We start from the raw sequence: 68,975 nt of genomic DNA, 5'->3' as shown, positions 1-68,975 counted from the left end.
GACCTCTAATGGGTGAGTGGGTCATTGGCACCATGAAGATCCCCCTTCCCACTGCCCCCCCTTCCCCCTGTCCCCACCACGCCCCAGGGCGTGCACCTCACCACCCCCTCAGGAGGTGCTGGGTTGTGAATGTCAGCAGGCCCTCTCTCCATGGACCCGGTGAAGGCACATTATCTAGAGCTCTAAGGACCCCAGGTCACTTCCAGCCGGGTCTGCCAGGCCGTGTAGGAGAATCTCCAGCCTTGCGCATGGTGACCATTTTTACCTCATGTCTGAGGGGCCCGGCCTCCCAGACAGCCTGAGACGCTGACCCTGGGGAGGCAGGGGGTCTCTGAATACTTGCGGTCATCTGGGGTTTTAGAATTTTTGAAAATTAAAAGGAAACAACACAGATAATACAGAAATCCATAAACACACTCTCATCATAGGAAGGCATATATTCAGGGCGCCTGGGTGGCTTCGTCGGTTGAGCGCCCGGCTTCGGCTCAGGTCACGATCTCACGGCTTGTGGGTTCGAGCCCCGCGTCGGGCTCTGTGCTGACAGCTCGGAGCCTGGAGCCTGCCTCGGATTCTGTGTCTTCCTCTCTCTCTCTGCCCCTCCCCCGCTTGCACTGTCTCTCTGAAAACAAATAAACATTAAAAAAAAAAAAGGAAGACATATATTTGCCTTCCCACCCTGTCAGGGTTAAATAGAGTCCTCCCCCCCCCCCCAATTCATGTCCACCCAGAACCTCAGAAGGTGACCTTGTTTGGAATGAAGTTTTCTGCAGATGTAATTAGAAAAAGGATTTCAAATTAAGATCATAGAGGGACTCAGTGGGTCCTAAATCCACCAAGAGTGTCTTTACACGAGAAAGGAGAGGAATAGTTGAAAATAGAGACACAGGGGCAAAGGGGTCACTTGAGACAGAGGCAGAGACCGGGGGGGACCAGCCACAAATCACACCGCCCAGAGCCACCAGAAGCTGGAAGAGGCAGCAAGGATTATCCCTTGGAGCCTTTGGAGGGAGTGTGGCCTTGGTGACACCTTGATTTCAGACTTCTGGCCTCCAGGACAAAGAGAATAAATATTTGTCTGTTGTTTTAGGCCACCCAGTTTGTGATGATCTGTTTCGGCAGCCGTAGGATACATACCCGGGTCCCAGGGCCCTCCCCTGTCTGTCCGTCCCCCTGGAGCTTCTCTCCACTCTCCACACATGTCGGAATCTTATACAGGGATTATGCTTTAAAAATTATTTTTAAATGTGTATTTTTGAGAGAGAGAGAGGGAGGGAGGGAGACAGAGCAGGAGTGGGGGAGGGGCAGAGAGAGAAAATGAGGCACAGAATCAGAAGCAGGCTCCAGGCTCCAAGCTGTCAGCACAGAGCCCGACAAGGGGCTCGAACTCACAAACTGTGAGATCATGACCTGGGCCGAAGTCAGGCACTCAACTGACTGAGCCACCCAGGTGCCCCGAGATTGTGCTTTTAAATGACATGACCTGGGTGGCTCAGTCGGTTAAGCGTCTGACTTCAGCTCAGGTCATGATCTCACGGTTCGTGAGTTCGAGCCCCGCGTCGGGCTCACTGCTGTCAGTGCAGAGCCCGCTTTAGAGCCTCTGTTTCCCTTTCTCTCTGCTCCTCCCCACTCACACTTGCTCTCTCTCTCTTAAAAAAAATATGTAGACTCTTGAGAAGGAGAGAAGCATGGAAATAGGCTTTTGGATTTCATAGTGTTGGATATTCCCAAACCCGGAATCAGATGACTGGAAGGCATTGGGAGACGATCCTGGAAAGGACATCTGTGCTGGGGTCTCACTCAGGGGGAGCCTTGAGTAACCTGTCCCAGGCCCTCTGTGGGTTTCTGTCCCCTGGGGTAGGAGAAAGCAGAGGAGATGGGACCGGGGCCCCCTCTGTGCAGCTATAGCCCCCTACCACCCCCACCACAATGTGGGTCCCGCTGTGTAGTCACGGCCTGTTTATAGCTCCCGGGCTGGGAGCTCCTCGAGGGCATCAGTAGACGGGCCAGCAAGTGGTTGAAGTGTCCAAAGTATGTGTGCACACCTGTGGGGGGGCTTCTGCAGTTGAATACAGCCTGGGTGTGCACTTGGGTGGGTCCTGGGTACAGCCTTCAGTGTTTTGGCAGGCCCGTGCCATGTGCGTGTGTGTGTATCTGTGTGCACGTGAATGCTTGTGTGCGTGTCTGTAGGTAAACGTGGGCATGTCCCTGTGCGAGTGCGTGGCTGCATACCTGTGTACCCGCCTCTGTGGGTGCACATGGTCATTTGCACGCACTCATGTATTTGCACGAGTGCCGTGTGCATGGGTGTGTCCGTGCATGGGTGTGTCCGTGCATGCGTGCGTCCGTGCATGCGTGTGCATGCACGCCGTGTGCATGGGTGTGTCCGTGCATGCGTGCATCCGTGTATGCGTGCACGCGCACGCCGTGTGCATGGGTGTGTCCGTGCATGGGTGCGTCCGTGCATGCGTGCGTCCGTGCATGCGTGTGCGTGCACGCCGTGTGCATGGGTGTGTCCGTGCATGGGTGCGTCCGTGCATGCGTGTGTGTGCGTTGCTTCCGGGGGCATGTTGCTGCCGTGAAAAGCCTCCTTGTAGCAGCTGCTACATGTCACTATTCCTCATTTGAGAACTAAAAATAGCCCATGCCCAGCTCTGTCCCCGCGGGCAGGGGGCCGCCGGGCAGCCCCACAGGGCACCCTGGCCAGGCTCTTGCCCTCCTCCCTTCTTGGGCCACCGTCCTCCTTGCCTGTCCCGGCCGAGGGCTCCCATGAGCTCCTGCAGGCCCTGATCAGCCAGGGCAGGGAGGGGGTGGGGAGGTGCCGAGGCCCTGCCCATGTCCAGGCGGCTGGACTCGAGCAAGGCCTGATAAGGTCAAGCATGGAGTGGGGTCCGCCCCCTCGCTCCAGCCAGGGCCAGCCGGACGGACATGAGTCAGCACAGGGGGCATCGGGCAGCGCAGGCCTGACCACTGGCTGGTGGCAGGGAAGGCCTGGGGGTGGGCTCTCCCCCCTGGGCAGGGCAGGAACTAGCCAGGAGGAATCACCTGCTGGCGTCGGCCGAGCCCTGACCTCATTCTCCATCTTGAGGAACGCGGCCTTCTCTTCCACCCAGAAAGCCCCTCTCCCAGGCCCCCGGTGGGCTCCCTGGCCTGGCCTGGCCATATCCCTTAGCATTCAGAGTGCTGACGCCCACCCTGCAGAAGGGCGCTTCCTGGATTAGCTGCACTGCCCTAGGGCCTTGCATACACCCCCTCCTAGGGGAAGTCCTTGCTGACCCGCAGGCTGTGCTGGGGCATCTTCTGAGCGCCAGCTCCCTCCCTGGGAGCCCCTCACTCTCAGCAGGGAAGAGTATCTTCTCCGTCCCTGTGTTCACATCGGGTCCCTCAATGCTTCTCCATCACAGCCTGGGAGGTGTCATTCTGTCCTCTTCTACAGCGGACGAAGCCAAGGCCCCACTGGGATGTGACTGGCCCAAAGTCCTCATTTGCTGTGTGACTTTAGGCTAATGGCCTAACCTCTCTGGTTTCCTCATCAGAGGGATCAACGGGGCACTAATCTCCTCCTGGTGATGCTGTGTGCTGTGTAAGGGGACGGACGCCGTGAATTCTTGAGGCCTACTGCAAATGCCACCTTGGGCAGGACTTACCGGGGGATTCCCAGGCACAGGCTCTACTGGGGGCTGTGCAGCCCCCAGCTGGACCAGAGGTTCAGGGGTGGAAATGATTCTAGCTGGAACCCAGGTGGTCTTTGGCCCTGGGGTTGAGCTATTCCCGGAAGTAAGCCAGCAGCTGCTCTGAGTCCAGCTGGATGGATGGGAGTGGGAGGGTGTTGTGGATGGGGGGCCCCGGAACTGCCCCACTAGCTCTTGGGAAGAACATGGAGAAAGTGCCTTTGGCCTGGGGCCTGGGTCGGGTGGTGACAGACCCCGGGCTTGGATCCTCCGCTGAGAAAGGGGCAGATGTGGAGGAGGAGCAAGGACACCCTGAGACCTGGCCCCGGTGCTCTGAGCCAGCTTCCCTACTTCCTAGTTGTGTGACTCAGTTTCCTCATCTGCAAAACGCGGTTATAACTGCCTCACCTCGCAAAGTTGTTGTGAGGACTGAGTGGCTCGTGGGCCCAGGGGCCTGGCACACAGTAGGCCTCACCTGGGGCATCTCCCCTCCCGCACCCTCTCTAGCTCCCAGGCACCTGCAAATCCCCCCTCGTTCCCAGGCTCAGAGAATGACCCAAAGGGGGGGAAGAAGGGACAATTAAAACAAACAAAACCCCTATATACTTGCTAACAGGCTCACAATCAAGATACATCAAAGAGTGTGGAGTGAAACGTCCCCCCCCCCCCCCCACCTCTTCAGTCCGTTTCTGGAGGATTGTCCCAGAGATGGCCTAGGCAGAAACACTCAAATATATATTTCCTTTTTTCTCTACACCTTAAGCACACGTCCGCACCTTGGAGAGTGACCCACATCGACACACACAGGGCTTCCTCACCCTTTCCCACGGCTGAGGTGTGTGGCGTCCCATGGCTTCTTTAAGGAGACCGCGGGCGGAAGTGTAATTTATTTATTTGGAAAAGCAAGGGAAGGGCTTAACGAGAGCGTCCTTCCTCGCATCTGCGGCGGCTTTGCATCTGGACGCCACCACGTGCCACGTGGGGGGCCTGGCGACTTGCTGCTTCTCTCCCAGCCCCAGGTTTCTTGCCCGGAAGAGGGTCATTGTATCCGGGCCCCAAGACATTTTGCTAACTGGTAGCCTGCGGGCTGCCTGTACCCTGCTCCTGGATGCGTTTTGCTCCCCCCGAGTTTTCCAAAATCTGGAGAGTTCACGGTGAAACCCCGGCTTTGGAAAATTCAAGTCTGGCAAGAGGCGGCTCCCAGCCCTTTGGACGGCGCAAGGGTACTCCGCTTGGCCACAGGCCCCACCATGCCGCAGTGACCATTCGAATGTGCTCCTGCCTGATCTTATCGGCCTTGTCCTCGGGGGGCTCTCGGGCTGCTGGCGTTAAGACTTGGGCAAGCATAATGGGGGCTTTGTGAACTCCCCAGGGTCAGGGTCCCCAGCACCCTGCCCGGGGCCCAGCTTCACCCTCCAAAGTGTCTGGGATTCGGTGGCCGGAGCCCGGCTAGTGCAGACCTGGGGCCCCGAGCAGGAGGCTCCAGAGAGTCTCCCCTCCCAGAAGGGAAGAGGGAGTGCTGGCACCACGTCTGGGAAGGGCTCCGGGCTCTGAGCCAGGCAGCTGCGTCCCAAGAGGCAGTGGCTAAGTCTTCTTCCCTAGGCTGGAGCCGGAAGCTAGTCCGCAGGCACCTGGAGTTTCCATCTCCTGGTCCCCAGGATGCGAATTCCTGCTCACCACCCCCCACGCCTTCCTCTTCCTCACCTACATTTGGCAGCCGCATCCTGTAGGTTGGGCCAGGCCTAAAGGGGAGGCAGGACGTGGGTGGGTTCCCAGGGGAACCTCAGTGGCATCCTTTCTCCAGGGCGGTGGAAATCTCTTCTTGGCCCCCGGGGTGCCTTGAAACGCAGTTTGAAAACCACTGATGGAGCCCTTTTGACAGATGGCAAACAGAGGCCTGGAGTGAGGAAGGGTGGGAGGGTCAGACCTTGGGGACCCTTGCGGTCCTCCCCCCCAGCCCCCCCCCCCCCCCCGGTCTACAACAGAGCCTGGCATTCATTCATTCATTCATTTACAGTAGGCTCCTGGCCCAGTGTGGAGCCCAACACGAGGCTTGAACTCGTGGCCCTGGGATCAAGGTGGGAACTGAGATCAAGAGTCAGACCCTGAACCGACTGAGCCACCTTGGCGCCCCCTCCTTTTAGATTGTCTCCGAAAGAAACCCGATATTCCCCCAGCAGTCACGCCTCATTACCCTTTCCCCAGGCCCCAGAGCTACAGGCATACCCTGAGTGGATGTGTCTTCTCCTCTGGACGTTTCGCATAAATGAAACCATACGGAGCACGTGGCCTTGGCGACCCGCTTCGTTCGCGGAGCGTCATGTTGTCCGTGGCGCGCATGGCGACTCACGAATCACGGTGTTCGTCTTTCTTTCATGTACGTCTTTGGAGCAGTGTCTGTTCCAGGGCATGGGCGACGGTGGGGATGAGGAGGTATTAGGAGCCCCGCCCTGGGGCTGCAGGAGCACAGAACTGAGCCCTGAGTTCCACTTCTGCCTGCCTCTGTTTCATTCTGTGACCTTGGAAAAGACACGTCCTGCTCTGGGCCTCAGTTTCCCTATCTAACGTTTATTCTGCTATGAGAGCCAGAGCCGGTGCTACAGGTGACTTCACTGAAAGCCAAGATGAGGGGCTTGGAGCTTCCACACCCCCCTCCCCCCCTCCGGGGGTGGCTCACCTCCAGTCACTGGGCTGCAAGGGCTCTCCGTGCACAGGGGCCTCTCCGTGTCTTAAGAGCCCGCGCTCTTAGGCATCAAATGCCGGGAAGCGTGGGTCTGCGGGAAGGCCTTGCTCGGGCTGGTGGTGAGCGGAGAGCAGGTGGTCAGTCCCTGGGCTGCCAGCCCGTGGGAAGCAGCACATTTGTCTCTTGGCTGAGTGCTCCTCTCCTCTGTCCACCTGTTGCTTCCACCTGGGGGCGGGGGTGACGCAGAAGCTAAAACGGGGGAAGAGGAGGGTCAGGCTGGGGAGGAAGCCGGGCTGAGAGCCCCTCCTCTGGCAAGCAACGGGGCGGATCGGCTCCGGCGCTCACACATTCATCCATCAGTTGTTCCCCCAGCCCTGGGCCGGCCAGCTGTGCCTTCTGGATGGACGTGCCGACCGCAGGACGGTCACTGGCTCAGCAGACTTGCCGAGAGGGTGGACGCGGAAGCCGGGGACCGGGGCTGCCCTGCCCCCCACAGTGCTCTGTTTGAGCAGGAGAAGAAAACCGCAGAATCACGTCAATTCCTTAGAGTGTTTGCTAGGGTCCAGGCGCCGCCCCAAGGCGCTCGAGCAAGTGGAGTCTCTCAATTCCCTATGCAACACTCGTATGGCAAAATCATTATAATCTCTGTTTCTGCATGGGGAAACTGAGGCTTGGAGAGGCGCAGGGACTGGGTCAAGGGGTCCCAGTGAGTGAGCTGCAGAGCTGGGGGCAGAGACCCGGTGTCCTGCTCCCAGGTCTGGGTTCCCTCCCCACCGTGCAGCTCCTTCCTCTTTTCCCCACCCGACCTTCTAGAACTTAGACCTGGTGCTCGGCACCCCTCCCCCCGCCCCTTCCCCCCAGTATCTGACCGGTATTCGAGAAGGTGGTCCGGTGTGCTGAAGAGAAACTTGCAGCAGCCTGGGGATCTGGGCTGAAGTCCTCACTGTGACCTGGGCAAGACCTCCACCTTCTCTGGTTCCAGGTTCTTCGATGGGCCTTTGGAAGGAGCTCTGTCTAGGGCGGCTCTGGAGAGCGTGGGGTGGGTCAGGGTGGGCTCCCTGGCAGGGCCTGGGTCCAGGCAGCCTTGGGGAAGGGTGGCTGCAGCCTATGGGTCATTTCCCAGGGGACACTGGAGTCTTGTCCCCCTCCCCACCAGCTCTGGCCGGCTTATCATCGTCTGTCTCAGGCGGTTCTTCCGAGCGGCTCCTCAGATTTCAGCCTGGAGTTTGTGATAGTGGGATCGTGGGGGGACCCGGGGCAGGGGGTGGGGGGGGGAAGGTGGGTGGCCTCGCGGCTCGTAGGGCTCCGGCACCCCGTCTCCCCTGGGTTATCTCCGGTCTGGGACGGGCTGGGAAAGTGAGAAGCTGTATTATCTCCTCCACTTCCCTCCGGAGATAGGGCTGCCTCAAAGCGCTCTTGTTCTGGCCCCCTCACACCCACTGGCCCCCCGGGGAAAGCGGGGAGGCACCGATGCCGCACCGAGGCCACGGCGGGGGCTGCTGAGCGGACTGAGCCCCGGGAGGGGAGCCTCGGGGGTTTTCAAGCCCCTCCTTCACTCATTCACCCCATACTCACTGAGCACCTACTATGTGCCCGAGCAGGGGAGAGAGTTAAAGTGGTTCACATCCAGCGTGGCCCAGGCACTGGCCAATCAGTGGCCAGGGAGCGGGGGAGGAGGGGGGCGGTGCAGGACCGGGGACCCCCTTCTGGGACAGGGGGTGCCCACTAGGTGCTAGTTCCTGAGGAGGTCCGGGGGTTCTCAGGGGGGTTCGGGCAGGTGGGGGGCACGTGGAGGCCTAGAGCAGAGGGTAGATGTGTTGATTTGGGTGTATTTCAGGATTTTCGCCGCCTCCAAGTCCTGGTGACTCCCAGCCTGCAGCGTCAGGGGGAGGAGCCAGGGGCGGGGCGGAGACCCCTGGAGTTCTGGGCTGTAAAATGGGTCTGGGCGGGGCTGGCTCTGTAAGGACAGTTGCGGTGGACGCAAGGTCCTTCACGCTGGCTGCTGCAGGCCCCACGGCCCGTGCCCATCGGGCTGACCCGATGAAATCGCTGCTCTGGGCCCGTCTGTGACAAAAACGACAATTTCCCAGGCTCAGGCTGCAGTGAGTGCCGGTGAATGTAGGAATTCACGTTTCCTGAGCCTCCTTCTGGGTGCTGGGGACACAGCAGGGAGCAAGATTGGCTGGGGGCCCACGTCCAGTGGGAAGACGGGCCACCGCGGGCGTGTGGTGGCTGGTGGCTCCGAGGAAGCGTGACACACAGGACAACAGCTCCCTTCCCCCCCCTCCCCCCAAGGATGACCGCGTAGCCTGAGCCCTGGAACCTGTGACTGTGTCACCACACAGGGCGAGAGGGACTTTGCAGCTGAGGATCTTGTGATGGATTATCCAGGTGGGCCCAATGTCATCACAGGGTCTTTATAAAAGAGACACATTGAACTCTACACTTAAAAATGGTTAAAATGACAGGGTTTCCCCGGGGGGCTCAGTCGGTTGAGCGTCCGACTTTGGCTCAGGTCGTGATGTCACAGTTCGTGGTTTCGGGCCCCGCGTCAGGCTCTGTGCTGACCGCTGGGAACCTGGAGCCTGCTTCAGATTGTGGGTCTCCCTCTCTCCCTCTCTCTCTCTCTCTCCGTCCCTCCCCCGCTCATGCTCTGTCTCTCAAAAATGAGTAAACGTTAAAGAAAAAAAATTTTAAGTTTTAAAAATTTTTCTAAGTTTATTTGTTTTTGAGAGAAAGAGGGAGAGAGAGAGAACAAGCGGGGGAGAAGCAGAGAGAGAGGGAAAGAGAGAATCCTAAGCAGGCTCCCCAGTGTCAGCACAGAGCCCCATGTGGGGCTCGAACTCACAAACCGTGAGCTCGTGACCTGAGCCCAAACCCCGAGAGTCGGGCGCTTAACTGACCGAGGCACCCAGGCGGGTTTAAAATGACAAATGTTACGTTAGATGTATTTTATTACAATTTAGAAAGTTACTAACGCGATCAACCCCAAACCAGAGACTTGCACACTTTAAATGGCGGAATTGGATGGCATATGAATAGTGTCTCAAGAAAGCTGTTTGAAAAAACCAAGTGGAGAGACGTTCTACAAAACACCCAAGCTGCACCCCTCGAGTGTCAGGGTCAGGAAAGCCTAAAGAACGTCCCCTATGGGAGCAACAGAGGTGTCATGGAGGCCAAATGCCCTGTGGGATCCTAGACGCATTCTGGAACAGGGAAACGACATCGGCGACAAAGCTGGTGACATCTGAATAAAGTCTGTGCTTTACAGGGTTGTATCCCTGTTCACGTCTTCATTCTGATAAATGCAGCGCAGTTACGTGGGATGGAGTGTATGGGAGCTCTCCGAATGATATTTATGACTTCTTTAATTTTTTTTAATTTTATTTATTTTTGAGAGAGAGAGAGAGAGAGACAGAGTGTGAGCAGGGGAGGGGCAGAGAGAGAGGGAGACACAGAGCCAGAAGCAGGCTCCAGGCTCTGAGCTGTCAGCACAGAGCCCGACGTGGGATTTGCACCCACGAACCGTGAGATCATGACCCGAGCCGAAGTCGGATGCTCAACCAACTGAGCCACCCAGGCGTCCCCAAATTTGTGTTGTTCTAAGCGGCCACGCTTGTGGTAATTAGACACAGCGGCCACAGGAGACTCCTACAGAAGGTAAGGGGGCACCACTGATGGGCCTTAGAAAGGGCACGGCGTGTTCTTGAAGAGCTTTACGGACGTTAACTCAGTTCATCTTCAAACACCCCTCTGCAGAGGGATTATTACCACTCCCATTTTAGATGAGGAAACAAGGCACAGAGAGGTTAAGGAACTTGCCCAAGGCCACACAACTGGAAGTGGCAGGGTGGGATTCTCAGCCAGGCAGGTGCCGGCCCCTTGCCTGTGTAGCCGCTGCCCTCACTGCCCGGCTTCGCCTTGTGTGTGAATTCTGACCCCACCCGGTCGATGTTAGACCCTTTACAGAAAGGATTTGGTTCCCTTCATAACTACCCTAGGGGCTAAGATGTTTTTGTCATTCTCCATTTTACAGGTGGAGAAACTGAGGCCCAGTGAGATGGGGGCCCTTGCCTGAAGTCACAAGGGCCAGGCTGGAGAGGGGTCCCCCACGAACGAGGCTGCCGCCTCCAGCTGGGGCCTGGGCCGCTCTCCTGCCTCAACTCCACATTCCCTGTGCTTCCAGAATGGAAATGGCATCCTCTTGTCAAATGTCCCCACACCTCTGTGTGCCAGAGGCTGAGGGACATCCCGGACCCATTGTTCGGGCCAGGAAGCTACCCCCTTCCTCAATGGCCAAGGGAGGCGGTCTCTGGGGGGAAAGTTCCTTCCCAGAGAGGCGAAGGCCCGGGGAGCAGACCCTGGTTGGGCCCAGGACAGAAGACACACGCTGGTCCTTTAAGGGAGGAGCGGGGGTGGGGGCTTCAAGCCAGGGTCTTTTCTTATGAGAAACCCTTTCTGGGGGACAGGGGTGGACCCAGGACCAAGGAGGCTGGTGACAGCAACTGGGGTAGGGCTAAGGGGCTCTTGTTTAGGGTATGGCCTCCTCCCTCTCTGGGCTCGGTTTTCTCTGCTGTATAGTGAGACAGAGGGGCAGGGGCTCTCTAAGCCCCCCGCGTCCTGTGAGCCCGCGACCCCCTGGGTGCGTGTTCCCTTGTCCCTTCACGACACAGTGAATGCTTACTGGGGAGTCCGCGCCAGGCCTGCTTCTGCTAAGTCTCACAGTGATGGTGAGCCAAGCCCTCCACTCCCGTGTGCTTCAGAGGTGAGGAAACTGAGGCACAGAGAGGTTAAGGAATGCCCGAGCTCAGCCAGCCGGTGAGCGTGAAGCTGGGATGTGCCTGGGAGTCAGACTGCTCGGCAGCCCAAGACGCCAGCCACGCTCGCTGCCCTGGGTCGGGGTTCACTCTCCCTTTCTCTCCTACCCGGCCCCCAACACCCCCGCTCCAGTAGCAGAGGGTAGGAGGGTGCTGGATCAGCGGTTGGGGCTTGGGGAGCGAGGGTCTTCTTGTGGGAACTGAGAACGCGGACGTTGCCGACGCTCTCGTCTCTCCTTGTCCGGACGAGGGTGCCGGAGCCAGCTGCCAACCCTGCCCTGGGTCGGGGGGGCTTCTTGGAAGAGGTGGCGGCTCAGTGGACAAAGCGTAAGCATTAAACAGGTAAAGGAAGGGGGAGAGGGCATTCTGGGCGGTGGGGGGGGGAACCTCAAGTTCAAAGAAACGGAAAACCTCCAGCCTGACGTTTCACTTCCAGCTCCCAGGTGCCGCTGGGAAAAACTGCTTGCGGGGGGGCCCGTCGGACCTTCCCCGGCAGGGGTGTCTGTTGGCCTGGGGGGGGGCGTCTTGGGGCCAGTCTTCCCCACTGGACTGTCAGCCACATGCGGTCAAGGACTTGCACTCAGGCGCCCGACCGTCCCGCTCAAATCCTGCCTCTGTCACTCCCGGCTCCGTCACCTGGCCCCAGTGACTCTACCCTCTCGCAACTTGTCTCCGTGTTCCTACCGCCACTGGTCGTCGAGTTGACTCCTTCCAGCCCGGTGCGCGTCACAAAAGGCTCACGGACTGCATGTGTGCGGGAAACATAACCAGGGCGCTGAGCGCAATGTGGGGTGAGGTGGCCAGGTGGGGTCTGGGTAGCGGGGGGGTCCCCCGGCATGGCCACATTAAAATTCTCCCAAGTTTTAAGGGGAGGCCACATTTTATTTGATTATTTTATATTTTATTTTATTTTTTAAATGCTTATTGTTGAGCCAGAGCGAGCGGGAGAGGGGCAGAGAGCGGGGGAGACACAGAAGCCCAAGCAGGCTCCGCGCGCGGTCAGTGCGGAGCCAGGCGTGGGGCTCGAACTCACGACCTGTGAGATCATGACCCGAGCTGAAATAAAGAGTTGGACGCTTAGCTGACTGAGCCCCCCAGGTGCCCCGGGGAAGGCCAAATTTTAGAAAACGACTTGGGGTCGAGGAAAACTGGGCAGGAGGGGCTGCCGGATGTCCCCCCCTCTCTGCCTTCTCCCCAGCCCAAGATTCTGATATGTAAACAAGCACCTCGATTTGCGGACGGCCAAGTCCAGAGGCAGGGGAGAGTACAGCCTGCCCTCCCCCTGCTTGCTCCTTCCCTCCATGCCTTTGGGGTGGACTCGTCTTGAGGGAGGGGGTTTTGTCTGTTTTGCTCACTAGAGTATCTCCAGGGCCTACACCTGCCCCTGGCACACAGCGGGTGCACCTGACCTGTGGAATGAATAAGTGAATGGTTAGAGGGGCGCGTAAAGACGGAGGTAGACGAGGCACAGAGGAAGGACGGCCGGTGTCCCCGACCGGCTCAGCGACCGTGGACAGTCCAGGTCGCCTCTTGGGACCTCTCTTTGTTCATCCGGAGAGCGGGTGCGACTCAGGAGCTTTGGAAAGCAACTTGACCGAGTGTGCCACAAACGTGTATGACTCGCTGACCTGGTCATTCCATTCCAGTGCAGGAGATATCCCTAAATATGGAAGCGAGAACAGCTTTCGGTACCTAGATCTACCAAAATATATTATTGATGATGTTGGAAAACTGGAAATAGCCGAGATGTCCAACAATAAGGGACTGGCTACATAAACTATGGAACTGCCACTTGACCAGATATCAGGCAGCCAATGAAAATGGAGCTCAGAGAAGAGGAAAAAGAAACGAGGTGCCAGAGAGAGAACCAACCGGAGAAGGGCCCGTGCTCTAACGGCAGGTCAAAAAAGGCAGGATACCACCGTTTTGTTTTTCTTTTATTACACAGTATGATCTCAGCCATGTTTAAAAAAAGTCCCGAAACAAAAAACTATGGAAGGAAATACATCAAACCCTAACAATGATTGTCTCTGGATGGCGGGGCCGTGGGTGGTGATTTCTCTTCCTTATTTTGACTTTTCTGCATTTTTCAGATTTTCGTAAGTGAACGTGCATTGTTGCTCTTATAGTGAGGACGTTAAGCAGGAGAAAGAATTAGAATGTGGGAGTGAGCGTTGACGCTAAGATCTGCCCGGGGCTCTTAGGAGGTCAGACTTGCCTCCTGGGCAGCCGGGAAGTTTCTGGGCTTGGAATTGGCAGCCCGGGTGTCAGAGCCACGGCTGCCCGCGTGACCCCGGGCAGACCTCTCTGGCCCTTGGCACCCCAGTGGTGTTACCTGTCAAATGGGGCCTCGTCCCCTATTTCACGGGGCTGTGGCAAGAACAGGACAGGAACCAGGCCCTGGAAGGCCTTCGGGAATTCCGACCGAATGCACAGAATTTACCAGTTCATTCCCAGTTCCCGGGAAGGCCAGTGGCCTTTCAGGTACCTCAGAAAGATGTCAGCATTCTTGTCAGGAAGCCCCTGGGAGTATTTTTGCCCCCCCACCCCCACCCCCCGAGGTACAGATGTTCCTGACTCACTTTGCAAAGTAGAGCTGGGGTGATTTCCAGAAATGTATCACCAGGCAGAGGAGGAGCACAGCTGGGGGTTGGAGTCCTGGGATCTGGTCCCCGCTCTTCCCTTACAGCCGTGTGACGTTGGACGACTCTCTTAACCCTCCTGGCCTCGGCTTCCCTGACGCCACGGGCTCTGGACACAGAGATCCCTAAAACTACTAAACTCTCGCTGTTGAACCCAGGCCATAAGGGCAGGGACCCTGGAGTCTGAGAGGCAGCCCCTTACAGCCTGGGGTCCCCAGAGCCTCCCCTGGATGACTGGGGTCTCATTTCTTTCCCAGAGCCCCGACCTGCTTCAGACCCCTGGATTTGGGGAAAGAGCTCTTTGCACACGAATGCGAGGGGGCCTGTCTGTCATCCCCGGCTGCTGGGCGCTGCGCGGTGTTCCCTGCACAAGCCGGGGGATGATTGGCTGAGGGACCCAAATAACTCTTCACTCGTTCATCCATCTACTGAGATCCTTCTCGGTGCCAGGTCCTACGCCTGGCCCTGCGGGATAGGGGTGAGCAAGACCCATCTGCTGCTTATAACTCAGGGACTTCCAGGAGGAGGTGACAGCTGAGATTTGGTCAGAGGGAGGAGGGAAGAAAGGGTGTTCTGGGCCCGGGGGACGGCTGATGCGCGGGGGAAGCCCCGAGGTTTCTGGGAGATTGGCGAAGGGGAAGGAGAGGAGGCTACGAGGGTCCGACGCTGCCGGGGCCGGTGGGGGGGTGGGGGGAGGGCAGGCGGGGAGTCCACAGGGGGTCGGCCACTGACTGCCAGTCCACGCTGGGAGACTGAGGCCCACCCCCGGGGGAGGGGAGATCCAGTTGAGGAAAGGATGTGGTTCTTGACTTCCTGGGTCACAACGGGAAGGGGAAGTGGGGGTTGGGCTGGGTGGGGCTGAGGTCACAAGGCTGGAGGGGCCACCGTCCCAGCAGCGCCCCAGCCGTAGCACCCCAGCCGTGGTCCGGGGAGGCCGTTCTGCAAGTACTCATCTCCCAGAGGCGGGAAGGGGGAGAAGGAAGTGGACCCGGTCCCCCGGGCCTTCTCTGACCACAGCCCCCGGCTGTCTTCCTCACTCACGTCCTCACTGGCCTTGCTGTTTCTCCAAGTATCCAGCTCATTCCTGCCACAGGGCCTTTGCACCTGCTCTTCCCACCGCCTCATAATGGCCCTCTTGTTTTAATCAGGTACCTCTTCAAACATCACCTCCTCAGGGAAGTCTCCCGACACCTCTAACCGGCACTGCCCCCTCCCCACCCATCTTTCCTGCCCCAACACCACTCGATCGTTCGTTATTGCCCTTATCACCACGCGCCACTCCGGGCCCGTGTGCTCCCTTGTTCATCCTCTGTTTCCCGTCTTGGGAGATAAGCTCCGGGAGGACAGGGGCTTGGTCGATCCGTTCATCACTGACTCCCCAGCTCCAAGCACAGCGCCTGGCACGCATCAGGCCCTCAGCAGCACAGCACCAACACACGGCCCTACGGGGAGTAACGTATTTAATGCTGAAAACCCCGTGGGGAGGCAGGGGCTAGTCCTGGGCTGGTGGGGCCTGAAGCTGAATAATCTTGGGACCTGCCAGGAAAACACACACGGTTAGGAATATAAAATAGGAATTTTCCGCGTGCCTTGGAGGTGCTGTGCACAGGAGCGGTGCACGTTCGCTTTCAACAAATGAGTTACCCTCTCCGGGCCTTAGTCTCCTCATTTGGAGCACGAGGATGCGCCCTGAACGGGCAGGAGGGTGGCCCATTTCGAGGGGCTCGATGCCCCTCCGCTCGCCCGTCAGGGGTTTGGGTTGAGTGGAAGGATTCTGGACTCATTCGTTCATTCAGCCACTCATCCATTCGTTCCAGAGACGGCTGAAGCGCGACCACGTGCCCTGCCCCTGAGGACAGAGCGGTAAAGAACAAAGTCGCGGCTGGCAGATGACAGTGGAGGAGGGCAGCCAACGGAGCATCGAGATACAATGGACCAGGAGGCGGGAGAGCCAGTGGAGAAAAATAGAGCAGGGAGAGAATGGGGAGTTTCGGGCGCACGGTGCTGGCGGGGAGGCCTCACCGAATCGGTGACAGCTGAGCTGAACGCTGAGGGGTGTGAAAGCGCGCTGGGCGGACGCGTAGGGAAAAGGAACCCGAGGCAGAAGGAACAGCATCAGCAGTGGCCCTGAGGAAGTCATCGCTGGCTGAGTTTGGGGACCAGCTAGATGCAGCGAGCGAGGGGAGGGGGGAGAGCTGAGGTCAGGGGGCAGACGGTGTAGGGCCTGTGGGTCACTGTCGGGACTTGGGGGGAGATGGGAGCCACCGGAGGGCTTTGAGCGGCGGTGTCTCTGCTCCGCAGGCTCACTCTGGCTGCCGCGTGGAGAAGGGACTGCGAGCTTGAGGGCAGAAGGAGGGAGACCGGTCAGGAAGCTACTGCAAGCGTCCAAGCGAGAGATCATGGTGGCCTGCATGAGAGCGAGAAGGCTCACGGGGGCGTGAGAAGCAGTTGGATTCTGGCTTGTTTTGAGCATCAACCCAACGCGACTGGCAGCGGGTTGTGTTCCAGGGAGCTACTGGCGTGTAACAAACCCAAACTGGGCAGCTTAGGACAATCAGAATCATTTTATTATTTGTCATGGTTTCCGCAGCTCGGGGATTTGGGCTGCGTTTGGCTTGGTGGCCTGGCTTAGGATCTCCTGTGCATTGCTGTTGCTGGCTGGGGCTGGGACGGTGGAGGGCGGGGGGGGGGGGGGGGGGGAGCGGTATGAGCTGGGACAGCGGGGGGGTGGGGGGAGCGGTGTGAGCTGGGACGGCAGTGGGGGGGAGCCGTGTGAGCTGGCTGGGCGTCTTTCTCCCCCTCCGGTACTGCCGGGGCCTCTCCATTTGGTCTGTGCGGGCTCATTGCGCTTCCTCACAGCATGGCGGCCCAGCGCTCCGGAAGCGAGTGTCCCAAGAGAACCAAGCAGAAGCCACGCTGCATTTTCTGACCTAGCCCGGAAGCCACAGAGCGCTGCTTTGGCAAATTCAAATGTATCCAGATTCAAGAAGAGGAGCACGGGAGGGGCTCCGTGAGCGTGAACTTCCCCTGCCCACTCTCCTCGCCAGCCGTGTTTGCCCCACTCGGTGCAGCCCGGAGAGGCTGTCTTCCGTGGGGGACTTGGAAACAGGCACTGAGCGGCCCCGCCTCGTGGCGTCCGTCAACCACACGCCACCTGCCCGGGTCCGGGCTGCCGTCCTTGCGTGTGCCCGTGTGCGTGCGTGGGTTCACGTGCGCTCGTGTGCGCGCACCCGTGTGCTCAGTGCCTGTGGGCACATCCGTCCCCCGACCAAGCCGTGAGGGGCGTCCCAGCCTCCAGCCTGCTGCTCCAGCAGGAAACCTTGCCTTGCCTACCACAGCCGGAAGGTCATCTGGTCCCGAGAATTCCCCTCCAACCTAGTTATCGGGATGCCCCCCACCCCCTTGACTTTTCTCGGCCACGCCTGTCATGGTGTCCTCTGCCCTGCGGGGTCGCCGGGTCCCTCCACCCTCCTCGGGCCCCCTCTCCAGAGCCGCGTGGGCAAAGCAGACAAAACCACGTGGCAGGGGCAGACGAAGCACCTACGGGAAACCTCATAGGCGGCGATGCTCTGGGGAAAAGCAAAGCAGCCTAGGGGCCAGGGGAGACCAAGCCCGTTTCGAGGTCCTCAGTGACCAGTCCCCTCCCTACTGTCCCCTCCCAGAGGTCTCCCCTTGAGGCTGTTCCTCAGCAGCCCAGGTGGGGCCAGGCTCTGGGATGGGGTGGGGTGGGAGGCGGGGCTGATGGCCTGTGCTTCCACGTGACCAGGTGAGGACAGGGGAACACACTCGTGCTCTCATTTCAACAGCAGGATGAGGGGACATAAAGGGTTTCAGGTCCTTGGGAGCACGTCCTCGGCACACACGTGCCCCAGGCTTGGGCACACACACTGTCCTCGGACTTCGGTGCCCGTACCGGGCCACTGGACTCGGGCCGGCGTGTAAATCCACACGCCGACTCCGGTGCCTGTTTTCTTTTCGTGCACATTCTCCAGGACGCACTCTCTGTGAGAACACACACGTCCATTGCGGCCCCTCCGGGCACATGGTAAGAGCGAGTGCTTACTGAGTGCTTACTCTCAAGTATTCTGTCTCGAGCTTCCCAGCAGCCCTGTGAGGCAGGTACGATCAGGCTCACATTTTACTGGTGGGGAAACAGGGGTGCTAAGGGGTAGTTACCGTGCCCCAACTCTGCGACTGAGAGCGGAGAGCTGGGCTCTGAAGCCAGGCCGTCTCTGGCTCTGGGGTCTGGTGTGTGAGGCTCTCCGTGGAGACCGCCAGGTGTTGGGGACACCTGTTTGCAGTGTCTCCGGCTCGTCAGGGGCCCCTGTGCCCCACGTGTGCACAGCAGCTCAGAGGTTACCAAGCCCTCTCCCATCCTGAGCGGGGGAGTAGGGCGGGGTAATGCTCCCGGGTTCATGGAAGAGGAAATAGAGGGAGGAAGGGCAGTGATGGTCTTGCTCAAGGTCACACGGGGGGCCGATGGCAGATCCAGGACTAGACTCCACATCCCTGGTCTCTTGACCTTGTCCTGCCCTCCAGGAGTGTTCAGCTGCTGGTCACTGCCAGGTGCACCGGCCTCCCGCTGCACAGACTCAGGACTTTTCTGACGAGCTGTGAGCAAGGGGAGGTGTCAGCACATCCCTGGCACCGGGCAGGACGGGAGCCCTCTCGAGGAGGCAGAATGTCCGGCCTGGTTTTGGGGGGGGGGGGTTATGGGGGCAGAGGGGGAGTCTGAAGGGCCAGATGTTCTGGGTTCCGAAGCCACTCTTCGGACCAGCCCCCTGCAGGGGAGGAGGGGCCGAGCACCGCAAGTGTGTCTCATCCGTGTCTGATGGGGGCAGCTCATGCCAGCCAGAGGACAGGCACTCTAGAATCTGGACCATGCCCCGCCTCCCAGAGGGACAGCAGTGTCAAGGCCAGGGACGAGGGGAAGTAAGCAGGGTACCTGTCTGGGATGAGGAGTGTCGGCCCAGGAAGTGTGGCTCCCAGCCCATCCTCGCTCTCTCCGTCCTCCGTAGGAGGCTGTGCCGGGCCAGGCATTGTTCGCAGGTTTAAAAATAAAGGCGTCTTGGCCTGGGCCCTGCTGGCAGAGGGGCGGAGGGGGTGGCCCTGCCCCAGGCCTAAAGGGCATCTGGCTGGAAAAAGAGGCCTCACCCAGCTTCACCACCAGCATGGCTGGGAGCGTGGGGGGTCCCCAGAGAATCGCCAGCCCCTCGGCTTCTGCCACGAGAGAGGCAGGCCAAGGGGGCTGTGGGTGCCGGGCGCCCCGTCCTCGCTCCTGCCCCTCAAGGCTGCCCGGCCCCCTCACCAGAAGCTTCCAACAACCTCGGGCCACTGGGGAGACACGAGGCTCCCCCACAGCACCCTCTTTTCCCCACTGGCTGATAATACTAACAGTGACCGCGGTGTCCCAACAGCCCCGGGTGGGGAAGGGATTGCTACTATGGTACTGTTTTTAGTACCCTTAAGCAAATGGGAAAATGAAGGCTCAGAGAGGTTTAGTAACTTGCCCAGGGCCACAGAGCCGGCCAGTGGAAGAGCCAGGGCTCAGACCCAGGTGGTTCTGACTCCTGAGCCAGGATCCTCACTAGGTCCCAGGCCCTCCCCCTGGCCAGCAGAGGCGAGAAGCAGTCTACTTCTCCTAGGTGGTCAGGGAGGGAGGCAAGAAACGGATAAGGAGCTGGAGTGTGCCAAGGCCTGGGGCGGGGGTGGGGGCGGGCTGGTGCTGCTGTTACCATATTCAACTCTTTCTTTTTAAATGTTTATTCATTTACTTTTGAGAGAGAGAGAGAACACGCGTGCTTGTGCAAGCGGGGAAGGGGCAGAGAGAGGGAGAGAGAGAATCCCAAGCAGGCTCCGTGCTCAGTGCAGAGATCATCACGGTGGTGGTGCTTGAATTCACCATGAGATCATGACCTGAGCCGAAATCAAGAGTTGTACTGCGGGGCGCCTGGGTGGCTCTGTTGGTTCCGCGTCCGGCTTCGGCTCCGGTCACCATCTCGCGGTTCGTGGGTTCGAGCCCCGCGTCGGGCTCTGTGCTGACCGCTCAGAGCCTGGAGCCTGCTTCGTATTCTGTCTCCGTCTCTCTCTCTCTGCCCCTCCCCTGCTTGTGCTCTCTCTCTCTCAAACATAAATAAACATTTAAAAAATTAAAAAAAAAAGTCGTACTACGCTCAACCGACTGAGCCACCCAGGTGCCCCAACCATATTCAATTCTTACATAGGGGGGATTGTCTCCATTGTGTAGATGAGGAAACTGAGGCCCAGAGAGGCAGTCGCTGTCGAGATGGGATTTGAACCCAGATCAGCCTCAGCCCCAAACCCTTTTCTCCACACTCCGCGTCTGAAGGGTTAATAGGAATCTCCAACACAGAGCGCTGCCTCCCCCCACCCCAACAGGGTTCAAGTACAAACCAAGAAGCGCTGAGGGTGTAGGTAGCTGGAGGGGAAGGGCGTGATGGGGGGCACGGTCACTAGGGAAACAGCTCCCCCACTCCAGGAGAGATGAGCCAGCAGGCGAGTAGTTTGGGGAGCCCTGAGGCGGGGCTCTAGTGTAGTGTAGATGCCCCCACCTGAGATGTGACAGGCAGGGCCCTGCCCTTCCCCGGTGGTGGCTCATGGCTGCCAGCCTCCCCATTCCAGACGAGATCCGGTGTTCCCCCGTCCGCCCCCGAGGCCTCTGCTGAGGTTGGCACACCGGTGTTGGCACCGGAAAGCGACATTCCAGAGCCCCCCCCCCCAACTCCCTGCCAACCTTGGATTCTTGGCAGAGCAGGGGGGGAGGGCTGCGGTTGGGGAGGATTGTGGGAGGGGCCAGAGTCGGAACACCTGTCCACAGGATGTGGGAGGAAGCGGGCCAGAGAGGGGCCAGACCCGTCCCTGTCCCCCAGGAACTGTGCCTCTCTGGCCGGCTCACTGGCCCGGCAACAGGAGCCTGGGCTGAGGGCGGTGTCTCATCAGACGTGGGGTTGGCGAAAAGACACATCGTCTTCAGGTGGCAAAGTTCCTCTTCCACCTTCTATAAAAGGTTTTCCAGGCAGACTTCCCATTTGCTGTGTGACCTTGGGCAGGCACAGGCTCTCTGGGCCTCAGAGCCTCGGGAGAGGGCCAAAGCAGGTAAACCTTGAAGGTGCCCTCCAGCAACCGGTGTTTAGTACCCCAAGGTACTGTGACTTCAGCCTCCTCCCCGGGCTGTCTGCTGACCCCTGGCCACACAGCAGCCCACAAACCCTCTTAAATCTGAGTCAGGCACCGGCTCCCCTGCTCATCACCCTGGGGAAGGGCACCTCCTCTCACTCGGGGAATATTAGCGACCCCGACTTCTTCTCCACCTGGCCCCTGCTGCCTCCTGACTCCCTCCTGGGAGTGGACCCCTGGCCTCCAGACTGCCCCAAACCACCTAAGTGTCTTCTCTCCTTGGAGTCTGCCCTTACCCTCTTCTGGCCCGGAGGGCTCAGCCCCACCCAGCTCTTCGAATAGTTCTTTCTGGTCATCCAAGACTCGGCTCAAATGTCACCTCTCCGAGAGAGGCCTCCCTTGACCCTTTCTCTAAATCGGGGCCATCCACCCCACCGGGGTTTCGCCATCAGGTCCTTTCCAGTTTATTTCCTTCAGAGCATCTGGCAGGACGAAAATGATCTTGGTCATTCACAAGCTGATCGTCCTCCTTCCTCTATCCTGCCCACTCCGAGAGGGCAGGGTCCCCTTTTTCCCGGGCGCTGGGCCCAGCCTGCAGCCAGCGCTCGGCCCGTGGGACAACCAGGCCATGTCGTGTGTCTTCCAACATGCCCAGGCCCCTGGTGCCTGGCCATGTGCTTCTTGCCCGGAAGCTCTCCCGCCCCTCCCTCAGGGGGTCGCTGCTAAAAGTTCCTGCAGACTCAGCTCTGGGCCCAGCAGCCCGAGAGGCGAGGCGGCAGGACAGGCAGGGAGGGAGGGTAGACCCATGGCCCCTTCCCCCTGGCAGTCCGCTCCCCAGGAACAAGAGGGGAGCCCTGGACCTGGAAACCCCCGGGCCCGGCTGCTGGGGCAGGCAGTTCCGGGGTGACCTCATCGCCTTGAAAGGAGGGCAGCAGGGGCAGGAAGCAGAGGACGCATCAGATGGGCTAAATTTAGAGCGTTTGATTCAGCTCAGGCGGGACAATATTCCTGGAGTCCTCATTGTTTGCGAGGGGCCAGAGGGCAGGCTGTCCGTTGAATGGCTGGGTCTGAGCCATGCCAGGCTGTCTGGGCAGGCAGAGGTGGGGGGGTGGGGTGACCTGCCCCTTGCTGGGGGAGAAGCCAGGCCAAGGGTCCCAGGCCAGGCTCTGGAGCTGCTGCCCTTGGGATTAAGGCCCGAGGCGGGAAGGGAGACGCCTGATAGATGAGGGAGGGGGCTCTGTGTGATCACCGCTCAGCTGGGGGACCCTCACACCCGAGGGTCCCACTAACGGACAGCCATTAGCCCCCGTCCCTATTCTACCCTTATACAGTCCGGGAGCCTGAGGCTCAGACCCAGGAACCGAGCTGCCCAAGGCCACACAGACGCCGGGTGTCCTGACTCGCAGCCTGGGTCCGCGGCAGTCACCTGAGCCCGAGCCCGCTGCCCTGCCGCCGGGACACCACGACACCGGGACACCAGGACACCGGGACAGGTGCTGTGGGCCCTCATCCCGGCAAAGCCCTCGCTCCCCGCGAGGCCGGGCAGCTGCGGGGGGACACGAGAGGAGGGTGGCTCCGCGTGCGTGCGCAGGCTCCAGAACCCGTTGCCATGGCAACCCAGGGTCCAAGCCTGCCCGGCTCTGGAGGGGAGCCCGAAGCCCAGGATTTCCCTGGGGCGAGCGGGCAGGGGCTGGAGCTCGCTTCTGACCCTGCCTGCCGGCGCCCCGGGGACCGGCCCCGCACACGGGCTAGGCCAGTGGTCCCTAACGGTGTCCTGCTTCCGTATGCCCCACCTCATGCCCACGCTGTGGCCAGGCAGCCAAAGGAGGGTGGGGATCGTCCTCCACTGAGGGCCACCCCGGAGGGAGAAGGCACCTTTTCCCCCACCTCGCATGCTGCGACTCCTTCCCGCCAGTCCCACGGGAGCCCAGGGGACTCCTTGGGGCACCTGCCTTGGAAATGGGGGACGGGACTCGAAGTCCCAACGGACCCGACCTTCCCACTGATGTGTTAACAGGCACGGGGAGAAGGCCGGCGATGCTCACGGTGGGCCCTGTCCTCTTTCCTCTGCCCAGCTCCGGGAGGGCCTTGGGAACGAAGCCCAGGCCCCCCCCCCCCCCCCCCCAGTTCCAGGTGAGTAACTTGAGGGTCCCAGCCGGGATGAGGCTTGTCTGACACCGTTCGTGGGGCTGCAGTTTCTCCCGTCCTCCCCGGCCCTGCCCCCGGCCGGTCCCCACGCACCAGACCGCCCCCCTCTCCCTGGAGCCCCGCTGCCCTGCCCCGGGCGGTGGCCCAAGGCTGCTCATGGCTCCTCTTGATTTCACATCATGACTCATGTTATCATGTTCTCAAGAGCTGAGTAACCACCTGAGTTATTTATACCCTGGCTTAGCAGGCTTCCTTCCCTCCTCCCAGAGCTCAGGCAGGGAGGACTGGGAGGGGGGCGGGGAGGAATCTGGGAGGGGGGGGGATGCGGACTGGGAGAAGGCAGCTGAGCACCCCCCCCCCATATCACCTCCCCTGGGGTACCACCCCCGTAAAGCACCCAAAAATAACCGTGACTATCCCAGCACAACAGGATGGGCCTAGATCTATGGCATCGATGTACAGGTGTTACGATGGTTTGGGGAGGGGGGAGTTCCTTTCCCGAGCGAGTCACCGCGCTGGAAAAATAAAGAAGGAAAAAGCTGAAATTTTTTCCTTCCATCAAAACAGGAAGGAGCCAGGGGAGGCGGGGGGGGGGTGGTGGTGGTGGTGGATGGGGAGATGATGACGGGTGGGGGCTGAGATACATCCTTCACCCTGTGGTGGTCTTCAGGGAGGGGAAGGCCCGGGGCGTCTGCACACAGGGCCCACCGGCCCCGCGGCGGGCATCCCTGGACGCCCAGGGGCGTTTTCATCCGCTCCCTCCCGGGCCTGTGTAGGTTCATGGACACATTCACACACACCGCACACAGACCCGCTCGCTCACCCCCACACGCCCTCGCCAGATCCCACAGGAGAAAAGATCTCACTCTGGGAGGCTGGGACTTGGGAAGTCTGCCCTCCTGACTTGTTTGTGCTTCCCTCTCCTTGAGCACTGTTCTGGGAGTCCTAAAACTTAAGCTCACATCTGACTTTGCTCTAACAGCAGGGTGACCTTAGGGAAGCCGCTTCTCCTCTCTGGGCCTCAGTTTCCCATCTGTAATACGGGTATGGTCATTCCTATGCTGCTTCCCTCTGGGGCAAACGATGGAAACGGCCTCGTCCAAGGGAGGGGGATTGGAACCGGAGCTCCCATTTACTGAGAGCTCTCTGTTTGCGGAGCATCCACGATTAATTGCTAGATTAATGCCATCACCAAATGTGCCGGTTCCAGAATTACCCTCATGTCGAGCCCAGAGGGCAGGGACTCACCCAGGGTTACACAGCCGGGGTGTGGTGGAGGTTGGTTTTGAACTCTGGGCTCCTCTGTACTGTTCCATCCAAGAAAGAATGAAAGAGGTGCCCTCAGAGTCCCAAGAAAGAGAAGGAGGAGGGGGAAGAGAGAGAGAGAGAGAGAGATCTAGCTTCCCTGGCCTTGTGTTCCCACCTGGGACCACTGTCTTCGGTCCATGTCTTCAGCAGGGATGTGCCCCGGTGGCCGGGGAGCATTATGCCCACTGTTGCGCTGGTTAAGACGATTAGTCACTCCCACTGGGCTGCCCTGTTTGCTTATTGACTTATGTAAGCACCGCCCGAGGCTGTTTGTACAGTTGTCTCCGTCTTTCTGTCTGTCTTCCACCTGCCTGCCTCAGCCTGTATGCCCCTCAAGGGTCGGGGGCTCCAGAGAGGTGAGCTGGCAGCGTAACACCCGATTCTTTGTGAGGACAAGTCCGGGGTCCCATGCAGGGCATGTCTGCGCATACTCCCCACACGCAGGTTGGGCCGGGACCCCATTGTACAGATGAGGACACTGAGATCCCCCAAGCTCAACGCTGCACAGGCCCAGGACGGCCACTCCAGGGGCTGGAGCTCTGAAGCCCATGGCACTGGTTCAAATCCGGCTTGGCTAACCCCTGATCATGGGAGTTAGGGAAGTCATGTGATCTCCCCGGGACTCAGTTCTCCGGTCTTTAAAATGGGGATAATACACTTTGTTCTCCCTAGATTGTTGGGTGGTTCAAGGGAGTTGGTGTATTAGTTTGAGCCGCATGAAATCACACTGCTTGACCATTTTGACCTACTCCTTGTTTTTATTTTGTTTTTTAAGTTTATTTATTTTGAGAGACAGAGAGAGCAAGCAGGGGAGCAAATCAAGAGTCGGATGCTTAACCGCCTGAGCGAACGAGGCGTCCCTAGACCTACCTTTTAGATCAGTGCTTCTCAAACTACTGTGCACGTGGGTCACTGGGAGTCTTCTTAAAATGCAGAGTCTGACCCAGGCAGGACCGGTAAGAAAGTGGGTGACAGGGGCGCCTGGGTGGCTCAATTGGTTAAGCGTCTGACTCTTGATCTCACCTCAGGCCACGATCTCGAAGTTGGTGGGTCAAGCCCTGCATCGGGCTCTGTGCTGTCAGGGCAGAGTCTGCTTGGGATCCTGTCCCCACCCCCCTCTCTCTCTGCCCCTCCCCTACTTGTGCAAGTGCTCTCTCGCTCTCTCTCAAAATAAATAAGTAAACTAAAAAAAAGAGAGAGTGGGTGAGATGTGGTTGGAGAGGAGAAGGAAGGGCGCACACGGAGGGGGAACATCACAAGTAAAGGTGTGGCCTGGGGTAAAAATTAGCCATCTCTGTGAACCCCAGCCTCGCCCAGACCCTTCTCTCATACCCACCCGCTTCCCTTCCTTTCCCACCGAACACACTTCCGTGGTCACTGCCCTGGTGTCCTTCCTCCGGCCCCCAGCCCCCAAGCAGAAGAGGGCCAGGAGTCCCTGGAGTTGGCAGAACCGTCCCTCATTTCTGTCCCTGACTCACTGTGTGATCTCGGGCGGGTCACGTGATGTCTCTGAACCTCAGATGTCCCCTCTGAGCACCCTTGGCTTGTTCTGCAGCGGCATGGTCTTGAACACTGATGCTGTGTCAGACTTTCTCCCAAAAGAGGGCTGTCTAATGGCGGTGGGAGGAGACGGGGACTCGGGTGGCAAGCTGAAGGAAGGGCAGGGGGCAATGACCGTCCATAACCTGCCACCTGTGTCTCCTTTCTAGCGGCCTCCCCTGCCCAGCGTCAGCCTGCCACGGTGAGTGACAGAGCGAGGAGGCTCCTACAGCCAGGGGTCCGGCCCAGCGCCCACCAGAGGGCCCTGCCCCAGATGGGGGTGGAGCGAGGCCAAAATCTGTAGGTGAGTGAGGGCAGGGCCCAGATGAACTGGGCGGCTGCGTGTCATGTCTGCCCAGGTTCGAATTCCACCTCTGCCCTCACTCATCCACGACCACGCAAAGCTGTTCTGGACCTTGGTTTTTCCATCTGTAAAGTGGGGGTGAAACAGCTCCTCTCTCGTAGGCACGTTGTGTGGCTTGACTGGTTGAATGCACCTCAAGGCCTGGGCTCATTTTCTCTTGGGAATAACGAGGACAAATCTGTGACTCTTACACCGTGATTAGCTTCCCATCCTTTGGACAGGCCCGTCGTGTTTCCTGCAGTTACAAATACCTTCCTCCGGAAAGCTGGCGGGGCGGGGGGTGGGGGGATCTGTGTGCTGTGGTACCCCCATCGAGGGGCACTGCCCGCTACCTGCCTGCCCCTCTCCCTCCTGCCCTACTCCAGTCAAATCTTTGGAACACAGCGGCAAGGACATCCCGATTTGGAAAGGGCTGGCTAACCCAGATCTGGTACACATCCTCCCATCTGTGGGTCCTCCGGGCCCACCGCCTCCAGCCCTGCCGGCTTCCTCCACGTAGCTCACTTAATCTGTTTAATTTTCTGCAAGGAGAGCGACACGAAGCGCTGGGCAGCTCTCATCCAGGCCACGCAGGGAGGCATCACGTAACAGGGAGGCGGCAAAAGCGTGGGCTTCGGCATCACAGCTCTGGATTCAAATCCCGGCACGGCTGCTTCCTTGCTGTGTGACGCCGGGCAAGCTGGTATCCCTCTCTGAGCCTCAGTGCCCTACACGATAAGAGCACCAGCCCTCCAGGCAGTGCCTTTGTTCCGTTGCTGACACTTGCTACATTTTCCTCGTTGCAGTTGGCTCAGGCGGAGCGCTTGGCCCAGGGCGGATGCTCTGTAAGTGAGGTTCACGGTTACCCGAGGCCCAGCATGTGGGCAGCAAAGGGTGCGGTAAGGACAAACCTTCTCTGGGGAAAGCCGACCAGTACCAGATCCCGGGTGGGGTCACCTCCCAGCCCGTTTCGGGGGCGGGGGGGCGCTTTGCTCCATTTCCAGCCAGCTTCCAGGACAGGTAGATCTGAGCTGCCCCGTCCAAACATCCTCTTCCTCGTCTGGAGACTAGAGGAGCTAAAAATGCATCACTCAGCCCCAGGAAAACAAACACTGAGCTTCCCTTGCCTTTGTATACAGGACACGAGGCCCAAGGCGGCAGAGGCAGTGTGGAGGGATCCTCCAGGCAGCCCCAGGCCTGGGGGGTCTGTCTGTCTGTCTGTCTGCCTTCCTGGGTCTCTCTTGCCTCCCCGGGTACAGCCACAGTGGCCAGAGGCTCACCAGTGTGTGGGGGTCTCCAACAGAAGTGGCCGGGGCTCTGTGTGAGGACCTCCTCCACTCCACGTGACGTGCCCGCAGCCGTCCCAGCCCTGGGCCCCTCCCCTAGCCCTGTCTCTGGAGCTCACAGGTGGGTGTGTGCGTGCGCATGTGCCTGAGGCTTGGCGTATTAACAATGATCATCCTGGTAACTAACCAACGTGCGTGCAGTGCTCACTCCATGCTTTCAACACTGAGGATGTGTTAACTCCAGGAGGTAATCGCTATTGGTATCCACATCTTACAGATGAGGACACGGAGGGTCAGAAAGGTGAAGTAACTCGTTCAAGGTCACGGGCTAGGAAATGGTTACAGCGGGGTTCGAACCCAGGCAGTCTTTGATGGGAAGGCGAGTCCCTTGTCCCCTGCAAGCCTCAGTTTCCTCACCCATAAAATGAGCACCCACGTACCTCCCTTCCCCGGGTGAGGGTGGGGGTGGCAGCAGGCCAAGGGCAGGACAGGGAGGGGGTCGGGGGGAGCTGACTACAGCTACATGGTGTGGGGGTAGATCGTGTACTCTGCCATCATACGGCCTGGGGCTGGGGCCTTAGGCCATTTGTGGCTTGGCCTTGGACTGTCCCCAGTTTGGAGCCTGACTTGCCCCACCATCAAGCTGGGAAAGCAAACTGGCCTGGCACAGGTCCTCCAGGGCTCTCTCGGGAGAACGGGGATGCCCACTCTGCACTTGAGGGCCCAAGTCTGTCCCCGGGAAGGAAGCCAGCTCCTTCCTTGGCCCTGGGCCCCTGCTCCCAGGGTATGAGATGCTTTTGATGGAGGAGAACTTAGATTGTTCTAGACACACAGTCTAAAAAGCCCTGGCTTTGGGCAGACCCCTCAGCAATTAGCTGAGGTTTTCTGCTCGGCTCAGACATTTCAAGGGGATGTGGGGGGGGGGGGGGGCGGTGACAGTTACGGGGTGTGGCCCTCTGCCCACATGACCAGCTCCCAGACCTCCCGGAAAGCCTGATACCTCAGGGCCCCAGTGCCAAAGATGGGCTGGGATCTTCTCAGGTCTGTGCATTCGGGCTTAGGGGCTCATCTTACAAGCCCCCTCCCCAACTCTTTCCACCCCTCAGGCAGGGCCTGGCATCTTGGTACCAAAAGGCCAGGACTCAAGAGGAAGAAAGAGGCAAGATTTTTACTCACTGATCCATTCCTTTGGCAGACATTTATTGAACAACTGCTGTATTGTGGGAGCTGGAATGAGGTCCTTGTTCACCTGGATCTCAGTCTAGTGCTAGATCGATAAACGGGCAGTGACAATACCCCGGGGCACGTGCTGTGGGAACCCAAAGCCAGCACCAAGCCCAGGGGGCTTCCTGGAGGAGGTGCTAAGTGGAGTCTCATAGGAGGAAGAGGAGGAGGTGTTCTTTAGAGAACCGCTTGTGTGGAAAGACGCCCACGCGGTCATGGCGGCTGCAAGGAGAAGGTACAGGAAAGGGTACATGGCATTCAGACCAGGTGCCATGTGGTCCCTGCGGCCTCTGCTATCCTGTCCTGTCCTGCCACTTCTAACAGTGCACAAAGACATCTGGATTGTCCCGAGTATGTCCATCTCACTCGAGAGCCTGGGAGGTCCCAGAGTGCCAGCTCCGGGTCTCCTTTATTACATTTCCACACAGGGCTGGCATACAGTAGGCGCTCAGTGATGCTGCTCCCAGGAGCCAGCCCGCTTTGCCTCCCTTCCCTGAGGCTGAGCTGTGCGCTCCCTCCTTTGTGCCCCTACGGCCCTTCGTGTGTCAGTCAGAGCTCCTATCGGCACAGCCCCGTCAGCCGGCAAAGCCCTTGTACGTATATTCACGCGTTTGGTGTTCACAACAGCCCTGTGTAAGATGTGTCATGATTATCATCGTCAGCCGTCACCTGCCAGGAGGCAGCACAGCATGGTGGCTTAGGCGTGAGGGCTCTGCAGCTGCAACACGTGGGTTTAGGTCCAGGCTCTATCGCTTACCGGCTGTGTGACCTTGAACAAACTGCTTAACGTCTCTGGGCTTCAACCTCCCCATTTGTAAGAGAGGAGTAACATCCCTCGCGGGAGCACTGAGACGCTACGTGCAGCGTAAGAACACTGCCTGCCACACAGTCACCTCAATAATAATGGTAGCCGTTCTCACCTCTTTTATAGACAAGGATACAGAAGATCAAGGGCAACATCACCTAGCAGCCCGTGGTTTTATCTCTAAGTCTTTAGGCTTCCCGTTTTGTGTTCTGGGATTATCTTCGCACCCCACCCCCCCAATCTCCCTTGTCACCCTGTCTCCTAATTTATCTGCTTATGCATCTGTCTGGATGATCAGACAGATCTTCTATGATCTTCTGGATCGGGACTTCTATGATCTTCTGGATCGGGACTCCTCCAGGCCAGAAGCCCCGCGTTAGCATTGCGCTGTCCCCCCCCATGCCTGGAACAGCGCCCGGCTACCAGGGAACAGTCAAAAATCTGCGTTGAAGGAACGATGCACTCCATGTGCCAGGCGTCGTGCTCAGTCCTTCCAGATGGATTATCTCATCGGAGCCTCCAGACCACTGTATGAGGTAGTTAAAAATTCTGCAACCGTATCGAGGTACAATAAACTCTGCACGTATCAGTTCTGACACGCGTACATCCCTGTAAACTCATCATTACCAGCAAAGCTGACAAACGTTCCTATTGCCACTAAAATTTCCCCATGCCTCCTTGAAATCCTTCTCTCCCTCCAAGTAGAGATTTATTTCCAGTTTATAGGGGAGGCAACCACGGTAGCAAGAGGTTAAGCTTCCCAGGGACACTTGGCCAGCAAGGGGCCACACGGGGATTTGAACCAAGGTGACCTGCCCGCAGCCTACCTCTCGGCCACTGCTGCCTAGGTGGTACCGGGCGGAGGGTGGGTGCTGGTGGCTGTCTGTAAAGAGGCCCGTCTGGGAAGTCCTCCCTCCTCTGCGCCACCCTCGCTTAGGTCCAAGAAGATGGCTTATGAAGAGACAGCGGGGTGCCTGTCTCCGTGTCTGAGGTGCGAGGAGCAGGCTGGCATCCCAAAGGGATGTGTGGGGTCCAAAGGGCAGGCGACGGGGACATTGCAAGGGGACCGGATAAAGGTGTCCTAGAGCCAGGGCCCGGGCGATGCAGGGAGCCTGCGGGTCCCGTGGTGGGTGCGGGGCTTGGCGTGCGCGCGTGTGACTCTGTGACTGTGACCGTGTGACTGCTGAAGGCAGGGACACGGCAGGCAGCTCTCGGAGGAGCTGGGGGCGGAAGGCGTTAACTGTGTGAATGCTGGCGTGGGTGCCCCGCCCCCCCCCCTCCCCGGGGCCCGAGGGCGGTAGTAAACATCAGGGTGGCTGCAGGAGCGGTGATGGCCGCCCTGCAAGGATGCGGCAGGGTTGTGGGGATTTGTGTGACTTTGCAGTTCAACAAATTCAAATCCAGCCAATGCTGGCAGCGCCCGTGGTGTGCCAGGCAACCAGCTAGGAGGCGGAGACACGGGCCTAGCTTTCAGCTGAATGGTGCCGGCTGTGGGGTTGGTGCGGCTGGCTCGGGGCTGGGTGCCTTTTGGCCTCTCTGGCGTGAAGTCCTCACGATAACCCTACCCCGCTTGGAGACTAGATGGAAGAGCACCGAGAGGAAGTGACTTGCCCAAGGTGACCCAGCTACTCGGCGCCAGGGCGGGATGCGAACCGAGCTGCAGAGCCGGAGTCCTTCGCCCCCTATGCCTGTGCCGGGATGCAAATGCCGTCCTTGGGGCTGCGGGTCTGGAGTCCTGGCGGCGGCCCTGCAGACGACTCCCCAACCACGTGGGCTAGAAATCAGGCCACGGTCACTGTGCTAAGGGGCGGGGCGCTCAGTCGCCCCTACTTCTCCCTTCGCGAGGGCCGGGCTCCCGGCCGGAGGGGCTGCGGAGCTCTCAGAGACCCCTGAGCGCCCCGCCCCCGCCTCAGGCCCTCCCGGAGCTCCCCCCCCTCTTCCCGGTGCTGACTCTCGGCCAGAAGAGGAAAGGCAGTCTCCACCCACCTCTAGCACTCTCCCTTCTCCTTTATAAAGGCCGGAACAGCTGAAAGGGTGGCAACTTCTCCTCCTGCCGCCGGGAGCAGCCCGCCTGTCTCCCCGCGCGCCCGCAGCCTCCCCCGCTGCCTCCCTGAGGGCTCCCCTCTGGCCGCCAGCGCCCATCTTTCATTTCCGAGATTGCGATATTTTGCGCACACACGCATACACACACGCGCAAAAAGGGGGGAAAAAAAGGCCCACCCTCCAGCCTCGCTGCAAAGAGAAGCCGGAGCAGCCGCAGCTCACAGCCCGCAGAGGACGCCCAGAGCGGCGAGCGCGCAGACAGACGGACCGACGGACTCGCGCCGCGTCCACCTGTCTGCCGCGCCCGGCACTGCGCGCAGCGGGCACGCCGCGAGCGCGGAGCAGCCGTGCCCGCCGCCCGGGCCCCGCGCCAAGGCGCACACGCTCCGGCCCCCCCCACCCGGCCCGGGCGGGAGTTTGCACCTCTCCCTGCCCGGGTACTCGGGCCGCCGCTGCAAAGCCAACTTTGGAAAAAGTTTTTTGGGGGAGACTTTGGCCTTGAGGTGCCCGGCTCTGCACTTTCCGACTTCGGGGGCCTTTCTAGAAAATGTTGCAAAAAAGCTAAGCCAGCGGGCAGAGGAAAACGCCTATAGTCGGCGAGTGAAGACGAACCATCGGCTGCCGTGTTCTTTTTCCTCTTGGAGGTTGGAGTCCCCTGGGCGCCCCCACACGGCTAGACGCCTCGGCTGGTTCGCGACGCAGACCCCCGGCCGTGGATGCTCGCTCGGGCTCGGGATCCGCCCAGGTAGCGGCCGCGGACCCTGGTCCCGCGCCCAGGCCCTCCCCAGCCCCCCAACGACGGAGCCGGGGCCGGGGGCGGCGGCGCCCGGGGGCCATGCGGGTGAGCCGCGGCGGCGGCTGCAGCGGCCTGAGCGCCTGATCGCCGCAGACCCGAGCCGAGCCCACCTCCTTCCCCAGCCCCCGCCCCCCACCCTGGCCGCGGGGGCGGCGCGCTCGGTCCACGCGTCCGGGGCCCCGCGGGGCCGGGCCCGGAGTCGGCATGAATCGCTGCTGGGCGCTCTTCCTGTCTCTCTGCTGCTACCTGCGTCTGGTCAGCCCCGAGGTGAGTTGCGACGGCGGCTGGGGCTGGTTCGCTTCATTCATTACGCCCACCCTCACCCCCTGGCCGCCCCCTCCCCTCCCTGCAGTGAACTTTGGACCCTTGCAGCCCACGGGCCTAGCGCCGGGCGCTAGGTGACCTCCGAGGGCTGGGACGCGAGGTGCGGGAGGTGCCAGGCTCTGAGGGGAGGGGGCGGGGGTGGCTTGCTTTCCCATGGGCGATCCCAGATCTCCGGCCCTTTTAGCGTCGGGGGAGCGTGTGTGTGGCCCTGTCCCCCACCCCTCAGGAACCTGAAGGGAGAGAGAGTGGGGGTGGTGCCGAGGGTGCAGAGGCCAGCGCGTCCTCCCAAGCCCACTTCGGTTCCAGCCTAGGTTCCGTCCAGGACCCGGCTTGCACGGGAGGTGCGAGCTCGCGCACCGGTGGCAGCCACGCCAACCTTGCGCCGGCGGTTGCCTCCCCACCCTGGCTCCGGCTCCCGGTCGGGACGGGCGCCCTCGGGCTAGCGCAGGGCTTGCCCGCCCCGGAGCGGAGTCCGGCAGCAGCTGGCGTCTTGGGCGCGGGGGGTGCCGAGAGACAGAGGTTTCGGGCACTCGGGAACTGGGGGAGGAGTAGAGGCTTTTAAGGAATCCAGCCCTCGGGGCCGGTGTGTGCCCCAGGCCCCGCCAAACCTGCGCCCGCGCCCAGCGAGGGCAAGCGCCTCTCTCCCCCGCTTGCAGGGTGCGGAGCGCGCCTGTGAAAGCGTAGCCGCAAGGCAGGTGGGGTGTAAAAACGTCTGCGGGAGCTATTAGGTCGGATCTGTAACCCCCCACCCCCCACCCCTCCCAGCCTCACGTAGCAGTGAGTTGGCAAGTCCACCCGGAATCCAGGTGGGAAAGGGGGCGGGGCAGGGAGGAAGCGCTAGGTGGAGGGGAGGAGAGCGCGGCCGGGAGCGCGGCGCGCCTGGGTCCCGTCCCGCCTCCGCGCGACCGGGAGCCCGCACCTCGCCCGCTCGCGAGGAGGGCCGCCCCCCCCACCCCCACCCCCACCCCGCCGGGCGTCCAGCGAGGCGCAGGAAGGAGGCGGCGGCGGCGAAGGGGTTAAGGTGAAGGGCTCCGAGGCCGCGGCCAGACCTTGGGCCGCCGCCAGCGCAGGTTGTTTTGACCACAGAGGAGCCGTCGCCGTCTCCTTTTGTTCTCGGGGCTCCTCGAGGGCCGCCGGCCGCCCGCCCTGGGGCCCCGCCCTTCCGCGGCCAACCCCCCGCGGTCCGCACCCGGGAGGGAGGCCGCGGGGCTCTCGGCCCGGCCGCCTGCAGGCCCCTCCCGACGCCCCCTCCCCTCCTCTCCGCAGTCCCCCGGGCCGCGGCCAGCTGTTGGGGAGGGGGGCGCCGGCCGGCCCCAGCTGCCGCCTCGCCTCGCCTCGCCGCGGGGCCTGGGGGGCTGGGCCCGGTGCCAGGGCGTCCTGGGAACGGCGGCGCCCCCGCCGCTGCTCTCCGCAGCCCACCCCGCCCGGCCCCCGGACTCGCTCACTCACCCCACGCATGCACACTCTTGGCCGGAGGCGATGCTGCGCTCCGGCGGGCGGGCGGGCGCGCAGAGCGACGGGCACGCACTACCGCGGCCGGGTCGCGCGCCCGCCGCCGCCGCCACGCCCGTGCACACGCGGGGCACACGCGCGCGCACCGCACACACACGTACGCACGGCCCCCGAACACGCGGCCTGAACACACGTGCGCGCCCACCCACGCACGCACACGGGCACGCAAGGCCCCTAGACGCCCAGCAGCAGGTTCCCACCCCCCGTGCAACAGGTGGGCCTACCGTGGGCCCTGGAACCTCATCACCTCGGTGGTGACCCCATTTCCTTGCTGGGCACTAACAGGGAGGGGAAACAGGGACCCTCCCAGCAGGTCCTGGCTCCATAGCACCCACTGTTTTTTGCCTGCTCGGGTCAGCTTGACGCCCCTCAAGCATTCTCCCTCGGCGGATTTTTTTTTTTTTTCAACCACCCCCCAGGTGGCAGAAAATGGTGTTGACGCAACGGGGCTGGGGGGGGGGGCGCTCTGATGTCTGGAGCATTTCTCTCTTCAAATGAGCCTTTCTTTGAACCTCCAAGACTGGAGGACCCTGAGCCGCCGAGGGGGCTCCCCCCTGGCTGTTGTGTCTTTGCTGATCCCCAGCGGGCTCTAGAGAAGCCTGGTGACAGCTGGATGAGGCTTTCCCGGGGCCTGCCCTCGCCATTTCCAGCTTCGTCCAGCACTTCCTCCTCCTTTTCCCCAACTCCGTGGGTGAGTGTGTTTGGGGGGACCCTATGGCACAGAAGCTGGTGCCTTTCTCCTCACTTGACTCCCAGCGTCTTGGGACACGCGCTCCCTGGGGAACCCACAATTGTGTGGTGCTTTGCAGTTTCCGAAGCACGTTCCTGCTGAGCCCCCGTCTTTCGGCCTCAGGAGTCTCTGGGGGAGGAGCCCTAAAGGGAAAACCCATCCACTTGAGGGCCAGTCGGGGACGGGAGGCTTCGAGAGCTTGCTGGTGGAGGTGGCCTTGGGGCTGGCCTTGTCCGGGGCCTGAGCCTCAGGTAGAGGCCTGGGCAGCTGGGGAGGAGGGGTGGGCGCTCTGATGCAGGGCCTGGCAGAGGGTCTGCGGAGGCCTAGGAGGTCCCATCTCCCATCAGCTGATCTGGCTTCCGGGAGGCTCACTCCGCTGTCATGTGATGCCTTAGCACCCTTCTGCCCGGAAGGAGGGACGGGGCCTGGCAGCCCTTTACCACCCAGCTCCTTCCTGGTTTGCTAATGGCCTTAGGTGCCCGGAGACCGACTTGCTGGCATCTCCCACCCCTAGAAGTGTCTGCAGGTTTAGGACCAAGCAGAATTTCCAGGCTCTGGTGCAGATCCTCGAATGGGGTGCTTGTATGGGGGGGGAGGTTGATTCGGGGAGTGGCGAGAGTGGTAAAGACGTGTTTGCCGGGGGGGTTCCTAGATCCTTCTCAGTCTTCTCTCACTTGCCCATTGCCCCCCACTCCTCCCCCCCCCCCCAATGCCCTTTCTAGGACAGCTATTTCATTTTCTGGTTGAGTCAGTTATTATCTGTTTTCCTCACTAGTCTAAACTCCACTAGAGGGTCTGTCTCAGTCACCACTGTCTCCCGTTCTTGGAACGGTGCCTGATCCAAGGTGGATAATCTGTAAATATTTGTGGGAAGGACAGTGGGGGGGGGGGAGTGGGGGAGCGGTGAGGAGGAAGGACCAGACATGTGTCTAGCACTTGCTAAGTGCTTTATAAACATGCCCTCATTGAGTCCTGGCCCCCAGGGCAGCACCGGCTACTCTGCCCTCCCACAGGCATCCTCATTGGAGCACCCCCCACCCCCAATCTTGAGAGAGGGGCTTGTCTTTCTTTTCTCTTCTTGGGACTTGGACTGCCAAGATTGGATAGGCCAGAGGAAGAAACAGAAGGAAAATCAGACTGCAGAGATCCCGTGTATCTTGAGCTAGGCCTCGGTTTCGGGCGCCCCCAAACACGCGAAGGTTGGTTCACGGTTCCCCAGGAGCAGCAGAATTAACTAACGTCTCTGGAAATCGCAGATTCCTGCCCCAGAGGCAGTGGCTGCGACGGGCTCCAGGGGTTGTAATTGCTGCCCTGGCCCTTCTGGAAGCCCTGACAGTTTTTCTGCTCCAGTGTGGGGCCGGGCTGACCTTCAGGAGGGGTGGGAGGGTCCCAGGAGCAATAGAGAAGGGAAATGCTAGGTGGGGAAGTCTGGTTCTAAATGGCTTCTGTGGTCTGCCCAGAAAAGGCTTCTTCAAAGGGCTTGGCTTTGGCATGGAATCTAAATCAGGCCCGAGACTGTCAGGCAGGCGGGCGCTCCGAGGCCTTGTCGGCTTCTCTCTGCGCCAGACCCAGACAACGCCCCTGGTTGCTTGGGCTGTGCCAGTGTCCTCTCCCTCAGCGGAGTGGAGCACAGCCTGCGTCTCTGTGTGTGCAGCTGCGGCCCTGGGGGAGGGTGGGGTCCAAGCCCCTTTGATCTGCCAGCCTGGTTGGGAGCAGGTAAGTCACCTGGCCTCACGCTAGCTCGTGCCCTCCTGCAGCTGGTGTTGGGGGTGGGGCGGGGCGGGGAGGAGGCTCTTTGCCTTGGCTGTGCCCCAGCGGCTTCTCACCACGCCCTTGCCCTGTCAGGAACCCCAGGCCTGGGATCTGGGGCAGCCTCATCTGTATGCCATGCCTCTTTTCCCTCCCTGCCCGCCTAAACAGGCTTTTCGAACCTGTGCCCAGGAAAACGGGGCTCCCGGTGGCTCGCCCTCCCCCGCCGAGCGGAGCCTCTGACCCCAAGCAGGTGCCCCTGCGAGTCTCCCCCGGGGCGTCTCATCCTGGAGCTGACCACAGGCTGAATTTCCCCACCCCCGGCCCCGGAAGGGACCCGCCAGCTCACGAGGCCCCAGGCAGTGCCAGTGGGGGCCTGGGGGCCATTTCCTGTGGGCCCAGCACAGGGGATAATGCGAAGCCATACGCTTCGCCCCCTGGCAGGGCAGCTCTCCACCCACCAATTGTCATCCTCAAAAATGCCCCGCATTGCTGGCCCTGGGCGTGTGTGGGCTGCTCGCTGCTGCCCTCACAGGAGCCGCACTGAAGGACGGAATTGGCCACAGCGACATTTCATTAAGTACCCGTTATTTGCTGGCTGCTCAGCTAGGTGCGACTCCGCCTCCCCGTGACACCAGTCGCGTCTTATTTTAGCCCCATTTAAAAGCTACAGAAGCTTTCTCAGGTTTCAGGTTGTCAAAAGGCTTAGTGCCAAGAGGCCAGGTCTCCTGGGCAGCTGAAGTCCCTGCTCTTTCCTGAACTACAGAGTCGTTGACATCTCGGGCCAGGTCATTCTTTCTTGCAGAAGGCCATCCTGTGCGTAGTAGGATGTTCAGCCACATCCCTGGCCACCACCTGCCAGAGGCCAGTGGTGCCCCTCTAGGGGTGACCACCAAAAGTGCCTCAGCCACGGCCAGTGTCTCCTGAGGACCCTCTAGCCCCTGGTTGAGAACCAACCGCTGCTCCGCGACATCTGATGCCAGAAAGCTCCGTGGTGGGCTGGAGGAGGGACGGGCGCGGCTCTGTCGCTGCGTAGAGACCTGTGGCCCCTGACTGCATTTCTCTAAGCCTTTAGCTTCCTCATCTGGAAAATGGGGATCACAACAGGGCCAGCCGCTTGGCATTGGTGGTTAGCACAGCATTTCCGCTCAGTGCCTGGCTCATGTCAGCACTTAATAAAAGCTGTGTTATTATTCTCAAATCCAGGGGGCCCTTAGCGAGTTCTGGGCATCTAGTGGCCAGATTACTGGAAACAGGTGCAGGGATGGCCTCTCTGCTTAGAATAAAGTGGACTCTTTCTTTAGGAGACAATTTGCTTAGGGGGTGGGGGCAAATATCCCAGGCGGTCTTCCTGGGGGAGGAGGTGGGAGAATCATACAGGAGAGAACCCCAGGGAGAAGGAGAGAGTCCTTCGTGCGTGCTCTCCAGTGGACAAGGAGTTCTTGGCAGGAATGCGGCGTGGCACTTGGGGTGCTTGGGCCCCCCCTCCTGGGAGGTTAATTGCATCGTTACTGCACAGACAGCTTGGAGACCTGGCTGGGCACCCCCACCCTCAGCTTTCCTCTGCTGCTTCTCCTGCCACCCCAGGCAGAATTAGGACGGAGTCAAATGTCTTCAACCCCTTGGTTCACAGACGAGAGCCAGGACCAGAGAGGGGCCGTGACCAGCCTGAGGTCATGGGGCAGTTAGTAGGGTACAAGGGTAGCATCTAGCTCTCTGCATTTGATAATCCCCTCAGGGGACGCAGTCTGCCTCCCTCTTAAGTGGGGACCGGCCACCTGCCTTCCGTACTGTGGGGAGGGCGCTGTGTCCACATTTGGAGACACCTAGGGTCTCTCTCTTGGAGTCGGAGGAGGCAGAGCGTGGCGGAGGTAGGGAAGGCACGTAAGATGTCTCTCTCCCCCCTCACATATGCAGCCCCAGCTTCATAGTCGCGGACCCTGAAGGAAAGACCCCAGCTCCCGGCCAAGCTTACTCGAGGCCCCCAACCTTTCTTCTCTTTGAACCTCCCAACAGCCCTAGACGCCAGGCAGGATTATAAGTGCCACACTCACATGAAAAAGCTGAGCTCAGGGGTTTCAAGGAATTCATTTTAAAAATCTTTTTTTTAACATGTATTCATTTTTGAGAGACAGAGAGGCAGATCGTGAACAGGGGAGGGGCGGAGAGAGAGGGAGACACGGAACTGGAAGCAGGCTCCAGGCTCTGAGCTGTCAGCACAGACCCTGACGCGGGGCTCGAACCCACGAACCATGAGATCATGACCTGAGCTGAAGTCGGAAGCTCAACTGACTGAGCCACCAGGTGCCCCGTCAAGGAACTCGTTTTAGAAGCAGTCATATCCACACTCCACCCTGTGTCTTCTGGCTCCAAGGCCGACTTGGGTGGCCAGAGCTGGATGGGCATGGCAGAACCCCTGGTGGAGCTGTTCCCAGACATCATGCTAACTGTTGAGGAAACAGAGCTTTGGGGGAGCCAGAAACTGATCCACCACAAAGCTCCTAACAGAGCTTGTGGGGAGAGCCCCCGGGGGCTGGCCATGGGGTAGATGACCTCCTCCCCCCTGTCGGGCAGGGACTTAGCCTGTGCAAAGCCAGTGAGGACTCCAGTCCTTGGAACGTTCCAAGAACTGACTAGTGCAGAAGCTCCCGCTTCCTTATCCAGGGAAACTGAGGCACAGAGTTGTTGAACCTCAGTAAGTCCAGTCTGCCGGCGCCCCCTCCAGGGCTCCTTCTACAAGACCATGCCTTCCTGTGTCTGTGTGTGCACATGTGTGTGTGTGTGTGTTTCTCCACGGGTGTGAGTTTGTACACAAAGCAGCGTCTCATTCATACACCTCCCTTGCCCCAAGACACTGGGTGTCCAGATTATGCATTCCTTCTCAAGTCCTGCCGCACCAGCCCCTCAGGTCTCCCTCAGCCCCTCGTGGACCATGAGGGACGTGGCCGTGACCTTCCTATCAGGCTGCTCTCATGTTGTTGTGGGGCCTGTGGTTTCCCTGGAGGAAGCCCGGCTCTGAGTGGGGCCTGTTAAAGCACTTATTAAGTTTCAAGTGTTTTTGGTAACAGGCCAGAGGGGCTCTAAAAATAGGGTTTGGTTGGGCATGGGGCATGGGTTAGCTTTCAGGTTTCCCGTCTCTAACTGAGGATTCCCTCCTCTCCTCTTGTGAGCAAGAGACTAAATAGAGATATTAGTACCTGTGGCCTCCTGAGACTGTCCAACTCTGCAAGCATTTAGAAATACCTCACGGACCCAGGAGGCTGGAGTACAGGTCCTTCCGTCAGGAAGCCTTGGGTTTGAATGCAGGTTCTGCTGCTGATTGGCGGCTACGACTCTGTTTTCTCATCTGTAAAATGGGGGTGAATTAGATCTCGTCTGACAAATGCTGGCTGTCATTGGCTGTCACGTGTGGAGGCAGAGAGTCTCCAGGGGTTGTGATGCGGGAGACAGATGTGTACGTAGTCCGATCTAAGTCAGAGCAAGCTGGGCTTCGTGTCTGGGGGTGTGGGGTGAGCTTCTGACCTGGCTCTTAGAGGCTTCTGCAGGTCCTGGCCCCTAGACCTTTGTGCTTCCGGTTGTCAGGCTTGGAATCCGCCCCCTGCCCGCGCCCCCATCCTGGCCGTCCGCTTGCCCAGGGCCAAGAGGCCTTGTGGGAGTTTTCCATAGGAGGGTGCGTGCGTGTGTGTGTGTGGGTGTGTGGGTGTGTGGGTGTGGCGGGCAAGAGGGCCGTGGCTGGAAAGCCCTCACTCCTGGCTCACTTGGCCCCATGGTGTCTCCCTGGCAGGGGGACCCCATTCCCGAGGAACTCTACAAGATGCTGAGTGACCACTCAATCCGCTCCTTCGATGACCTCCAGCGCCTGCTACACGGAGACTCCGTAGGTAAATTGAATCCTTGTTCGGTGCTCTGGGCCCCCACTGAATCCTGGGGAGCCGCGAGGGGCAGGGCATGGGGCGTCCTGTCTTCCTCGACTTCCAGGTAACTAGAGGCCTGTGGCAGCCCAGGGAGGGCGTGGCCACACCTGTCCAGGGCAGGGCTGAGTAGGTGGATGGGTTGGTACTCGGGACGTGGGGCGTGGCGGGAGAAGCACCCGCGTGTGGCTCTGCCTTGGCTTGGCGCACAGGGTCGGGTGCCAGGAGGAGGGGGGCAGGGAGAAGGTGCCTGGGGCACACGCCGAATGTGTATCCAGGTGTGGCCTCGGCCAGGAAGGGTGGTGCCGAAGGAGCCATCTCCCTGCCCCTCTGGCCGGGGGCCCGGTCTGTAAGGTCTCCTGGGGACACCTGGCCCAGACCAGCGGGCAACCCTGCCCTCGCCCGAGAGTGCCCTCAGCGAATGGGCACGTGCTTGGTGGCACACACGTGGCCGGGCTGGCGGGCTGGGTCAGGAATGTATTTATAAACGCTGTCTTCAGAGCAAATTCCATTCTATTCTAACCTCTGGCCTGTTCCCTGGAGCCCCGGTCAGCGCCCCCCCTGCACCCCCAGCTCTCCTTCCCTCTAGGGTTTTGTCTCTTTGTCACTTTGTAATCCTTGCCCAGACTCCTATCTACGGGGGACAGCATTTCCTGTCTTTGTTTCCTCTCCCCGTTGGGCCCCTGGCTCCCTCTCAAAAGCATTCCCGGGCCCTTTCAAACCCGCCTGTGCCGGGGGCTGGCGAGGCAGGCGGGAGGGGGCCCCAGCTGGGCCCACCTATTGTTCACTCGGCCCCCCACCCGACGTCTCCCACATCCCCCACCCCATGCCCGACTGGCCAGCCCTGGCCAACACAATGGGGCAACTTCCAAATTTAGCCTTTCTGCGGTTTCTTTCCAAGGCCCTTGGCCCCCACCCTCGTTCAGCCCCTACACACCCCGGGTGGGGGTCGGGATTGGAGACGGAGGTTTTCAATAGCGGGCCTGTTTCGAGGCAACCATGTGGCTATTTTTTCCTAATCAACTTAACCTTGCCACAAAGACATCTTTCCCCCCATCTCCTCTCCACCAGGGACATTCCAGAGATGGCAGGGAGAAAGGAAGGGAGCGAGAGGGACAGACAGACGCGCTGACGCGCGGGAGCAGTAGGCCGGATGGAAATGCACGGGTTGTAGGATTTGTAGGAGGGTCTCCTCCAGACAGGAACCCCCGGGAGCCCACACGGAAGGGCACACGAGCCTTGGCGTTGGCGTTGGCGGGGCCAGGAGGAAGGGGAGACAGCAGGAGCGACCAGGGGCTGCGTGGAGGGGGCGGGAGCTTGTCCCTGGCACCCCTCGGTTTCTGTGCTGACTCTTCAGCCTTCAGAGAGCTAGAAGGGTCTGCCCAGGATTCGGTGTTGAGCTCAAAGTCCTCCTGTCTGGCCCTCACCTCCCACAGTGGTGTTGGCTGCCTCTAGAGAGAGGGAGAAGCTATGACACCGAGAGGAGGGCGCCCCAGGCTGTAGTTTGTAGACTGTCCCCTGAGGAATAAACGGACCGTAGGGCTGACCCCTCAGACTGTCACCTGAGGAATAAACAGACCGTAGGGCGGCCCCGGGGCCAAAGGTTAGAGGGGGGAGGCAAACACAGTGAGCGAGACACTGGGAGCTGGAGCAAAACCCAGGCTGGGAAGGGCACGGGGTACGGGCACCCCCATCCCAGCAGGCTGGCTCCCCACCCCTCTCTGCCTTCAGCCCTCACCCCCGCTCCTCTCCCTCCTCCCTCTCTCCCGCTCAGCTGCGCCATTGTCCGGGGCTCCAGAGGGGCTGTGTCCAGGGCAAGCTGGTCCCCCCGGGGATTCTGGGAATTTCTCCATTCAGCACTTCCTATGGGAACGCTGGGCGGAGGGGCATTGGAAACTGGCCTTCCGAGCTCTGGGTCCTTGCCCTGCCCTGGAGGCTGAGGAGGGTTCGCTTACAGTAGCGAAAGGGAAGGGCTATTTTTAACTCCACTGACATGGGTTCTGTCCAAAAATGTGGCCGAAGAGCCCAGAGTGGGGCTGAAGGCCCGCCAGGGATGCAGGCAGGGCCTCACCCCCCTCCTGAGCCCCACGGCCACCCCGGGGTTCCTGGAGAGCCCCTTTCCAGAGCCAGGACCCTCGGGTTTACAGGGAGCTGGAAAGGGAGACTGTTGTCTCGAGTTGGGTACCAGTGACGGGTAAGGAGCCACCTTCCTGCCTACCCCGGAGCCCCCAGGGGAGCCCCCACCCCACCAACGGACGGGCCAGCGGTTATCAGGGTGCATTCCGACTGTGCTTTGCCTTGCCTTGCAGACGAAGACAGAGCCGAGTTGGACCTGAATTCGACTCGATCCCATTCTGGAAGCGAGCTGGAGAGCTTATCCCGAGGGAGAAGGAGCCTAGGTGAGGCTGCGGGTAAGAATGGTGGTTTCTCAACAGTGGGAGCCAGAGAAGGAGACGTGGGGCGGGCGCCCCGCCCCCGGCTCTGGGCCGCCCGTTCGTCCGGCACTTAGGACTGACTTAAACTGTAAGACAGTACAACTGTCCTTCAAGACACTATATCGAGGAGTTGAGTCCTCACGCCCCGTCCCCCAACACACACGGTTTCCTAAATATAGTGGTTTTAAACGCATTTGTTCATTCCTTCAACCCGGGAGACAGATATCATTAACCCCATCTTGTCGAGTTGGAAACTGCGGCCCAGAGAGGGGCAGACGGGGCCGAAGTCGCACAGCTAGCAACAACTAGGGCTGGGATCCCAGCTGCTCTTCTCATGTGGACCCGGTGCCATCCTGGTGGGCTGCGTGTCCCTTCCGCGGCTTAGGGCTGCCTCCTGGGTCAGCAGGCAGAGCTTGGGACCCGCCCGGGTCCCATGGGAGCCTTCCCTGGGGAGGCCAGTGGGTGCTCTAAGCCCTTCCTCCTCTCTGCCCACCTGAAGTCCCCACAACACTGTAGACAGTGGCTCGGGGACCTCCAGATAAGAGTCGGTGGCCTGAGTTCCACTCCTCCCTCTGCGAATTTGGGCAGCGTCTCTATATGAAAATGAAGACAGAGCCCCAGCGTCGACTGGACGCTTGCTCTAGGCCACCCACGTTAGCCCTTAGATCCGCAGGTGCGATATAGGCTCTGTCATCCCGTGTCACACGTAGATGAGGGAACAGGCGTTGAAAGAAGCAAGGATTTAAGAATAGATTACCGTGTCAAATGGCAACATAAGAGTGGTTACAAAATAATAAGTGAGTAGGAGCCAGGAGTCGGGCAAGCCCATAAACCTGTGAAATAGCCGAATGAAACCGAGGGCTGGTGGAAGGACGCCGACATTTACGACAGGCCGGCACTCTCTGAATGATCTCACTGGATCCTTAAGGCGGTTCTTGGGGTGTAGATCTCATGGGGAAACTGAGGCTGAGGGCCCATCAGCAGCCTGTCCAAGTCCCACGGCTGATAATAGCCAGGACGCGAAAACTGTCCCTGGGGTTGAAGGAAGTGGGGATCACCCAACCCCTTTTTTTTTATTTTTTAATTTTCTTAATGTTTTATTTTTGAGAGACAGAGTGTGAGCAGGGGAGGGGCAGAGAGAGAAGGAGACACAGAATCCGAAGCAGGCTCCAGGCTCCGAGCCGTCAGCACAGAGCCCGACGCAGGGCTCGAACTCACGAGCTGTGGGTTCGTGACCCGAGCCGAAGTCGGACGCCTAACCGACTGAGCCCCCCAGGCGCCCCTAGCCTGCCATTTCTGGGGGACAGCAGTGCCCCCGCTGGGCTTGGCCGCCGGGTGGGGGCTCTGGGCAGGCCCACCTTCCTGACGGAGGCCCCCTCTCCCTTCAGGTTCCCCGACGGTCGCCGAGCCAGCCATGATCGCCGAGTGCAAGACACGCACGGAGGTGTTCGAGGTGTCCCGGCGCCTCATAGACCGCACCAACGCCAACTTCCTGGTGTGGCCGCCCTGCGTGGAGGTGCAGCGCTGCTCCGGCTGCTGTAACAACCGTAACGTGCAATGCCGCCCCACCCAGGTGCAGCTGCGGCTTGTCCAGGTGCGCGGGGGGCCCGCACCCCACTCCCACCCTACCCCCACCCCCACCCCTGGGCTGCCCCCCGGGGGCTGCCCTCGGGGGCTCGTCGCTCGCTCCGTAGGGGCGGAGAGGCATTCCTGGCGGGCCCCCGGGCTCCATCCAGAGAGGGCCACCTGCAGGGCGCTCTCTGGGCAGGTGCTCTGAGGCCACCTGTGAGTCCTCGAGGCCACCCAGGCCGCTGTAGCCAAAAGCCACAGGCGGACCCCCAGGCAGGGCCAGGTGTGGGACATTTAGTGAAAGGTGCTGCCTCTTTTGCAAAGATGAAATCCCAAGAGGTCCCCGGAAGAGACAGGTCTACAAGCATCTGTTGGGCACTCAGAATGTTCTGGGCTGCTCAGTTTTCCTCCAGACCTGTTGAGGCTCCTTGCCGTGTCCCTCACGAGGAGGTGGGCAGAGGCCCTCCGAGCAGCAGACGTTGCAAGAGCTGGGGCAGCCCCTAGCAGAGTCAGAATGCTGAACCCTGCCTCCTTTCTAGAAAGATTGGGGGTGCACTCTGACTCAAGGCAAATCCTAGAGTAGAGGCTGCCCGGGGGAGCTCCGGGTCTCACGCTGGGCAAGGCAGGGCCAGAGAAGCCTCGGCGGTCTTCTGATTCACGCGGAGAGGTTTCTGTGCCCTTCGGGTCCGCCTCGCCTGCACACCGACTCGGGCTGGGCCGAGCTGCACATCCAGGGCTCGGCACCGGCTGGCGAGCCCCACTCTTGCCAAAGGCTCCACCTGCGTCACCATACTCCCCTCCCTGAGGTCAGCTGTGGCCTTTCCCCCTGCCCACCATCCATCCCAGGCCTGGGCCCCGTGCCCGAGATCACAAGTGTCACTCTCTACCGCACCACCCACTGTCACGGTATCTCCTGTCCCCACTGCTTCCAGCTCTATGGATGGACACCTGACAGCTGACCTCCCCCTGCCCGCCTCCCTCCTGGATAAAGCCTCCCCCCCACTTCCTTCCAGACAACCATCTCCCGCCTCTGCCATAGCCCCTGACCTTGGCTGGCGCTCCGGGAATGGGGACACCGCAGGCCCTACGCTCAACCCGGAAATGCCTTTCTCCCTCTCTGGGAGCTCCAAGGGGGCTGCAGCCAAAGCTGGAGGCCAGGTCGGGAGGGCTTGTTTTGATGGAAAAGCTACAAGAGGGGTAGAGGGCAAGGTCCTGCTATTGTTTGGGCCAGAGTGTCTGCCCTGCCTCTCTCCACGCCCCGCTTTCGAGGAAAGATCCCTGCGGGGGGACACTGGGGAGGGAAGAGCAGGCAGGCGGGCTCCCTCGGCCCCTGCCCGCGTAGTCTCCCAGAGGCACTTCGATGGTTCTGTCCTCCAGGTGAGAAAAATCGAGATCGTGCGGAAGAGGCCAGTCTTTAAGAAGGCCACGGTGACCCTGGAGGACCACCTGGCGTGCAAGTGTGAGACGGTGGTGGCTGCACGACCCGTGACCCGAAGCCCGGGGAGCTCCCAAGAGCAGCGAGGTAAGCGCTGGTCCGGGGTCTGCCTCTGAACGGCTCAGCTGGGCAGCTCTCTTCTCCTGTGGCAGCTGCCGGTGGGGGGGAGGTTGGACCAGGCATACCCCTGCTTAAATTCATCCGAAGCTTTACGTGAGGATGTTAGCCCCCGGTTGGGCTTCCAGCCTTGTTGGCAACCATTCCCCCTCACTTAGGCCACCCCCCAGCCAACCTGACCTCTTTGCGTGGCCAAATGTGTTTCCGCCTCAGGGCCTTTGCACATGCCACTTTCCCTCCGAAACTCACTTCTCTCAACTCTTCACAAGCCTCTTCGTTTGGGTCTCAGCTCAGAAGTCACCTCCTCCTAGAGGTCTACCCTGACTACCTTGTCCAGGGCAGCCCCCATCCCTGTCCTGCTACCACAGCCCCTTACTTTGTCGAACGAGCACATGAAATGGCGGGACAAGAGAAGGTTCCATGCACATCATCTTCAGATACTTGACAACTTGTCCTGGGGGTGAGAAGTCAAACTAATTCCTTATGGCCCTCAGTGGGGATCAGGACCAGTGGGGGAAAAGCCCCTGGAGAGGGATTTGAACTCTATATGCCAAAAGCTGTCAGTCAGGGGGCCAAGATGGAATCTCATGCCTTGTGCGGTAGGGAGTTTCTGTTGTTGAAGATGTGTGGGTAGAGACTGGGCCATCCTGCAGCAGTGAAGCGACAGATGGGGCTCAGGCATCTGATGGATGTTTGGAACTGGAGCTGTGTTCCTCTCTTTCGATTTCGTGAATTCACAATTTCAGGGGCATAGTTTGACTGGAGTCGAAAAGGACCAAAAAAATGATCTGATCCAAATACCTGGTCCACATTTTGCAGAAGAGGTGCCTGAGGCTCAGAGAGGCTGAGGTCTTGCCCAAGGTCACACAGCCAGTCCCGGGCAGGGGGAGAGCTGGATCAAGGTATCCTCAAGTTCTGTTCTGGGCTTTTCTCTCACTCTGACACCAGTCGCTCGCTCTTACCTGCCTTATCATTTTCTTTTGGTTAAAGAATTCAAAACTTTGAGAGCCAGAGAGATGACCTTCTAAGTCGGTCCTTCAGTCTTATTAAAGGGGTTGCTGGAACACAGAGAGGTTAAGGGACTTAACGAAGGTTGCACAGTGACAAAGTCTAGCCCAGAACCCAGGTCTTGTCTAGTTCTGGGTTCCTTAGACTGTCCTGCTGCCTTTTCTTCCTCGCACGTTTGCAGTAAGGATCAAGAATTTTTTAGTTAATAGGATTAGATGAGCATTCAAAAAAAATCACGTGTTGATTTTCAGTAACTTACTGTTGTTGGAGGACAGACATCTGACAAGCCCCCTGAAGGCAGGGCTGTCTCTTAGCCTCTTTGTCCTGTTCTGAGAGCCGAGCTAAGGCACAGACGCCCTGAGAAGACTAATAATTTGCCAGCTTCAAACTGACCTGCTGTAAATGATCGCTACAATTAACACGGAACAACACAGAAAATCAAATAACACGGAATCGCCATAGGACGTAGCGTGGTTCCTATTCGGGAAACTTCATGTTCTTCTTTGTGTTTGGAGTGTGGTTCTTTTACGTGCCTTTGCTTCCTGCGACTTTACAAACCAGATTTTGGAAGGCCTGTTCAGCTGACTAATCTATAGATGACCTAAAGTCTCGTCATGTCCGTTTCAGCAACTTGGCCCCACGCGACTGTACCGCTGGCAGCTGTCCGCGGCTTGGCTACGGTGTGGTGGTGTGGCCCGTGTGGTGGCCGGTGTCAGACCCCCTGGGCTCGAGACTCTCCTCTGTCACTCGCGAGCTGCGTGACGACCTCACGCTTGCTCAGGCTTTGCCCAGCCCCGCGTCCTGTGCCGATGACCCCATCCTTGGAGTCCAGACTCCGGGCCCTTTAATGGCCCTTCTAGATGTCCTCCCCCAAGGGGCATCTGACACCTGCCTGTATCCTTACATTGCCTGTTTGCAGAGATGGGCTGACTGCTTCAGGGCGGGCTGTGTCTGTGAGGTGGGAGGTCGGTGTCGGCCCCAAAGAGCTGGGATCGCTGGGGAAGGCCCCCAGGAAGAAACGGCCTTGAGCTTGGCGGAGAAAGCTTTCACTTCCAGGATGTCGACCTAAGGGCTCAGGAGGAAGAGACCTAAGTGCTAACCTTGACCCAGGCTCACAAGCGCTGTGATTCGTAGGCCAGTGGTTGAAAGCATGGAGTCCAGAGGCAGACTCCTACGTTCGAATCCCGGTCTCTCTGCCTCGGTTTCCTCATCTGCTAAGATGGCTCCCTCCAGAGGCTGTCCACCTGCTGACAAGCCCTTTCTTTCTCTCGAGCAGCCAGGACACCGCAGACTCGGGTGACCATTCGGACGGTGCGAGTCCGCCGGCCCCCCAAGGGGAAGCACCGGAAGTTCAAGCACACGCATGACAAGAAGGCACTGAAGGAGACCCTCGGAGCCTAGGGGGATCTGCAAGAACGTGCGGGCAGGTGAGGCCAGGTGGGGAACCCGAGGTCCAGGCCCCTGGGGTTTCTTCTCCCCTGGCCTGTGGCTTGGGCTGCAGAGAGGTATTTCCCCATACAAAAATCTGAGCTCTAAGCCTGGATCCCCTCCGCCCAACTTCGACTGACTCTTCTCATGGGGCAGGTGGGTGAGGGTCTTTGGGGACCCCAGCCCAGCTGTGTCCCTACATGCCCTAAGAGAACGGGAAGTCTAAACTTCAACTCCCCCAGCCCTGAGGGCTGCTGGAAACCAGGGATGGCTGGTCAGCCTCAGCTCCCTGCCCCTGGCAAGGGAGGCGTGTGAGTATGGGCCAGAGCCCCCAGGCTGTCTCTGACCCCCTGTCTCCCTCTGCTTGGCCTACAGGGTTATTTAATATGGTATTTGCTGTATCGCCCCCATGGGGTCCTTGGAGTGATAATATTGTTCCCCTCGTCCGTCTGTCTCGATGCCTGATTCGGACGGCCAATGGTGCTTCCCCCCCTCCCACGCGCCTGTCCACCCACCAGCGGGTCCCCTCATTGGCCTCCAGCGCCTTGCCCGGGAGCTCGAGAAGGACACGAAGGACCTGAACTCCATTGCTGTCTTCCTCCGCTGACCCCGAGAATCTGGCATAGAAGTGTAAGAGAGACCCACGGGATCGCCGTTCGGGGACCGGAGGAGCTTCCCTTCCCCAGCTCCTGGCCCGGGTCACACCTGAGCGCCGTGGACTGGCCTGAAACCCTGCGCGTGGCCCTGAGGCCCTCTAGGCATGGATGGCCTGCCCGGTCCCAGGACCCCTGGCCCGCTCTGAAGGGAGCACCCCCAGGCAGGCCAGGGTGCCTCGTCCTCCTGTGGCTGAGACCACGCGTTGGACCGTAGACTGGAGAGAAATCCTCCCACGGCGCCCAGGCCCAGTCACTTCTTTCTCCCCGGTCACCTCTGCTTATAGTGGCTTCCTTTCGTTTTCTATATATGAAATCTTCGAAGACGTGGACTCCTCTGGGTGGGCGTGGCCCGAGTACCCGGCAGCCAAGTGCCCCGTCAGATGGGTTAGAGATGAAGTTTGCTCTGGAGCCACCACGGATGGTGATCTGGGCACTCACTGCCTCCTTCCACTCCCCTGCCTTCACGTCCTCTGTTTCATCTCTCTACCTCCACCCTGCGTCTTCCTCTGCTCCACCGAGGGACTCCTTGGACCCCATGCTGAGACCGTAAATAACCCCACTCACTGCTCCATTAGGCCGAAGACCAGGGGTCAGGGCAGCAGGGGGCTGAGCTTCGGATCCCAGCCCGGCCGAGACTGCCGTGTAGGTTCGTGCAGGGTGTGCACTGTGCAAGGGCACCGCGTGCAGGGGTCGTTGTTCACGCCGTAGAACACGGCCCGTTGGTGTATTTGTTAGGACAGTTTTCTGGCAGATGGAGCTAAAATGTCTTGAGGAAAGGGATCCTGTTCCTAATGGACATGATGGTTCCATGTGGACTGGCTGTGTCCCGACCCAGCCAATGGCTTGGGGTGGTTGGACGGGAGAGTGAGCCCACGTTGGGTGGGGAGGCCACGCGTTGTCCAGCTGGCCTCTGTTTTCCTGAGTCCTCAGCTCAAGCAGTTCCCCTTCCAGGCGGGCGTGAAAAACCCGAGAGAGAATCTCCAAGGGAGGGGGTAGCCCTCGCTCTCCCCGGGCACGCTACCCCCCAGAGTAGATTCTTCTGAGATCCACCCGTGGTGGCTCCTCCCAGGAAACCAGCTCATGGGCTGGGAGTGGGGGAAAAAAGGGAAAAGATCCCCAGGGGTCCCTGGGGTGGGGTCTGAGCTCCCACCTCCCTCCCCTCCACCCCACTGCACTTTCCCCCTTACCCCCCCCCTCCAAAATCTGCTCTCTTCAGTTTGTAAAGTTGGTGATTATATTTTTGGGGGCTTTCCTTTTATTTTTTAAATGTAAATTTATTTATATTCCGTATTTAAAGTTGTAAAAAAAAAAAAATAACCACAAACAAAACCAAACGAATGAATCCACCGGCGTTCTGTCTGTTGGCATGGGGCGTGACGGTTAACCCTTCCCGCATCGGCAGGATTTACGGACAGCTTGTTCTGTGTTCCTCTCGCTCTGGGAAGTTCAGGCACACACTCACGCACACACTCACGCACGGGTGCATACACATGTAGGTCTGCCGCTCTGAGGGAGGCCCCCCGTCTGGGGGGTGGGTAAGAGCCATTCGGCCCACCCTGCAGGTCTGGATCCTGCGGCAGCCCCTGACAGGCGGACCACAGGTCCCAGCCCTGTGCCTGTCACTGGCAGTGATGAGAGGTGGTTTTCTCCAGCGTGAGCATCCGCGCAAGGGAACCCGGTCCTTTGCATCGTAGGCTGGGGTTGGCTGTGGGGAGGGGACACCCAGGGTGGGGAAGGCCGGAGGAGGTCCTGGAAGAGACGTGGAATTAATTCAGAAGGAACACAGCCGAGGTGCTCCTGGGTGGCTCAGCGGGTTAAGCAACCGCCTTCAGCTCCGGTCGCGATTTCACGGCTCACGAGTTCGGACCCCGCGTCGGGCTCTGTGCCGACGGCTTGGAGCCTGGAGCCTGCTTCGGATTCTGTGTCTCCCTCTCTCTCTGCCCTCCCCCTGCTCACATTCTGTCTCTCCCTCTCTTTCAAAAATAAATAAACATGAGGAAAAAAAGTATTTATTTATTTATTTTTATTTAAACTTTCTTTTTTCATGTTTATTTGTTTTTGAGAGGCGGAGAGCCAGAGCATGAGTGGGGGAGGGACAGAGAGAGAGAGGGAGACACAGAATCCGAAGCAGGCTCCAGGCTCCCAGCTGTCGGCACAGAGCCCGACGCGGGGCTCGAACCCACGAAGCGCGAGATCACGACCTGAGCCGAAGTTGGAGGCTTAACTGACTGAGCCACCCAGGCGCCCCAGAAAAAAAAAAAATTAATTAAAAAACAAAAACACACAGAAGGAACACAGCTGAGAGGTGGGTCTGGGGTCTGACCTGGGCTCAGCCCTTAGCCAGCTGTGTGGCCTTAGTTGAGCCATAGCCCTTCTCTGGTCAGAGCCTCATCTGAAACACAAGAAGATGACCCGGAGATTTGTGGTCTCCAAGGTCCAGCTGTGGGGTTCTGTGCCTTCCCTTGCCTACGGAGACTTGGGTACCATCCCATAAAAAAGATTCTAAATGTGCTCTGGGTCCCACATTTAGGTAGACTGGATGGGGCTGATGGGGAAACCCGGGAGGTGGGGAACCTGACTTACCCTCAGGACAGTCTAAAACTAAAACCATTTTGCCCTGGAAGTAGTGATCTCCCTGTCACTGGGAGTATGTAAGTGAAAGCTGGGTGACAACTCGGCAGAGGTTAGGCTGAATGACACCATGGTTGCGTGATCGGTTGACTGACCGACTCCATTCATTCATTCATTCGTTCGTTCATGTTCTTACCTTCTTGAGCCCCTACCATGTGTCTGTGTCTAGCAAGGGCTTTTATAGCAATTTGACGTGGGTCTTAGAACTGCCAAGTTAGATGGCATTCTTCTAGAAACCCCTCTGCTGAGGAGATGACATTCCCTTCTTGATCCCTTCCTCTGCCCTGTTGGCTGTAATACAGTCATGATGCCCGGTACTAAAGCAGCCATCTTGAGCCATGAGATTCAAGCCAAATACTGAAATTGGAGGAGGAAGACAGAGGGGTCTGGTCCCTGCCACCTGACGACCTAGCTTAGAAGTTTTTATTCTTTTTTTTTTTTTTTCAAGTAAGCTCTGTGCCCAACGCCCCACTGGGCCCCACTGGGCCTTGAACTCATGACCCTGAGATCAAGAGTTGCTTGCTCTACTGACTGAGCCAGCCAGGCACCCCAGGAGTTTTTACATAAGATAGGAAAACATTTCTTTCTGTTTGACCTCTTTTTTTTTTTTTAATGCTTTTATTTATTTTTGAGACAGAGTGAGAGACAGAGTGCAAGTGGGGGAAGGGCAGAGAGAGGGAGACACAGAATCGGAACCAGGCTCCAGGCTCTGAACTGTCAGCACAGAGCCCCATGCGGGGCTTGAACTCATGAACTGTGAGATCATGACCTGAGCTGAAGTCAGACGCTGAACTGGCTGAGCCACCCAGGCGCCCCTCTGTTTGATCTACTCTTATCTTAGGTTTTCTGTCCTTTGTAATTGAACCTAATCCTGATACACAGCCCCCTTCTTTCTGGGAAAGAGGAGATGTGGCCACCAGGCTGGTCTGGGCATCCGGCACTCGGCCTCACCTTGTGAACGCTTCTCCTCCCTTTGAGGCCAGCTCAGATCTCGCTTCCTCTAAGGAGCCCTCTCTGTCCCTGCCAGCAGCCCGCCTCCCTCAACCAGAGCAGAACTGGAGCCCTCTTTAGAGGCTTAGCGTTCACTGCCTCCATAAAATCACAAAATCGTGAACGTTGGCAGGGTACGAAGTAAAATATCTGTGACACACAGCAGCTCCCGACTGGCTGGATCCCAACAACACCTTCCTCTGCCAACAGCATGGCTGGTGTGTTTCCAGCATCGTGTAGCGTCGGATCAGGAGCCCCAGAACCCCAACCCCTGTGCATCGCCTGGGTTGTAGTCCCGATTCAGCCGCGTAGTTACTGTGATGCTGGTGGAGCCCTGCTCCTTCCAGATCTGGGCCTGCGTGCAGGTGTTAGCCTTTCTGGAAGAGCCGCCCCCGGGCCCCCCGAGCCCCTCTTTCTTACCCTGCTTCGTTTATCTTCATAGTGATTATCCTCAGCTGGCTGGCTCACTCGACATGTCCGTCTTTCCTTGTCCCCTCCCCTCTCTGGAGTCTCCACCTGGAGGTATTTCGTTCACTGCTCTAGACCCAGAGCCTAGGATGTGGCCTGCTACCTAGGTGCTCAATAAATGCCTGTTGAACAAATGAACATAAAGGTCTGTGACTGGGGCGATCAAGCGTGTCTGCCCCAAGTCACGGCTTGCCTGGCTGATCTTTATCACACACTGGGTTGTGGCTGGAAAATTGCAGATTCTGGCAGTGTCACTAACTGCAGATAAGATATTCCGATTTCCCAGCTAACTCCATGCTTGGCTTTGCATCTTCCTTGTTGGAAGATCCTTGAGGGTTAGAGGTCATGTCAAATCCATCTTCTAAGTCCATCTAGCCATTATCTGTCTGTGTGTCTGTACTTCTCTATCCATCCATCCTTCCATCCCTCCATCCACTCACTCACCTGCCCATCCATTTGTCCATCCACCCCTCCACCCCCTACCCATCCATCCATTCACCCACCTGTCCATCTGTCCACCCACCCATCCCTCTGTTCATCCATCTACCCATTCATCCACTCACCTACCTGTCCGTCCATCCATCCACCCATCCATCCATCCCACTACCCCTCTCTCATCCATCCATCCATCCACCCACACATCCATCCATCCATCCACCCACCCACCTACCCATCCATCCATCCATCCATCCACCCATCCACCCCCCCATCCATCCATCCATCCATCCACCCACTTGTCCACCTATCCATCCATCCACCCACCCATCCATCCATCCATCCACCCACCCACCTACCCATCCATCCATCCAACCATCCACCCACCCATCCACCCCCCCATCCATCCATCCATCCATCCACCCACTTGTCCACCTATCCATCCATCCACCCACCCATCCATCCATCCATCCACCCACCCACCTACCCATCCATCCATCCATCCATCCACCCATCCACCCCCCCCATCCATCCATCCATCCATCCACCCACTTGCCCACCTATCCATCCATCCACCCGCCCATCCATCCATCCATCCACCCACCCACCGACCCATCCATCCATCCATCCATCCACCCACCCATCCACCCCCCCATCCATCCATCCATCCATCCATCCATCACTATTTATCTCCTTCCTTATCACTTTCACCATGTCCCAAGCTCCATATCTGCCACCTCATTTTATTAACTTCTGAGGAGCTCAGTGCCACCATGGAGAGAACCCAGGTTTGGCAACGGAACACAAGTAGGTCCCCGTCCCAGTATTGCTACCTCCTGCATGACCTTGCACAGCTGGTGCCTGGGTTTGGGACACAGAGGCCAAGCACTGCCCCTGGCGTGTACTTCACCTTCTGTCAATGGTAGAGGGGTTGATGTTTTTGAACTCTCAGTGCCCAGCAAAGGGCTGGTGACCGTGCAGCGGAGTGAAGGTGGCGGCAAATGGGAGAAAGAAAACGCACTTACAGAGGGATTAGAATTCAGCTGCAGGCAATGCGAGTTTATATTCCAGCCACCGTCCCCTTACTCTGCTCAATTAACCCGACAATCCTTTCAGGCAGATGTTATTGTCCGCGTGTTACAGATGAGGAACCAAGGACTCAGCGAGGTTCAAACCCCTCCCCCTGCCCTCCAGTGCCTGGTTCTTCTGCAAATGGCCACAGTCCCCTGGGGGGAGGGGGAGGGAGATTGGTGGACAGACTTGGAACATAATGTCAGGTTCTTCCCTCATCCAGGGGAGCCCTGGGTCTATGAACAGACTCAGTCTGGGGGTGAAGGCGGGATCACATGTCCCTGTCCCCAGTGGGAGTGGTGTTGGGGGGGAGGGGTTCATGTCCCTCTTCTGTTTACTGGACCCAGGCCTCTGTGGTTATAAAAGCCACGTGTCCTTGTGGGTCGCTGATCCATTCTTGCTTTGGGGACCCTGTGGTCCATTAGCCCCACGAGTTCCGCCCCCGCCCCCGCCGGTCAGACCAATGAGATGACCGCTTGGTCCTGCTGCTCTTACGGAAAGTGTCCACTCTGCCCCTGGCAGCCATTGCCGCCACGGGTCCCGTGCCTCCCAGCTTGGTTTCCACCCTAGACATCAGGAGTCAGGCCACCGGCAGGACCCCACCGGGACACTGGGCCCTTCTGAAGGCTGCTGGAACTGCATCAACAAGGTGGTTCCCGCTGTCCCGGGTGAAAGGGCGGTGGTCAAGGCACAGTGGGTCACCCACGGTTAATCCACGACTCTGCATTATACCCTGGCGTTTCTCTCATCACCACCTCCGTGAGCACGGGCCGCCGCCGAGTCAGGCTTCGGCAGCACACCTGCCAGGCCGTAAACCAGCCTGGAAGCAATTGGAGCCACCCCCCGCTGATGAGACCGGCACCCTGAAGCCAGAATTGCCGGTTGGCACGGCCGTATCAGTAAGTTCGGCTCAACTGATCCACTCACACGTTGCCTCCAGGGTTTTGATCGTATGAAATAGCGAGGTTTTGCCCAGATTTTGGTCTGGGGTTGATATTCAGTCTTGCCCTGTGCCACTGGACATCTGGGGACCCCACTGTGGCCTGAAAACACGGGGGTTGGGGAGCGTGGGGGGAGGGTCGTTAAAGGGGCCCTTCGTAACGACCAGCCGAATTTCTACTGTCTTCGGTCCCAAGCCGTCCAGATAACCACCCCCAGCTTCCCTGAATTTCCTTCAACATCGATTGCCTGCAACCACTCCAGGCACTAATTTCTCTACCGGACGCTGTACTTAGTTGTGGGCAACAGAAACTGACTCTGGGTCAACGTAAGCAGAAAAGGATGTTTGAAGAACAGATATTCACAAGGCTATTTAAAGGATGTTGATGTTGGGTGACTCGTAAATCATAAGTGAGCTGAAGACCTGGGCTTGTAGTCTGCAAACGGGACCAATGACTCGTAAATCATAAGTGAGCTGAAGACCTGGGCTTGTAGTCTGCAAACGGGACCAATACCTTCACCCATGAGTTCAGCACTCTGAACACTTGTGGATGCCACTGACCGCATGACCCACATGCGACAGACACCCTGCTCTGGGCACCACGGTCCCAGGCGCTCAGCAAGGAGCTGAATGTTTATTTATTTTTGAGAGAGACAGTACGAGCAGGAGAGGGGCAGAGAGAGAGAGAGAGAGGGAGACACAGAATCCGAAGCAGGCTCCAGGCTCTGAGCTGTCAGCACGGAGCCCGACGTGGGGCTCGAACTCACGAACCGTGAGATCATGACCTGAGCCAGAGTCGGATGCTTATCCAACTGAGCCACCCAGGCACCCCTGATATTTCTAGCTTTTATACAGGAGGGTGGGTCCATGGGTTCAAGATGTAGGAAGTGGCGGGGGGGGGGGGGGGGGGAACCGAGAGGGGGTGGGCAAAACAATGAACCAAAAAAATAAAAAAGCCAAATGTCTGTCTCATCCTGTAACACACTTCGTTCAGCTCTTCTAGGCTGGCACAGGGTGGGTCGACCTGCTCAAGTCTCTGCCCCCCCCCCCGGTGAAAGTCGACCTCATATTTGCTGTAAAACTGCCCTGCTCCCCCGCAGGAATATAAAATGGTGCTGCTGGGGAAAACAGTACAACAGTTCCTCAAAAAATGAAACACAATTACCATATGACCCAGCAGTTCAGCTTGGGGGTATAGACACAAAGTAACTGAAATCCTAGGGGCAAAGATTTATTTGCCTGCCCTGTGTTCATAGCCTTGTAACTCACAGTAGCCAAAAGGTGGAAACGCAAGGGGCCACGGAAGGCCGAATGGATAAACACAATGCCTCCCTGCAATGGCCTTAAAATGGGAAGGATGTTCCGGCACCTGCTACCACACGGATGACCCTTGGAAACATCGTGCTCAGTGAAATAAGTCAGACACAAAAGGACACATCCTGCTCGGTGCCAGTTACATGAGGTGCCTCGTACGGTCACATTCACAGAGACAGAAAGTAGCACGGTGGTTCCCCGGGGGCTGGGGGAGGGGACGACGGGGAGTGAGTGTTTAAAGGGCACAGGGTTTTAGTGTCGCAAGACGAAAAGCGTTCCGGAGCTGGACGGTGGTGATGGCTATACAACCATATCGATGCACTGAAAACTGCTGAACTGCGCGCTTGAAAATGGTTAAGATGGTCATTTTTTTTTTTTTTTTTTTTTTAAGTAGGCTTCACGCCCGGCGTGGAGCCCAACGCGGGGCCTGAACCCACGACCCTGAGATGAAGACGTGAGCTGAGATCAAGAGTCAGACGCTTAACCGACCGAGCCACCCAGGGCACTGGGTGGCAAGATCTGTCCTCGAGGGCAGGATCTGTGCCTGAGGCACCAATCTAATCCCCCTGAGGCCTGACTGGGTGCCTGGCACAGGCAGACATGGGATGGATGAAGGAAAAAAGACGTAGGGGGGGCAGCCCATGCCTCTGGCCAGAGCTTCCCAGAACGCAGAGGCCACAGTGAGCACGGCGGGGTGGGGGGATGCACGCCCACCCTTTCCAGGCAGGTACCTCTACTCTGCACATTCAAAGCCAAGGGAAGCCAGGTGTGTGGTGGGAGGGGCTGGTAGTGAGCGGGACCTGCCAGTGGTCCCACTCAACAGTTTCCTGCCCTCCTGGTGTCCGAGTCCTTCACGACCTGGGAGTCTGGTAGAATGGTTAGGAACATGAGCCGTGAGCTCTGGGCTCACCGGCTTTGCCAAACTGGCATTAAGCAGTCCCGGCTTGACAAAGTTGTGTGAGGGCCAAAGGCGACGTTGTGTGTCAACCGCTAGGCATGGTGTCTGGGGGAGCCTCCCCTCGCCTGTCGCCTCGCCTGACCGGTGGCCGTCCCTTTTCCTGATAAGGGGGACCCCGATCTGTGTATGGAGGCAGCCGAAGTGCTGTGACGGCAGCATCGGAAGACGGGCTGCGGTTGGCCGTGAACACCTGGTGCCCTTGGACCCTGGTTGGCCCAAGGGTGGCCATGTGACCCTGTTGTGACTAATGGGATGTAAGCGGGAATCTGTCGGGCACGGAAGGAGGGCGACTCTGGAGGCGCCTTCTCAATAAAAGGACAGAGACTTACAGGGAGCCGAGCCCTTCCCTCTTCTCCCCTTAGATGCTTGGCGGGTCAGTGGCCATCTTGCAGGGAAAGAAACCCCAGCCCTGACATCGTCAAGCCACCTGACGATGCCTGGGGCAGGGCGGTGGGTGTGTGTGTGTGTGTGTGTGTGTGCGTTATTGTCCTCGTTTCTTGTGATGGCAGAAAATGAAACCCCTCTCTTTCTTCCCTCCGCCAGTAACAGTTAGGTTTTGGTTTCTTATTCCTGCAACTGAACACATTCCTAGAGAGCACACGGTCACAGAGCCCAAGAAATATTAGCTTGTATCTGACCTCATAGTCTCTGCCACCCTGGGGCAAGATGCGCGACTCTCTGAGCGGCCCATCGTGCGTAAGACAGAGGTAGAGACAGCGGTCTCCCCAGACCCTTGGGAGGATCCCACCAGACGCAGCCTAGGAAATTACTCTACCGACCTCAGGGCTTCGGCTGGGGAGGAGGGTTGTTGTGGGCCTCTCTCCTGGAGGCCAGGGCTCCCGGGGTGTGCAACGAGTTAACCGTAGCCAGAGAGAAGGAGGCAAGAAGGCATATCTCACCCCGGCTTCTGAGGAAGGAGGTGTGGTTACCAAAGAGCAGCGTGGCGGGGTTAAGAGCTAGGGCTCCAGAGCCGGGCTGCCTCTGCCTTTCCCTCCGGCATTTGTAGCCTCCCTATGCCTTGGTTTCCTCATTTGAAAAAGGGAGGTAATGGTAATAGCGTATCAAATAAAAAAGCGCTCGTTAAGGGCTTAGCGAACAGTAGCTGTTGAGCAGGGCACCACCTTCACCCTCCGTAACAAACTCTCAAACTCAGCAGCACAGAACAAGGAGGGCGTATTCCTCCCTTACGGGTCTGAAAGTCAACTGGAGAAGGGCGTATTCAGGAGCTCGGGTACCACGGAGTTCTGCATGGCTGGGGGAGAAGAGGTAGGAGGTGCCGAGTCACCTCCCCGGGTCCCCTCCAGCCACCTTCGCGTCCCCCGTTGCGGTACCAATCTGCCCTCTGCGCTGGTCATTGCCCATTTACCCTGGGCCCCTGAGACAGGGACTGAAGGTGTCCAGTTCCTTGCACAGGTGGGGAGAGACTGGCGTGGCCCAGGATGATTGGGGTGGGTGCCTTGAAGGAAGGGAGGAGTGAACCTGACCTTGAGGGAGGCTAGCCTGTGGCAGGAGGATGAGGGGAAGTGAGTACGGCCAGGGGCTGGAGGTGGGGTGGGCAGGATCATGTCCTAGGATGGGTGGGGGGCAGGGGGAGGAGCTGGCAGAGAACATGAGGGATAGAAGTGGGGGGGTGGGGCCAGAGGGTGGCACCCCTGGGCCAGGTGAGGGAGAAGGGACTGGGGTGCCCTGGGTCACGGGAAGATGGTGAGGTCACCACTGCTGTCTTGGAGAAGCAGGCAGCTATTTGGTAGCCTGGCTCTGGGGACGAGGGCAGTGACTACAGGACAGTGGGCAGGGCTGTGTCCGAGGTGGGGGCTGCCCAGTCACTCACAAGTGTTTACCGAGGACCTACTACGTGCCAAGCTCTGTGCTGGGTGCTAGGGGGCATCTGTGAATGGGAGAAAAGTCCTGTCCATGCAGAGCTCATGTCCTAGTAGGGGGAGAGGACAACGGACGAAATAGGTGGCGACCCAGGGGAGGTCCAGAGGTGGACCAGTGCCATATGCCAGCCACTGTAGACCTACTGTGTGCCAGATAGGGGAGAGCTGAGATCTCTGCCCTCTAGCCACTCAGCCTAGTAGGAGCCAAAACTGTGTGTGTGTGTGTGTGTGTGTGTGTGTGTGTGTGTGCATTTGCCCTTTTCTCTGTGGTTCGTGGTCAGCGGCCTGTGTCTGTGTCCGTGTGTGCACAGCTGTCTGTGGGCGTGGCTATGAGCGTATCCGTGTTTTGCTGGCAGCTCAGCGTTTTCCTGAGCGTGTGTGTGTGTGTGTGTGTGTGTGTGTGTAAGGAAGGAGCGAGGTAGTGAGGGCTGTGATTCAGACCTTCCCCTGCTGCGGCAGAAGCTGAGGTCTGGTGGGGAGGGGGTTGGGGGGGCTTCTCCCGCACACCTGCCCCCTTGGCTCTGGGGTGGGGGTGGGGAGCCCTGAGGGTGCCCATGACTTTGTGGGAAGAAGGTCAGGGCGCAGCCGGAATGTGTTTGCCTTTCCTGGGTGATTGACTGGGTGATGGGAGCAGGCTGTCTTCCCGAGACAAATGTAGGAATGTTTCTGCTAATCAAAGCGGAAAGCAGGGGCGTGGGGGCCGCCTGAGGCCTCCCCCGGCCCTGCTCCACGGCCACCTGTCAGGGGCCTGGGAAGCAGTTGGGCAATGCTAGGGAGAAGCTCCCAGACCCAGGCCACCCCACCGCCCAGTTCTGCCTCCGTGGGAATCTCCTGTCAGGCACGGTTCACCTGCTCCCCAAATATCCCGGGTAGGTGGGAGAAAGGGGTCCAGGGCTCAGCCCAGAGCACGATCCTGGGCGTGGAGGGGGTTTTGAGTGGGGTAGTGGGACTTTGGGCATCTGTCCCAGTAGCTGGGGGGTGGGAAGAGGCTGTGTCCATTTTTCTGAGGTTCCACCTGGCAAGCCCCTATCTCCAGCCAGCCCTGCCAAGGGCAGCCCCCCTTTTCTTTCCTGAGCCATGGCTTAACAGCCCCAGAACAGTGATGGCAGGAAATCACCCAAATAGGAAAACTGAGGTGGGCTCCAGGTCTCAAGGGGGTGGGTGGCATGGCTGTCCCAACCCCCAGGGTCTTGCCCCCGGGCCCCACATTCCCCCAGCCTACTGCTCACCTGCTCCAGTCACATAGGAAGCCCATGGTCCTGGGGGGGGGGGGGGAGAAGGGAGAGAGGCAGGTAACATGACACCGAAACCAGTGTGGTCTGGGCTCTGCTGGGGGGGTCTAGGTTTCATCCACTTGTCTTATGACATCCAGTGACCCCCTGCCCTGTCTACAAACATCCCCAGGGTGGGAGGGAGGGTGTAGAGTAGGTGAGGACTCTAACTGAGGTCAGGGTTGGGGGGTGGGCCAAGGGTTTATTGGATATGGTTGGCTGACAGTCAGCATGGCTCCTATCCCAAGACTCCCTGTGAGTCTAGGGTGGTGCCTGTCCCAATGCCAGTCCCCCACGCCCGCCCTCTTTGCACTGTGGTGATTTCCCCCACAAGGTCCTGTCGGGCTCGTGAGCCAGGCAGGACTTGCTGACTTGGTGGTTTGCCTTGTTTCCCAGGCTGGCACAGGCAGGATGCCCGGACCCCCAACTCTGGTGCTGGAAGTTCCTCAGCCAGTCGGATCCAAGGTCACTTTTCTCAGGTTTGGCTCTGAGACACCTCTTTTTCCCTCCCACTTTCCCAGTCTCCCCCTTGAAGATCAGGGGAGGAGGGACGTGCCTGTGAGTCACCCGATGACTCATGGGAAGCATAGCCAGGGTCTGGGGTGTGTGTGTGTGTGTGTGTGTGTGTGTGTGAGTGCTTGTGTGTTCATACGTTAGGGGGAGGAGCCTGAGCTGAGGTGGGGAGATACGCCTTGGCTTTCTAGTCTTTAAAATAGTTTGAGGGGTGCCTGGGTGGCTCAGTCGGTGAAGCGTCCGACTTCGGCTCAGGTCATGATCTCACGGTCCGTGATTTCGAGCCCCGCGTCGGGCTCTGTGCTGACAGCTCGGAGCCTGGAGCCTGCTTCGGATTCTGTGTCTCCCTCTCCCTCTGACCCTCCCCCGTTCATGCTCTGTCTCTGTCTCAAAAATAAATAAACATTTAAGAAAAAATAAATAAATAAATACGTTTGAGTGGGGCGCCTGGGTGGCTCAGTCGGTTAAGCATCTGACTTGGGCTCAGGTCATGATCTCACAGTTTGTGAGTTCGAGCCCCGCGTCGGGCTCTGTGCTGACAGCCCGGAGCCTGGAGCCTGCTTCGGATTCTGTGTCTCCCTTTCTCTCTGCCCTTCCCCCACTCACGCTCCGTCTCTCTCAAAAACAAATAAGCATAAATAAATAGATAAATAAATCTCAAATTGACATCATTTAGCGTTTGATTTCCAACATTAAAAAAATAAAACAAAATAGTCTGAGCTCACTGTAGCCAGACCCCAACAGATGGGGCCCGCTTGGTCAGAGCCGGGTCAGGGCAGCCACCTGGAACAGATTAGGGCCTGGGTTCTGGGTCTGTGTTGACCAGGTGAGGGCTGACAACCCAGCGGCTACTTGGATGGTTACCCAGGAGGTAAGAGATTCGTCCCCAACAGGAGACCCCAGCGGTGAAAGGTGGTGGAATTCACATAGCAAACATATCGCTGATGGGCGGATGTTGGGCTGGGTAGCGGCATTTGGGATTCTTTGCTCCCCGACAGCACTTCTCGAACATTAGTGTGCAAAAGAATCCCCTGGGGGTTGGGTTAGAATGCAGATTCTGACTCAGCCAGGGGACCAGAACCACAGCCGCCATCTCTGAGGGCACCGGAGCCAGGTGCTAATGGCAGGCACATGTTTCACATGTTGAAAAGAAGGGAAATGTGGATACCAGCAAATATAAACTGGACAGCCGGACGTACACGCTGGCAGACCTCCAGGTGGACAAGGCCACAGACGGTGTGTGAGGACTAAGGGGGCATACCCACGTCGCGGGGGCCAACGCGGGTTCCCCGCATTCTAACAAGCTCCAGGCGAGGCCGTCCCTGCTGGTCCAGGGACCACACTTTGAGAAGCAAGACCAGAAGAGTGTTTGGAAGGGAAGGCTCTGGGTCCGCTCAGCAAAGTTCCTGGCCCTGAGCCGGTTGTGAATCTTCCGGGCTGGCCCTGGATCAGAGCTGTGGGATAGGGTCACCCGGCTCATGCCTTGTGGTTCAGGGGTCCTGGCTCAGGATCCGTGAAGGTGGCTATAGTTCCCAGAGAAAACTAGCGTTTCCATGGCCAGGTCCCGATGGCCAGCAGGGTTGGTGACGTGGAAACTGGGTCCTGCACCTGTTCCCTGAAGACCTGCCATGAATACATGAGGGACGTGAGTTGGGGAGAGACACCGATGTTGGGGGGCTGAAGTCCAGTTAGGGAGATCGTGCGGTTGGTGTAGAAAGGGACCCTGAAAAGGGGCGCCTGGGTGGCTCAGTCGGTTAAGCGTCTGACTTCGGCTCAGGTCATGATCTCACAGTTCGTGAGTTCGAGCCCCGCGTCGGGCTCTGTGCTGACAGCTCAGAGCCTGGAGCCTGCTTCACATTCTGTGTCTCCCTCTCTGTCTGCCCCTCCCTCATTCATGCTCTGTGTCTCTCTGTCTCAAAAATAAATAAACATTAAAAAAAAAAAAAAGAAAGGGACCCTGAAGGTCACCCCATCCTGTTCTCATTCTACAGATGGGGAAACTGAAGCCACAAAACGGAGAGGGAACGGACTCAAAATCTTACGAGTAATCAGTGGGGTCAGGACTCGAACCCGAGCCTTCTTGCTCTCGGGGCAGGATCCTTTCCCTCCCCATGCCAGAAAGGAGCATACGGGAGGAAGGGGGCCTATGGCTGGGAGGCTATGGGACAGATGAGGAGGGGGCTGGTGACCCTGAACCTCATGCAGGTCCAGAAAGGCCTGGAAACCTCCCTTTTGTTGAAGGTTTTTGGTTATACTGAAAACATGAGGAAATATCCAAAAAGGGTGGGCAAATCTGTGCTGTTTTAGGTATCTTGCGTCGGTCAAATTAACGTAACGCAACATACCGTGCAATGACTGTACGTAGATCGCTACTTGGAAACCTCAAAAGTCAATATAGGTTCTTCCCTGAGTATGGGGCCCAAGCCCACAGGCCTCCAGGCCCCTGCTGGTGACAGTGCCCCCGGTGTGCAGCCAGGAGTCTCAGAGGGCTGCAGATGAAGGGTGGAGGATGGGTGGAGGGACCAGACGTGCAGACGTGAATGTGAGCTCCAGAGGGCAAGGATGTCTGTGTCCGTCTCGTTCACTGCTGCTTGCTCAGAGTCCGCCGGAGCGCGTAGCACACAGTAGGCTCTCACTGTGCGTTGTTGGATGAATGTCGCGGAGCCAGGGCGCGGCTGGGGATGGAGAGAGGCCCCGGGACAGGGGACTCTGGCCGTCATTTCTCCGGGTGCAGCAGAGGCTCTCCTTTTCCCCATCTCTGACCAAGTGAAGCCGGGCAGAGAGCTGGATGCCTGAGTTCAGATCCTGGCCTCCTGTGTGATGGGGCAACCGGTTGCCGTCTCTAAGCAACAGCACCCCAGACTGTAGAATAGGGGTGTGCCGGAAGAGACCCAGGAAGCACAACCGCTCGCTTACTCAACCAGTGACCACTCCCCCCCACTCCAACCCATTCCAGCCCCACGTCTGTCTTAGCACAAGGATGTCTGAGAGGGACGCTCACCGTGTGCTTTCTCCACGTGGAGGGTCCCTGGCTCCTGGCTTTTCCTTTGAAACATTAGCATCTGCCATTAGTACCTAGCTCCAATTCCACTCTCTCATTTCTCTCGGAGGTGATGGCTGTTGTTCTGGTACCCCGGCAGCTCTGTCCGTCCGGGAGGCTGGCCATCCCCCACAACTCTCAGGCGGTGGGGGCTCAGAGAGGGGAAGAGGGAGGTGATTCTGGCTAATGTCTTTTTGCAAATGTAACCTTTTCATTTGGAGGCAACCGGAGATTCGCATGCAGTGTAAAGAAATCATGCAGAGTTCCCCTGCGCCCTTTACCTGGTTTCCCCCAAGGGGAGCATCTTGCAAAAATATAGGATATGATATCACGACCAGGATGTTAACACTGATACAGTCAGGACACCAAGCATTTCCACTGCCACAAGGATCCTCAAGTTGCCCTTTTATGGCCATGCCCACTTCCCTTCAATCCCCTCCCCCTTCTTTAACTCCCCACTCCTGCCCGGAAAGCACTAATCTGTTTTCCATTTCTGCAATTTTGTCGTTTCAAGAACAATCCTACACCATGTAGCCTTTTGTGATTGGCTTTTCTGACTCAGCATCATCTCCGGAGAACCATCCAGGTTGTGTGTGGCTCACCCACGGCTTTGTTCCTTTTTGTTACTAAGTTGCATCCCCTGGTATAGATGTACAGGGTTTAACCATTCATTTGTTGGAGGACATCTGGGTAGTTTCCAGGTTTGGGCGATTATGAATAAAGTTGCTGTAAGCATCTCTGTACAAGTTTTGGTGTGAACGTAAGTCTACATTTCTCTGGGATAAATGCCCAGGAGTGATTGCTGGGTTGAATGGTAGTTGCAGGTTTAATTTTTTTTTTTTTTTTTACGTTTTTTTATTGAGACAGAGCGCGAGTGGACGAGGGGCAGAGAGAGAGGGAGAGAGGCAGAGAGAATCTCACACAGGCTCTGTGCTGTCAGCACAGAGCCCAACGTGGGGCTCGATCCCACGAACTGTGAGATCATAACCTGAGCCAACACCAAGAGTTGGACGCTTGACCAACTGAGCCACCCAAGCACCCGCACGGTTAATTTTTAAAGGAATTGCCAAACTCTTTTCCAGAGTGGCTGTACCTTTTCGTGTTCCCATCAGCAGCGTGTGAGTGATCCACTTTCTCAGAATCCTCACCCACATTTGGTCTTGGCACCGTTTTGAAATTTTTAGTCATTCTGGGGCACCTGAGTGGCTCAGTCGGTTGAGCGTCCAACTTCAGCTCAGGTCACGATCTCACAGTTGGTGAGTTCAAGCCCCGCATCCGGCTCCGTGCTGACAGCTGGGAGCCTGGAGCCTGCTTCGGATTCTGTGTCTCCCTCTCTCTCTCTCTTTCTTCCTCTCCCCCGCTTGCTCTCCGTCTCTCGCTCTGTCTCAAAAATAAATAAACATTAAAAAAAATTTAAAAGACATAAAATAAAATTTTAGTCCTTCTGATAGGTGTGTAATGATAGCTCATTGGGCTTCAATTTGCATTTCATTGCTGGTGGATGATTGCTAAACATATTTCTGTGTCTTTATCTGCCATTCTCTTTGGTGAAATGTCTCTTCATCTGTTTGGCCCATTTTCTAACTAGCTTTCCCCCCCTTTTCTGGCTGTTGAATTTTGGGAGTTCTTTATAGGTTCGAGACACCGGTCCTTTGTCAGAGAAGGGGTTTGCGAATATTTCCCTCCCAGTCTGTAGTTTCTCTTCAGCTTTTTAAAAGACCCTTCTACAAAGGAAAAGCTTTACATTTTGATGAAACCCGATTTATTCATCTTTCCTTTTATAGCTCAGTACAAGTACTGCTTGCCTAGCCCTGGATCTGCGAGTTTTTCCCCTGTGTTTTTTTTTTTTCCTAAAAATTTTATAGTTTTACGTGTCGCATTTAAGTCTATGGTCTCTTTTGAATTATTTTCGCATAAGGTGTGAGCCTTAGGTCGGATCGCCCTGGTTCTTGGATGTTTTAATAACTCCAACGCCATTTGCTTAAAAGTCTGTCTTTCCTCCATTGAATTGCTTTCGCATTCTTGTAAAACGTTAGGCAGGAATATCTGTGTGGTCTATTTCCGAGGGCTCTAGTGTGTTTCATCGATCTATGTGTCAATATTCCAGTCTTGCTCACGGTGGGTATGTAAGAAGTCTCACGTGCTTTGTATATAAGGTTTTTGATAACTCGTATAGACTGGTTCCTCTCATCTTGTTCTTTTTCAAAATCGTCCCCATGATCCCAGTTCCCTGGCTTTTCCGTGTCCGTTCTGGGATCGTGTTGCCTATTGTCTACGACACATTTTGCTGGAGTCTTTACGGGACATGCGTGAAGTCTGTATGCCAGTCTGGGGAGAACAGACGCCTTCTCTGTGCTGGGTGTTCCTCACGGGCACAGTATGTCGTTCCATTTCTTGGTCTTTTTTTGATTTCTTTCATCAGCTTTGTGTGAGCGTTCAGCGGGCATGTCCCGCTGTTTCCTTAGATTTACACCTAAGCATTTTACGGGGTTTTTTTGAGCAATTGTCCGTGGTATTTTTTTTTTTAATTTTTTTTAACGTTTTATTATTTATTTTTGAGACAGAGAGAGACAGAGCATGAACGGGGGAGGGTCAGAGAGAGGGAGACACAGAATCCGAAACAGGCTCCAGGCTCTGAGCTGTCAGCACAGAACCTGACGCGGGGCTTGAACTCTGTCCGTGGTATTTTAAACTTTGCTGTCTTCTGTTTCTCTGCTGAGACTTTCCGTCGTTTTCATTGGTCTCAGATGTGTTCGTGGCACTTCTGTTATCCTGGTGTTGGCATCTATCGAGATCTTCTTGGCTTTTGGCATGATGAGCGATTTTCTAGGGAGACCTGGGTATTTGGGGTGTTATGTGATGAGACTGTATCTTAGTAAACGTTCTGCTGTAGCCGGTTTCCTGGGAAGCTGCCTAAGTGGCAAAGTGCCAAATAAGGTTAGAAGTCCAAATTCCCCACTTGGCCTCTGTTGATGCAAGAACTTGTGGGGCTCCCTGTCGCTGCACGGGTGGAGAGGAAAGTCCCAGCCCCCAGCTTGGCCTTCCCTGACAGCACCCTGGCAGGGAGATTGGAGCACTTTATGTACCGCTGAAGGTGACATCTGGGTTTCCCACGTGGTCTTGCTGGCCTGGGTGAGGCCACGGCTTTTTCTCATCTGTCTGGAGTACACCGAGTATTGCCTAAAACTTTTCTGTCTTGCTAGCCGCCTCTTTTCTGGTTCTTTGGTTACACAGAGTAGGCTTTTGTTGGAGTTTGTGATATTCAGACCCCTTGGCATTTCAGCTTCAAGTCTGGGACATATGAGGAACAACAACAACAAAAATCCAACCACCAAGAAATTCACCACTGGGTTGTTTCTTGGGTCCTATGATCCCTAGCTAAGCTACCTTCTTCTCCCCTCCTTGCAGAGCCTCCTCGGGCTTGTTTTATATATTATGTCTGGGGTGTTACTTGCCCTCGGAGGAATCGGGAAAGGAGTACATCCGCCATCTCTCAGAAGCAGTAAAATTTAAATTTAGGGGCGCCTGGGTGGCTCAGTCGGTCAAGCGTCCGACCCTTGACTTCGGCTCCGGTCATGATCTCACAGTTCGTGAGTTCCAGCCTCATACTGGGCTCTGTGCTGGCAGCCCCGAGCCTGCTTGGGATTCTCTTCCCCTGTCTCTCTGTCCCTCCCCGGCTTGCTTTCTAGCTCTCTCTCAAAGTAAAAATAAACTTAAGAATTTTTTTTTTTTAATTTAAATTTTACTTTTTACTTCAAGGGGAGATTGTTGAGTTCATTAAAATCTTTGATTCTTCATATACTTTCACTGTCTATGCAGGGCCCCGTCTTGTTTTACAGAAAGTGTGTGTGTGTGTGTGTGTGTGTGTGTATCTCCCCTCATTCCTAAACAACTGCTATTCCCCTCCCTCCAAAGACTCCCCCTCTCATGTACTCAATATATGCCCTTAAATATGCGTACCCTCAACAATAAGGTAGCTTTTTTGGGCGTGTGTATGCATTTCAAGTTCACACAAAAGGCGTCGTGTCAGATGTCTCATTTCATTTATGTCCTTTTTTACCCAAACTCAGGTGTTTCGGTTTGACTCACATGGCTTTACAGAGGGACTGCTTCTGCCTCCCATGTACATTTGCCACACGTCCTTACCCGTT

General features: G+C 58.2%; 1 protein-coding gene across 5 annotated transcripts; it reads left to right on the top strand.

Annotated features, from left to right (window-relative positions):
- Nucleotides 1-32,600: 32,600 nt before the first annotated feature.
- PDGFB (platelet derived growth factor subunit B) lies at nt 32,601-50,655 on the top strand. Of its 5 annotated transcripts, none has more exons than XM_019446919.2 (7): nt 32,601-32,706; nt 40,539-40,635; nt 42,975-43,064; nt 44,489-44,694; nt 46,047-46,191; nt 48,506-48,656; nt 49,033-50,655. In XM_019446919.2, exons 1-6 carry the CDS (start codon nt 32,644-32,646, stop codon nt 48,628-48,630), a joined length of 726 nt encoding a protein of 241 aa, XP_019302464.1. In that variant the 5' UTR covers nt 32,601-32,643; the 3' UTR covers nt 48,631-48,656; nt 49,033-50,655. The 5 variants fall into 5 exon arrangements, with proteins under 5 accessions (XP_019302464.1, XP_019302463.1, XP_019302462.1 ...); XM_019446918.2 differs by having other exon boundaries at nt 42,975-43,076; XM_019446917.2 differs by lacking the exon at nt 32,601-32,706 and adding an exon at nt 36,227-36,721.
- The last annotated feature ends 18,320 nt before the right edge of the window (nt 50,656-68,975 follow it).

Source organism: Panthera pardus, unplaced genomic scaffold (assembly GCF_024362965.1).
Source record: "Panthera pardus isolate Hobbes unplaced genomic scaffold, ASM2436296v1 HiC_scaffold_6, whole genome shotgun sequence".
Classification (NCBI taxonomy): Eukaryota; Metazoa; Chordata; class Mammalia; order Carnivora; family Felidae; genus Panthera; species Panthera pardus.
This window is presented reverse-complemented; position numbering and strand designations above follow the sequence as displayed.

What these genes read in the sequence shown, in the direction of transcription:
- PDGFB (XM_019446915.2), top strand. Translation starts at nt 36,497, where the DNA reads ATGGAATCTAAATCAGGCCCGAGACTGTCAGGCAGGCGGGCGCTCCGA. An exon ending in GCCAGCCTGGTTGGGAGCAG is followed by an intron (nt 36,722 to 40,538) that starts GTAAGTCACCTG and finishes TCTCCCTGGCAG; the next exon opens with GGGGACCCCATTCCCGAGGA. An exon ending in GCTACACGGAGACTCCGTAG is followed by an intron (nt 40,636 to 42,974) that starts GTAAATTGAATC and finishes CTTGCCTTGCAG; the next exon opens with ACGAAGACAGAGCCGAGTTG.